Here is a 72,089-nt window from a genome sequence, read left to right as displayed (position 1 = left end):
TATTATAGTTGTATATAATAAGGAGGCACTTGCGTACGTGCGGCTATGGCCCTGGTGGGTCCCCACTGTCATCCTCTCCAAGTAAAGTCATCTCCTCATTCTTCATGCCGTTGACCATGTTGACAACGCGAGACGGCAGCGCCACGACGAGCGCAACAACTCGAAGGATGACAGAGAGGGCCTCGCGGGCCCTACAGATGGTCTAATACAGCGCCCGCTGCTCATTCGGGAAGCCAGGATCATAGGGCCACATGTCCATGACGACATTGTCGTCTGCTTGTTCACCGGTGCTCGTTGAGGAGACGAAGGTTGTAGCACAGGTCCTCCTACGCTGGTAGCTCTTCCGCCATTAGGGCGTCGAAGTGGGCCGCGCCTCCTCTATGGTGAACACGGCATGAACTGGCTTGGACAGTGGCGCCGGCTCCTGGTCGGAAGCTACGTCCATCGTATGATTGTTGTCGCTCAGCTCGGCGAGCTCGCTGGCGAGCCAACATGTCCCGGCTGCTGGACCGACCCGCTGCCAAGCACGAGTCTGACTGCCCTGGCCCACCCAGACCACCTCCCTCGCCAGCGCGCGCTTTCCGCCCGAAACGGTCAGGGCCGCCCGCACCACTTCCCGGTGAAGGCGATTGCTCCGCCTTCAAACGACACAAGTGCCGTCCGTTCGTCCGTCCGTCTGCCACCCACATTAATGATACGTGGTTGCCGAGGCGGCTACTCTAGCGCCACACATCCGTCCCTCCTCCGCCCACCATTGCTATATAAACTGCTGCGCCGGCCATAGCTGCAGTCATCCGCCTCCGTTCCCTTTCTCCTGTCCACACCACTACTCGCACCATGGCTTCCTCGCGCTCCAGCGCTCTTCGGGATGGGCGGACGACGGACCACAAGGAGCTAGCAGCAATTGCTGTCGACTGGCTGGCCGACAGGCAGCCGGAGGACAACGACGTCCCAATGGAGAACATGGTAGTCGACGATCCAGCGCCAACCCCCTCCTGCGCGCCATCCTCGCCGGTGCATTCCACCATGACCATCGGCGAGGCCCGTGCCCAATACATGGACACCGTGAGGCAGAAGCGTCAGGGGCAGTTCCAGGAGGCGCAGGCCGACACCGCCTACAACCACCATCTCCTCCAGGAGCACTTGCAGGCGGAGGAGTAGATCGCCGCGGAGCGGGCGGAGCAGGAGGCGCTGCTCGACTCATACCGCTCCGTCCGCGAGGGCCACCTCGAACGCTGGCGGTACCGCATGCAGGTGGCGGAGGCTGCGGCCGCCTACAAAGAGGGCGATGAAGCGGGCGAGGTGCTGTTTGGCGAGACCAAGGATGAGGCAGAGGACAATGCCAGCTCCGACGAGTCCCCGCTCCACTGGCGTCGACGAGGCCCTGCTCCGCCGAGGCCCCGCACGCCAACAACGAGGCAGAGGACACCGCCGGCTCCGCCGAGGCCCCGTGGCACCAACACTGAGGCAGAGGACACCGCCGGCTCCGCCGAGGCCCCGCCCCGCCAACAACGAGGCAGAGGACATCGCCGGCTTAGCCGAGGCCCCACCCTGCCGGCAACGAGGGGGAGGATTTTCCCCGCTCCGCTGAGGCGTTGCCCCGCCGGCAATGAGACAGAGGACATCGCCAGCTCCGTCGAGGCCCCACCCCGTTGCCAACGAAGCCGCGCCACATAGAAAACGAGGAAGAGTAGAACACGGTAGGTCGCCGCCGCTCGGTTCCAAGTAAGGCCACAACTGCTACCCTCCGGTTGAAGCCAAGCTAGGCGGGTTGACCATTGACGGCCGAACGAGGAAGAAGCTTCTGTTCGGCTCAACCGGACACAGGTGCTATGGTTAATTAATTATACCTCCAATGCACCCCTTTTTAGTTGAAGAATGTATGAAATGTAATGAAATCTGACATGTTTATATGACATCCGGCAGTGTATGAATGAATTTAGTTCGATTTGTTTGAATTCTTGTATCACTGGCATTAGATAAACATGCAAAACAATACGTACTAGCATTATTCCCAGGGTGATCACCTCGTTTGCAGCAGTTTCACATGTACTCCCTCCGGTCCTTGTTAGTCTGCATATAAGTTTTGTCTCAAGTCAAAGTATCTCTACTTTGACCAATCTTACAGAAAAAATTATCAACATTCACAATGTAAAATCAACTAACTTGAAAGAAATCTAATATGCTAAGTAAAAAGGAATAGAGGGAGTACAAAATTTAGCGTTCCTGTACATTGCAATCAACACACAGGCCTGGCAATTCATAGAGAACATTCAAAACAATCGATGATTATGCATCTCAGCGACTCACATGTCAGAGCCAATATTTACTTCACAACTAAAGAATAAAGAAAAATCCATAGATGCTGCTAACAGCAAAGGGCGTCCCATTCGAAAATATCAAACACATGTCTTCTTGCTAACATCAATGAGAAAAATTTGACAAGGTTGTCCCATTCCAAAATGTCAAATGCATGTTGTTTTGCATACATCAATGAGCAAACTTTGACAAGGTTTTCCCATTCCAAAATATCAAATGCCTACGATTGTGGAATGGGCAGGGTTTGCCATCAGTTCGGACATTGACCTGACACCTCGTGCTAAATAAACCAGCTGTTCTTTTTGTGCAGTTCCACCAAAATCAACCAAATTCGTGCGTAGCTTGTATGATTCCTCCTTTATATGTTGCAACGCCTTGAACATATGGGCACCTCCTTTCTTGTGGTGGAAATGAATGATTCGAGAATATTCGATGTATTCGTGAACATTTTGTGCAGTTCCCATTGAAATCAAGCTGAGCACCCCTGTTTGAATAAATACAAAAAAGTGATTAGTATAAAGCAAACTGTACTATGAATTGAAAGTTTAAACAGTCAACCTACATGATCCATGCAGAGCACACATTTAAAAAAATGGAACTCATCGGAAGGAATCGTAAAACAACATTGTACTGGCCATCACAGCAACAAAGATGCAGATCTGTGAGTCCTTCCGAGCTGAAGTTAGTTTGTTCTTGTGGGCAATAATGTAACCAACCTTCAACTGCTCCCTTCTTAAGAAGAGAGGCTTGGCTTGTTTATCCTGGCATAATCGGAACTAGGCACTTCACGTACTCCATATTCTTCTTCAGAGGAGGATGATCTTGTTGTGCAATGACAAGAGGACAACTAAATGCTAGCATCCCTGTTTGCTCAAAAAAAGGAAAGGAAATATTTAAAACAACACAAATGAAGCATTTCTCAAGGACAATACCACTTTCTCATGACAGTATCTAAACAGTAGCACAACACCAATAGAGATGAGAAAGCTCAATCGTATGGATGAAATCCGTGGGCGAGTACCAACCTTTGTTAGGAGGCCTATTGTGTAGAGCATACAGATCAAGCACTTCCCCGGAACCATCTGTTGTTATCTACTGTGGTTGCCATGCTTACTATATACTCCTCAATTAATTTAATGTTTCCAACATCTTCTTGTGCAGTTCCACTAAAATATATGGTATCTTCAAAGAAGATCCCTGTTTGCACAAGTAGAGATAATTACATATTACATTAAGAGTGGCATCAAATGAGTGGCAAAACAATTGCTCGTTCCAACCATAGCAATAAATTAAGATGCAAAACTATATCATTACTTGTGTCATCACAGTTCCAGTGCTCCATTACAACACCGGGAGTTGATTTTTGTTTTTCTTCTGCTTATTCTTCCCCTTCATCACTTGGTTCAATAACCGACAAGCTTCACCTTCAATGTAAGATTTTGCATGTCAATTAGGGAGCACAAGTATAGCACTAAACAACGACGTTAATTTTTAGATGAAAGTGGCAAAATACAGGCCAACAATTGTGAAATATCCTTATCTTACCTCAATGGGATATTATGGTGCACATACAGATTGGAAGTCTTGTCTCCATTTGTGCAGTTCCCTAAAATCAAGAAACATTAGCGTACAAGTAGCACAACATATGAAAGCACACTGCACAATCATGTGAAAGAAGGCTAGTACCGACCTCTCATGACGTGGAATTCAAACAACTCACAAGAAGAAGATCCGAACCAAATTTGCCAACATAGATAGGAAGTAAAATCTCCTCTTGTGCAGTTCCACTAAGATCAAGCAATCAAGCAACGTTGCCGGCGTGACATTTTGGTTGAACTGCACAAAACAATCTTAAAACGAAATTGTTTTGTGCAGTGCAACAAAAGGTCACAATAGCAACGAGGTGAAGTAGATAACCCTGTTTACACAGAGGTGCAAAGGAAACAACTAGTGGTCAATAACGGTGGATGACACAAAAGCCAACAAAAAGAAGCATCTAACTTATCTAAATGGGAAAGAAAGCAAGACAATGGCATTTCTCAAATGGTGGCATTGATTAATATTAACAGAGAGATTATATTAACAATAAAATTCGTTAAACATGTAATTTGCTTTTAACTGTGGCATTGCATCAATTTTCCAGCGGCATTATTAGAGGGTGTTTGTTTACAGGGACATTTTGGCGTAGGGACTAAAAAAGTCCGTGTCAGTCCCATCTAAACCAAATAGGAGGGACTTTTACAGACTAAAGAAAGAAGACCCCGAGGGAGAGTCTTTTTGGGACTTTTTCCAACAATTGGCCCTGCCCCGCATCGCAGCTTGTCTCTATTAGTTCATTACTAGGGGTAACATGGTATTTTAGCATGTCATTTAATAACCTCTAGTCCATGTTTAGTCCCTGGAACCAAGCAGGTAGGGACTAGGGAGTTTTTAACCAAACAGGGCCTTAGATTAACAACAGCTAAAGAGTTGCATGGGACAGTGGACGCACCAGCACCATGCGCATCTACCGATGTATGAAGGGGTGATGCATAGTTTGTTGCAACAAAGAACCAAAACAACCAAGGAACATATTTGTGTTGGTCCCAGTTTTGTTATCTTTAGACACCTTTCCCTATGTGAGCGCTGCAAATCTAGTCCCGCTCAAACTCTACAGCCTTGTCCCCCAAAATAAAAGATCAGTTCGTTACAGATGTGCGTACTGCGTTTGTTATTGTTTCCCCTTTTCGACCAATGTAGGTGCTGGATAGCCAGTCTGTACTAGTACTTTCCCCACTTCATTTCCTCTTTGAACCACGTCCTAGATTCATGCTATACAACTTTCCCCACTACTTTCCTGTTTGATCCAACACCTAGAATCGAGTGCAGAAGCGGAAAAAGCCCACATGCAGCTAGAGCAATGCATGTGGAATAAGTAAATTATACCTTAAGGTTCTTGGGGTGGGGTTCGGTGGGCGACTGGAGGCCGTTCGGCCCACACTATGTACGACGGCGAGGAAGAAGGGGTCGGAGGCCCTCCCGTGCCGCTGCTGGGTGAAAGAAAACAACTGCACCGGTAGAGGATTCCCTTGCTCGCCGACAGCGGCAGTGTTAAGCCTCCTTCCCTTCCCTGCAGACGGATCATGCCGGCTCTTTGACCAGCAGTGAGGGGAGAGAGAGAGGCCAACGAAGTCTTGTTTAGATCTGGAGAGTGTGAGAGAGTGTGAAGAGAGCAACTACAAGTGCTGAGGCTCTAGCATGTATATATATAATGGAGAGAGAGTGTGAAGAGTGCAAACCCTAGAAAACAAGCGCCGAGGCTGCAGCGTATACGTGATGAGGTGATTATACGGTCACTACGAGATCAGTATACGTGATGAGCTCTGTATCCATCCATTTTGACCAGTCAAAGAATCCTCCTGGCACCGCCCTAGATCACTTTCTCTCTCTGTCATGCGGGGCCTACCTGTCATTGGGTGGAAGAAATAAGTCGATCAAAAACAAAATTATGCCCAAGTGTAGTTATCGAACCCGAGACCTCAAGTATGATGAGCGAACAGGCTAACCAGCTACACCATCCCCACGTTATGTTTAACGAGAGGAAAATAACCTTTAATACATTCCTTCATTCGTGTGACAAGCATGCCGTGTTTTTTGCGTGGGAGTCATTGGGATTTAAAGCGGTGTATCTTACCTCACACATCTCGCTACTGCTCGTGAACACTGTCCAATTGACCCCTCTGTTCACTCATGTACTATTTTAAGTGAATCCGTATTATAACATGCACAGAAATTTGGGCACTTGTATTCAACCTAAGTCAGTGGGCCACCGTATCTCGTACTACTCCCTCCGTCTAGGTGTAATAAGTCACGTTAGAAGGTGTAGCGGGACCAAGGTGCAAGCAGATTATTTTTCGAAACAAGGTGCAAGAAGATTGGAGGAGAAGGAGAAACTTGACCGGTCCTTCCTCCAATCAAAGCCCTGATTTCTGTCTCTAAACGCAACAATTAATCACAACAACTAAGAGATGCCGTTTTAGCTACCATGCAGGGCCACGTATTAACTCGCATGCATCAACGCGTAGTTGCGCTCCATGCATTGGGTTTCCGGGGGAGATAACAATGCAGAGTAAGGAGCGTTGGTTTACATTGCTAGGCTAGTCATAGTGGTGAGTAACTTGGACTAGTAACATGCATATGTTACTAGTCTATGTTACCACTTTCATAGTAGGTAGTAACATATGGATGGTTACATGCAAGTCTTCATTAATTAAGATATAGACTCATTTTACCTTGACGTGTGTGTGTGTGTTTAACAGCATGTGTGTGTTAGAGAGAGCGACACATCGACCTACTCCTACAGAGAGATGTTGTGTAGTGTACGATTTAGCCGCGAGAGTCGGTGCATCCTCTCATTTTCGGGCGTCTGGTCGGGACAGGCGGGACAGCTGCCACGCCCGCTCCTGACCAGCTTGGCCCACCCAAAGCCCCTCCATCGCCCGCGCGCGCTTCCCACCCGAAACGGTCAGCGCCGCTCCAAAGAATCGGTGCCGCATTCATGCCCGGGCAGAGCGGACGCAACCTCTCACTGGCGCTTGCGTTGAAGGGAGAAGCGGATTCAAGAGTGATGGTTGCTTCGTCCGTCCAACTTACTGCTGGGTCTATGTGATTTGACGGCTCATTGGTCATTATTACTGAGGTGGTAGGACTGCTGGATGTCCCACACTTTCGGCGAAAGGAGGTACTACTAGATTACAATTTTCTCCATTCTTAATGGACGAGTGCAAGAGCAGTGAAAACACGCAGGCTCAGTGATTACATGGCCCACCTCACACTATCACCATATTTTCTGGACACCGTGCGACACCTAACTCTTTACATAGTACTACTATAGTACGTACTATAATTTATCAGCGAGATAAATTTGTACAATGCTATGAAGCTTCCAGCTTCTGTTTCATGTATCTTGCGTCCAAGGTTGCCTGTTGCAACATTTCATCAAATACAAAGGAGACTAACATGCATGCTATTGCATCTCAATGATTGACAGATCATAGCCAATATGTACTCCCTCCGTTCCAAAATAAGTGTCCCAACTTTATGCAAACTTTAGTGCAAAGTTGTACTACTACTAAAGTTGACACTTATTTTGGAACAGAGACAGCTAAAGAAAAAAAAATGATCCATGCAGTCCCTACCTTGAACCGTAAACCCTAACCAGGCTTTAATGCTGGCAATGTTGGAGCTTCCTAAGAAATGAAGTTTGCAACCCTTTGACTATCGGATCATTTTGTGCAGTTTCAGCAAAATCGAGATAAGCATCCCTGTGGCAAAGAAATTGAAGAAGCGTGATTAGAATAAGATTACTGGGACTAGTTGATGAGACATAAACTCATCACAAATAATGTACGTAGAAGCCAGTAGAGGTATGTGCGGGGCAAAGAAGTAGAGAAATATCCACATGGAGTGATGTGGGCGGCTAGAGCAGTGGTGCAAGCCGGCTGTAAAGGGAGTTGTACCTGAGGGATGTCGGGACATAGCTCAACCTAGAGGAGGGCGGTGGGAGGAGGCAACTGCCCACGTCGCGGCAGTGAGCAATGGATGAAGGCAACCTCACCGGCTTTGTGAGAGAGAACGGCGGGGACCCCTGATCGTGACGTGCCGATAGTGGGTTTTCGCCGTCGGCGACGGCGACCGCATCTACTCTAAGCATCCACCCCTTCCCCCGGCGTACATGATCCACCGGGATGTTAGAGATGTGGCCACAGTCATTTTGTGCGAGAGAGTGTGAAAACTGAAGAGAGCAACCCCAGCAAGCAACCGTGTAGGCTCGTCCTGCCTATGTATGTAGTGGAGCGGTTTCCTTTTCTCTCCATATAAACCTATTTATATTGCGTACGTGCCATTGAAGAAAAAAACTTTATTTATAAATGACGCGGCACCTACTACTCGTTCTCCTATAAACCTTGCGCTTGGCATCTCCAAAATATTAACCTTGCGATTGGCTCTTCGCCTCTTCGGGAAGTCGAGCAATAATGGTACTGCAGTATATATCGTTCTGGCTATATGAGACCGAATGAATTGCTGCACGTCCACCACGTGGGCGAGGGTCGAGGGGCGAGGGAGAGTGCGTACTATTACGCCCGTTTCAGTATGGACTACATACGAAGCAAAATGAGTGAATCTACACTCTAAAATACGTCTATATACATCAGTGTTTGGAGTATGTACTAGTAGTTCATATTGAAATCTACTAAAGGACATATATTCCAAACAATATGATAATCTCTCTAACCAAGGTAGGGACGAGGAGTAAATGGAGGGAGTAGTAAAATTTTCTCCTCGTCCTGCGAGCCACCGCGCGCGTGGGCGAGGGAGCGGGCGTAAGGCGTACTAGTAAGCAAGCTTCACCTCATCCTGCGAGCCACCGCGCCCGTGGGCGGGGGAGACGGCGTACTAAGCAAGCTTCTCCTCGTTCTGCGAGTTGATGGGACACATCAAAAGTACTCCAGTGTATAGAGCCTTGCCTCAAGGTAGGCCCCACATCGTTTGCCTCTTTTTTAACATAACACGTCAAGTTGCAATTTGTTTGTTCACCCGTGGTAGACGATCCTCCATCAAGTGGACAACTAGTACATGTGTCAAATTACCACGTGGGCTGCCTTTTCGTACAAAAATGAGCTCCACCGTGTACCCACGCGGGTGTGGTTGGGAAAGAGACGGGAGTACGTGCGCCGTGCGTGCACCTCTTCTCTTCGTGCACGTCCCCCACCTACGTGGGTGTGTGTAAGAGAGATACAAACCTAGACAGATGGCGTGTGCGTTCGTGAGTGTTTTTTGTTTTGGGGGGTGGTGATTTCGTGAATGTATTTGTGGGAATATGTGTCGATGACATCTCAAACAAAATTTTTCATGCAATGTGTGTGAAATAGAGGCATATCCATATCATATAGAGAGGGCCAGAGGGGGCGATCCATGAGAAGAGAGGGATGGGTCATAGATATCGATAGAGTCGAAGAGAGGATCAAGTGGGTTGGTGCGAGATGGATGAAGAGAGCCATCGAAATTGTGTGTGTGCAAGTCAAAGATATAGGGCGACTTACCTACCAGAACGTCAGAGGGCACAGGGCAAGTTTGTGTGTGGCAGGCAGACATGACTAGAGCGGTCGATGTATCGGTGTGTGTGTGTGGGGGGGGGGGGTGGGGGGAGGGGGGAGGCAGAGGCCTAACTAAAGAGGTAGAAAGACTCGTATATGTGTTGAGAATGAAAGACCCAGCTATGTCTTGAGGGAGATGGGTCGACATCCATACATAACTGAAGGACGGGAAATAGGTTGGGAGAGAGAGAGAGGAGAGAGAGATAGGGAGGGAGAGGGGTAGAGTGCTGGATGGGTGACGTAGTTGCTTCTCGAAGATGGTGGGAGAGGCCTACTAGACAAACTGAGGGTAGAACTGCAATATAATCAATAAGAGTGGGGATGTGTTTCTGTGTGTGCCTGTGCGTGATAGATCTATTGGGACGCATGCATGGATGATGAAGGGGAACCATGTGTTTGCTAAGCAAACCTAACTAGATCGGTAGATCAATTGTTGTTTGTCGGAGGAAGGGAGAGACATAACTAATGAGGTAGATCGATCGACGCATGGGAAAAATGAGTTATAATTAAGGACCTAGCTAGCTATATGTATAGCGGGAGATCGGTCGGTGTACATCCATTTGTCAGAGGCAAATAAGGCCCAGCGAGACGGATAGACAGAGAGAATGGAGCTAGGAGGTGGTGCGAGAGGCCGAGCTACTAGCTAGATAGGGGGAGGAGTGTGCGGTTGTGAGATCGATGAAAAGAGGGGTGAGAGTTTACACGTGTGTGGGACCGTATGAGAGGCACGAGGCATGGACACAGAAAGGACGAGATGGAAGGTGCGTGTGTACGTATGTTGTAGGCAGACGCTGGAGAGGTTTATCGATTGGTGTGTGTCGGAAAGGAGTTGTGGAGACTGTGGGAGAACGACCTAAAGAAAAAAATGAATGTGCGCGATGGATAAAATGCTGAGGGAGGGGGAGGGCGAGGAGGGCGTGTGCATGCACGAGAGAAAGTTAGTGCTAGCTACAAAGGTTAGAGGATTGTGTGGGTGTAAGAGACTAACAAAGATCATAATTTGATATGAAAGTGGATTCATATATTTGAATAGGAGATCATAGTGTTATAAACATATGCATACATGAATATAGCGGTGATACGCGTGCTGTGGTTTTGCACATGTATACCATAATGTGATAATGCATGGCATTTGCAACTCACAGCTAAATGTCGAACAATCTAAACCATACTATATATCGAACAATCTCACATTTTATTTGAATTTGTGATAATGTGTGGCGTTTGCAGCTTACAACTAAATATGGAACAATGTAAACAATACTATATATTGAACAATCTCTTATTTTATTTGAATTTGTGGTAATGTGTGGTGTTTGCAACTCACATCTAAATACTTGTAGGCGTAGGGGGCGGGGCACCATACATTATGTGATAAACACATTATAGATATGAGACATGGTTTAGATTATGAAAATCTAGCTAGAGCTTGAAATGTACTATGATTTGCAATCAACATAAAGTGGATTCAAAAAATCGAGTTCGAGTTCATATAGTACACATGTTCATATCTAACTCGACAGTAATCATGTGGTGTGCTGTGAAGATAATACACAAACGATGGTTTAACTTGACAACAATGATGATTGTAGATCTTATTAAAATAAAGAAACGAATTCAAATGGTTTGAATTCACAACAATCATCATTGTAGATCTTATTCAAATAGAGAAACAAATTCAAATTTAGTTCATATTGAAGCTGTAGTATATACGTTTGGAATGCACTAAAACGTTCATTTGAGTAGCAGGTTGCATGCATTGTACACGTAGCGAAATATTTTAATTGAACATAACATGAATTCAAAGTTTTGAATGACATTTGTAGTGCGAATTGATTTGGTACAGTACACGGGACTATACTCTCTTGTGTGCTGCCAATTGATTTCTTTTTGTTTTTTCATCGACGGAAGTGCGAATTGATTTGGTATAGTACACGTTAGGCTTGGCCGGAAATTTCAACCCGCGCCTTGTTACCCCGAAATATTTAAGATATATCTTTGTCTCGTTGTGCTCCGACAACTCCCTCCATCTCAACCCGCGCCTTCCTATTCCAAAATTACAACGTGCGTGAAAACTCCCATCTCCTGTGAAATCCCGACACGCAAAATGCCCGTGATACCCCTGAACCGAAAGAACTGCCTAGCTCAAATCGGTGGGGGTAATTTTGTAACTTACCCCACATTTTGGACAAGCGCGTCCCTAAGCCATGGTTCCCCACTCCCATCCCATCCGCCGACCCATTCGTACACCGAGGCCGCGAAAACCCGCGAAGCCCCACACCCTCCTCCGTCCGCCACCCAGCCGGAGCCTCTTCCCCGACGATGTCGTCCACAACAACACCTCGACGTCCCTCATCCACCGTACCGGATGAGGATCCGTCGTCGATCTCGTCGTCCCGCCGGTTCAGCCACCCCGTCCTCCACCTCCAAGGAGCTGCCCCGATGTTCCCGTCGTCTTTCGCGCCACCTCCATTCCCACACCGCTGTCTTCACCTGCACCACCGGAAGAGCATCATCATCACCATTTCCTCGGATGAAGCTGAGGCCTAATCGGTGCCACCAAAGAGGTTGTACACTAATCGCCACATTTTCTTCTTGATTCGATCTCACGGTGCTGCCGGCGCTCGGTCCCGAGCAGACACGGCATGACTCCATCCACCGCGGCGTCGCTGGCCACTTCCTCCATGGCGTCGCTCCCTCGGCGGTGATGTCCACATTAGTAGGAGCTGCTGCTGCTTTAGCTCTCGCTCGCGCTGCTGCTTTGCTCTTGCTCTCGGTCCCCTGCTTGGTTTGCTCTTGCTATTGCTATTGCTCTTGCTCTTGCTCTTGCTGCTGCTCTCGCTCTTGCTCTTGCTTGCGATGCTGCTCCGATTTAGCTACACTTCAGGGTCAGTCGATTTTCAGGGGGTGTGGAGGGGGGGGGGGCTCGCCAGAGTTAAGGAAGAACCAGCCGCAACGGGGAGGGGGGCTCGCCGGAGAGGTTCCCCACTATCTATCTTAGGTTTCAGGGTGGGGGCGGTGGTCGCCGGCGGTGGTGGGGCTGTGGCGTGGGGAACGCCTGAGAAAAAGCTCGGCACGGGGGGGCCTAGAGGGATGGTCGGGGCGGCGGCGGACCGGTAGTGGGGAGTGGTTTCGGGGCGGGCGGGGCGGCGCACCGCCGGCCGCGGGTGGCGGAGGGAGGCGGTTTGGTCAGTGGTGGCTGGCGGCTCAGGGGGGTGGAGGTTGAAGTTGAACTGCAGGCCCTTGATTTCATATCCAACGGCTGGAAAATCGACTGACCAGAGATGAAAAATTCAGTCGACCGGCTCTCGCACGAGCTGCTGCTGCTACTACTGCTTTTCTGCTACTAGCTAGTGCGTTCAGTTTCAACAGTAAAATTCAGTTTTGGCAGTAAAATTCAGTTTCGACAGCAAAATTCAGTTTCAATAATTAAGTTCAGTTTCGACAGTTAAATTCAGTTTCGACAGTTAAGTTCAGAGATGAGCGGCTGATGTATTTTACATCTAGCACTTTGTGGTTATGTATTTTACGTCATCTATTGGAGATGCTATTAGAATTCCACTCAAGTTAACATTGTCTCTCCTGTCCTGCCTCAGCCTCGGCGTCGTACAACTCACCGGAGCTGCTCCAACGACGAAACCCTCCATCACAGCGGAGCAGTACCCCAGGGTCCGTCTCAAGATGCCTAAGATCTTCTTCCCCTCCTCCGACAGCCAAGTCAGCCGGACATCCTCACCGACCAACCCAATCACGCTGAGATCGACATGGCTTCGCCAAAGAAGTTGTACACTTATTGCATCTCTTTTTTACTCTACATGTTATATATATTGTCCACTTAGGACACACAGTAACGTGAAATACGATGACAAGCAGTGAGGTACCAGTCAACTTAGCTATCCGTGATGGACTCTCTTGAACGCCATCATTATTTATCTCTGCGTGTTTGAGCTGTGCATTTGTCGATGGGCCTGGGAGTTGAGCTAGTACGGTAGTGGCCTGGGTCCAAAGTAGTAGAAGTAGGCAAGTAGCACAAAAACATTTTTTGAGTGTAGCTTTTCCTTGCTCAAGCCTGCCTACTAGAATTGCCAGTGCTTGAAAGGAAAAGTGAAGGAAAAACATAGGAATTGGAAAGTTTCCTATGGTACTACTATTCATGCATTTGGTTCAAAGGAATGGAGCAAAGGAAAACTGTAGGATTTGTTCCTTTAGTGTCTCCTTGAAAGAAAAATCATACGGATTTTAATTTCCACTTGTCCTCCTTTTCAAATTCCTATTCATGAAGGACAAGACTAAGAGATAGTAGCATAATAGCATTATAACCGTACATTTTCTTGTGGTTTGACTTAATCTCACCATGCTTCTTTGCATCCCGTGATCTTCCAATTCTTGTGAACCAAACACCCAGAGGTAGAAATCCTGTGTTTTTAAATTCTCTGTTTTGCACGTGCATTCCTATCCTATTACTGTGTATTTCCTGTCCCTGCGTTGTTAGAATCCTCCAATTCAAATGAGCCCTTACAGAATTACTTCTCTTACAGATAGTTGTCAAAGAAAACCTTGTGTGGTTTATTCCGCTCCTGCTGCGCTGTCGTCCACCCAAGCTCAGCTGCTCCAATGACAAAAGGGTCCAACACAGCAGGGATCCGGCCTCCAGACAGTCTTTCGCCGCCTCAAATCTTCTTCCCCGCCGCCGGCAGCCATGACAACTGCATTACCATCATCAACCGAGAAGCTCACCTGGAGGACTACACGGGTCCGCAAGAGAGGTCACACTCTTTCGTGTCTGCTTACGTTATGCATCGCTTAATATTACATGCTACTTTATCGTCCTGTTCACCGATTAGACTCAGCTCCAAACTAATGGTCAAACTTGAGTTTTTAAATGGTTGTGGGGTACATATCGGGGCCGTAATCAATAGTATATATCTACTACCTGGTTAATCTCTGGTGTCTACTATGAGTTTCATGTTGGGTGGGAAACAAACAGTAAAGAAGCCATTATATGTATGTTTTAACTGAAGCCATTATCTGTCTGCTATCATTGGTTTTGGGTCTATCCACAGGTTGCTACCATGACTCTGGATTTCTGCATGCACTCCATACATAATCTCACTATGTTTTATTCCTATGCATGTCAGTTATTGTACACAATGGAACTGAACATGTAGAGCAAAAGAGACGAGCCTTGCGTGGCAATAAAATTTCATGCAGACGTCGCTCCATGGTAGGCGCAAAGGCAGCCCCCCTCCACCCATTTCGGATTGTAATCGAGAGGAAGATATCTGTTCTGAGGGGGATTCAGAAGGAGAAGACCACTCCTATTTACCCCCTGAGGTCTTCGCTCTAAGTTGGCATGCTGATGTTGGTTATACCTTGCATATGGTGCCTTGCATTGCTTACTTTATACATCAAATATGTCAATTGCTTAGTTTAGACATGCTTTGTGTGAATGCCATCTATTTAGTTTATTCATCGTTTATGTGAATTATGCAACGCCATCCTGTTTAGCCAGGCATCATATATGTGAATTTTGCAATGCCATCCTGCTTAGCCAGTCATCTTATATGTGAATTATATCAGGCCATCCTTTTTTTTCTGTTATGTATTACATTTGCCAACAATGTTAGTACATTCAACTACTCTTCGTGTGCATCAGCCATTTGATACGGTGATGGAAAATTCTGGAGTGAAAACAAGGTCTTTAGAGCAGACTATGCTATCTGACGAAGCGCATATCTTGCTGGTTACGGATAGCTCCTCAGAGGAGGATTCAGAGACAGATGACCAGTCCTACCCCCCCCCCCGAGGTGTATGCTCTAACTTGGCAGGGTTATGTTGCTCATATCATGCGTATGGTGTCTTGCATTGCTATGTCATTTGATTAGTTTAGACATGCTTTGTGTGAATGCCACCTATTTAGTGTCTAATTACCATATATGTGAACTATGAATTGCCATCTTGTTGCAAGACATTATATATGTGAATTATGCAATGCTATCTTGTTGCAAAGGCATTATATATGTGAATTATGCAATGCCATGCTGTTGAGCCAATCATCATGTATGTGAATTATATCATGCTATCATTTTTTTGTATTACGTGTTCCATTTGTCGACAACATTTGTATATTCAACTACTCTTCCTGTGCATCAGCCATTTGAAGCGGTGATGGAAATATCTGGAGTGAAAACAAGGTATTCAGAGCAGACAATGCTACCTGCTGAAGCAGACATCTTGCTGGATACAGAGAGCTCCTCAGAGGAGGATTCAGAGACTGATGACCGGTCCTATTTCCCCCCTGAGGTCTATGCTCAAACTTGGCAGAGTTATATTACCCATGTCATGCATGTTGTCTTGCATTGCTTAGTTTTTACATCATATATGGATTGCCATCTGCTTACTTGCTTATTATATAAATCATATATTTGAATTATATCATGCCATCATGTTTACATACACAGCATCTATCTGAATTATGGCATGGAAACCCATTTAATAAAGACATCATATAGTTATATCATCTCATCCTGTTTAGTGTTTACAGTCATCATATTTTGAATTATGTCATTCTATCCGGAAATTATATCATGCTATCATGTTTCCATGGGCGGCATGTATGTAAATTATGGCATGCCAACCTATTTAATAAATACATTATATAGTTATATCATGTCATCCTATTTACATAGTCATCATATTTTGAACTATGTCTTTCCATCATTTTTAGTTAGCCATCATAATGTGAAATTGTGTCATGCTATCCTGTTTAGTTAGCCATCATATATGTGAAATTGTGTCATGCTATCCTGTTTGGTCAGACAACATAAATGTGAATTATTTCATGCCCTGTTTTATTCCCCACTATCCATTGCACCTGTCTATCATACAATGTCTGTACATTCAATTAATTTTGTTGTTTATCAGCCATTTGAATTGGAGAGGGTGATGGCAGTATCTAAGAGAGTAACAACACGGTCTTCAGAAAAGATAGTGCTACCAGTTGATGCAGTTAGAACCACGGTTGTACTTGCCCAAGAACCAGCCCCACCACACATAACCCAGACTCTCGCAGACTGTACCCCTACCCAGTTGGACAGAGAACCAGCTACACCCCTTCTAACCACAACCCCAGCAGATAGTAACCCAGTTCCAGTTGACATAGCACCGTCTCCACTACAGAGCACCCAAACATGAGCAGTTAGTAAGGAAACTGCAGTGCCCAAAGCATGAGGAACACCACTCCGAATCCCAACTCAACGCTTAAAGGAGAAGAAGAATTGTTCTTAGGTCAGGTTTTGTAGCTGTGGTTCATACTCCTTTGCTCTTGCATCACTGTATTTACTCAGACCAACTATTTTCAAATTTGAAGGATGGAATTGAAACTCCAATGGCGCAACAGGTATGTTTTAAACCTGTTTCTTTAACTGGTTTGCTGTTGTAACTTGCTCTATGTTGATTTCAGTTTCAATTGAATAAACAGTTATGTTCTCATGTCATGCACATTACAAGTGTTGTTATTGCTCTATAGTTTCCCACTCTTATATTCTGTCTATTCTGCTTTGTCTTGAACAAATATTATTTGAACTGTGTCTCTATCTTGATTTGGCAACAAAAACTAGAATGATATAGACCATAAAGTGACCATGGTACATAGATATATGTTTGTTTCATGCTTTTATCCTGTGCACTTTACTACTGAACTGGTTTACCAAAATGAGTTTCATATACGACATGGTAAACCTATGATGTGTCTGCTTGTTTCTCTTTTAGAATGCAGACAAAATATTGGAGAACAGTACCCCGTTATGCAATGGTAAAGGAAGTAATGCAGATAAGGTTCAAGATAGTGAGACATCCCTGTTGGTCTCCAAGAAAGCTGATAAAAACTACCTTGACGACAGTGAGAGAACCCAAAAGTCCTGTCTTGATGTAGTGTTCGAGTTACTGGCCACTACTGCTGGCACAAGCTCTTCGAACTCGCTGCCTGAATCAATTCATCTTCTTGAGTCTCAACTTCAAGTTGAAAGACATCGATCAGATGTGCTGCGACAGGAAGCTGAAGGACTGAGGAAATCCCTGCAAAATTCAGATGCATACTCTCTCGTGCAACAGCAAGCGCTGGACGCCAAACAAGAGAAAGTTAATAAGCTTGCTAAGCATCTTGCCAGCATTATGGGTACCCAGGATATTGTTTCTTGAGATCTTCTGAAGTGGTTTCAGTTCTGGACTTGTTTTGCTGCGGCATTTATTTGCACTGGTCGCCAACTTTGACAACCAGTGTATATGATATGCTGCTTTGTTCCCTATATTTGCACTGGTGGCGAACTTTGATGCCTAGTGGATGTAATATTGCTATCTCTTGAGCACTGCGTTGGTTTTCCCTTGAAGAGGAAAGGGTAATGCAGTAAAGTAGCGTAAGTATTTCCCTCAGTTTTTGAGAACCAAGGTATCAATCCAGTAGGAGGCCACATTCAAGTCCCTCGCACCTACACAAACAAATAAAAACCTCGCAACCAACGCAATAAAGGGGTTGTTAATCCCTTCACGGTCACTTACGAAAGTGAGATCTGATAGATATGATAAGATAATATTTTTGGTATTTTTATAATAAAGATGCAAAGTAAAATAGAAGGCAATAAAAATAGCTAAGTGTTGGAACATTAATATGATGGAAAATAGACCCGGGGGCCATAGGTTTCACTAGTGGCTTCTCTCGAGAGCATAAGTATTACGGTGGGTGAACAAATTACTGTTGAGCAATTGATAGAATTGAGCATAGTGATGAGAATATCCAGGTATGATCATGTATATAGGCATCACGTCTGCGACAAGTAGACCGACTCCTGCCTGCATCTACTACTATTACTCCACACATCGACCACTATCCAGCATGCATCTAGAGTATTAAGTTCAAAAGAACAGAGTAACGCTTTAAGTAAGATGACATGATGTAGAGGGATAAACTCATGCAATATGATATAAACCCCATCTTGTTATCCTCGATGGCAACAATACAATACGTGCCTTGTTGCCCCTACTGTCACTGGGAAAGGACACCGCAAGATTGAACCCAAAGCTAAGCACTTCTCCCATTGCAAGAAAGATCAATCTAGTAGGCCAAACCAAACTGATAATTCGAAGAGACTTGCAAAGATAACCAATCATACATAAAAGAATTCAGAGAAGATTCAAATATTGTTCATAGATAAACTTGATCATAGACCCACAATTCATCGGTCTCAACAAACACACCGCAAAAGAAGTTTACATCGAATAGATCTCCATGAGAAACGGGGAGAACTTTGTATTGAGATCCAAAGAGAGAGAAGAAGCATCTAGCTAATAACTATGGACCCGAAGGTCTGAGGTAAACTACTCACACATCATCGGAGAGGCTATGGTGTTGATGTAGAAGCCCTCCATGATCAATGCCCCCTCCGGCAAGGCGCCGGAAAAGGCCCCAAGATGGGATCTCACGGGTATAGAAGGTTGCGGCGGTGGAATTAGGTTTTCGTGGATGCTTCTGTTGGTTTGGGGGTACGTAGGTATATATAGGAGGAAGAAGTACGTCGGTGGAGCAATGTGGGCCCCACGAGGGTGGAGGGCGCGCCCCCTACCTCGTGCCCTCCTGGTTGCTTTCTTGGCGTAGGGTCCAAGTCCTCTGGATCACGGTCGTTCCGAAAATCACGTTCCCGAAGGTTTCATTCCGTTTGGACTTCGTTTGATATTCTTTTTCTACGAAACACCGAAATAGGCAAAAAAACAACAATTTGGGCTAGGCCTCTGGTTAATAGGTTAGTCCCAAAAATAATATAAAAATGTATAATAAAGCCCGTTAAACATCCAAAACAAAATATAATATAGCATGAAGCAATCAAAAATTATAGATACGTTGGAGACGTATCAAGCGTCCCCAAGCTTAATTCCTGCTCGTCCTCAAGTAGGTAAATGATAAAAACAGAATTTTTGATGCGGAATGCTACTTGGCATAATTTTCAATGTAATTCTCTTAATTGTGGTATGAATATTCAGATCCGAAAGATTCAAGACAAAAGTTTAATATTGACATAAAAATAATAATACTTCAAGCATACTAACTAAACAATTATGTCATCTCAAAATAACATGGCCAAAGAAAGTTATCCCTACAAAATCATATAGTCTGGCTATGCTCTATCTTCACCACACAAAGTATTTAAATCATGCACAACCCCGATGACAAGCCAAGCAATTGTTTCATACTTTTGGAGTTCTCAAACTTTTTAAATCTTCACGCAATACATGAGCGTGAGCCATGGACATAGCACTATATGTGGAATAGAATGGTGGTTGTGGAGAAGACAAAAAGGGGAGAAGATAGTCTCACATCAACTAGGCGTATCAACGGGCTATGGAGATGCCCATTAATAGATATCAATGTGAGTGAGTAGGGATTGCCATGCAACGGATTCACTAGAGCTATAAGTGTATGAAAGCTCAACAAAAGAAACTAAGTGGGTGTGCATCCAACTCGCTTGCTCACGAAGACCTAGGGCATTTTGAGGAAGCCCATCATTGGAATATACAAGCCAAGTTCTATAATGAAAAATTCCCACTAGTATATGAAAGTGATATCATAGGAGACTCTCTATCATGAAGATCATGGTGCTACTTTGAAGCACAAGTGTGGTAAAAGGATAGTAACATTGTCCCTTCTCTCTTTTTCTCTCATTTTTTATTTGATCATTTGGGCCTTCTCTTTTTTTATGGCCTCTTTTTTTAGTTAGTCCGGAGTCTCATCCCGACTTGTGGGGGAATCATAGTCTCCATCATCCTTTCCTCACTTGGGACAATGCTCTAAAAGTGATGATCATCACACTTTTATTTACTTACAACTCAACAATTACAACTCAATACTTAGAACAAAATATGACTCTATGTGAATGCCTCCGGCGGTGTACCGGGATATGCAATGAATCAGGAGTGACATGTATGAAAGAATTATGAACGGTGGCTTTGCCACAAATACGATGTCAACTACATGATCATGCGAGGCAATATGACAATGATGGAGCGTGTCATAGTAAACGGAACGGTGGTAAGTTGCATGGCAATATATCTCGGAATGGCTATGGAAATGCCATGATAGGTAGGTATGGTGGCTGTTTTGAGGGAGGTATATGGTGGGTGTATGATACTGGCGAAAAGTGCACGGTATTAGAGAGGCTAGCAATGGTGGAAGGAAGAGAGTGCGTATCACCCATGGACACATCATTAGTCATAAAGAACTCATATACTTGTTGCAAAAATCAACAAGTTATCAAAGCAAAGTATTACGCGCATGCTCCTAGGGGGATAGATTGGTAGGAAAAGACCATCGCTCGTCCCCGACCGCCACTCATAAGCAAGACAATCAATAAATAAATCATGCTCCGACTTCATCACATAACGGTTCACCATACGTGCATGCTACGGGAATCACAAACTTTAACACAAGTATTTCTCAAATCCACAACTACTCAACTAGCATACCTCTAATATCACCATCTTCGTATCTCAAAACAATTATCAAGCATCAAACTTCTCATAGTATTCAACACACTCATAAGATTTTTTTTACTAATCTTGAATGCCTATCATAATTAAAGCAAATTACCACGCTGTTTTGTAGGACTCTCAAAATAATATAAGTGAGCATGAGAGAACAATAGTTTCTATAAAACAAATCCACCACCATGCTCTAAAAGATATAAGTGAAGCACTAGAGCAAAAACTATATAGCTCCAAAGATATAAGTGAAGCACATAGAGTATTCTAACAAATTCTGAATCAAGTGTGTCTCTCTCAAAAGGTGTGTACAGCAAGGATGATTGTGGTAAACTAAAAAATAAATACTCAAATCATACAAGACGCTCCAAGCAAAACACATATCATGTGGTGAATAAAAATATAGTTCCAAGTAAAGTTATCGATGAAAGTAGACGAAAGAGGGGATGCCTTCCGGGGCATCCCCAAGCTTTGGCTTTTTGGTGTCCTTAGATTATCTTGGGGTGCCATGGGCATCCCCAAGCTTAGGCTCTTGCCACTCCTTGTTCCATAATCCATCAAATCTTTTACCCAAAACTTGAAAACTTCACAACACAAAACTTAACAGAAAATCTCGTGAGCTCCGTTAGCGAAAGAAAACAAAACACCACTGTAATGAACTCATTCTTTATTTATATTGGTGTTAAAACTACTGTATTCCAACTTATCTATGGTTTATAAACTATTTTACTAGCCATAGATTCATAAAAATAAGCAAACAACACACGAAAAGCGGAATCTGTCAAACACAGAATAGTCTGTAGTAATCTGTAACTGACGCAAACTTCTGGAACTCCAAAAAATCTACCAAAATAGGAAGACCTATAAAATTTGGTTAGTGATCAGCAGCAATTAGAATCAATATTTTATCACGTTCTGGTGATTTGTAACAATTTTTTTCGTGAACAGAAAGTTTCTGGAATTTACAGCAAGATCAAATAACTATCATCCAAGAAGATCCTATAGGTTTAACTTGGCAGAAACACTAATTAAAACATAAAAACACATCTAACCAGAGGCTAGATCAAATATTTATTCCTAAACAGAAGCAAAAAGCAAAAAACTAAAAATAAAATTGGGTTGCCTCCCAACAAGCGCTATCGTTTAACGCCCCTAGCTAGGCATAAAAGCAAGGATAGATCTAGGTGTTGCCATCTTTGGTATGCAATCCATAAGTGGCTCTCATAATAGATTCATACGGTAGTTTAATTTTCTTTCTAGGAGAGTGTTCCATGCCTTTCTTTAACGGAAATTGGAATCTAATATTCCCTTCCTTCATATCAATAATTGCACCAATCGTTCTAAGGAAAGGTCTACCAAGAATAATAGGACATGAAGGATTGCAATCTATGTCAAGAACAATAAAATCTACAGGCACACAGTTCCTGTTTGCAACAATAAGAACATCATTAATTCTTCCCATAGGTTTCTTGATAGTGGAACCCGCAAGGTGCAAGTTTAAAGAATAATCATCAAAATCACGGAAACCTAGCAAATCACACAAAGTTTTTGGGATCGTGGAAATACTAGCACCCAAATCACACAAAGCATAGCATTCATGATCTTTAATTTTAATTTTAATAGTAGGTTCCCACTCATCATAAAGTTTTCTAGAGATAGAAACTTCCAACTCAAGTTTTTCTTCATAAGATTGCATCAAAGCATCAACGATATGTTTAGTAAAAGCTTTATTTTGACTATAAGCATGTGGAGAATTTAGCACGGATTGCAACAAGGAAATACAATCTATCAAAGAGCAATTATCATAATTAAATTCCTTGAAATCCAAAATAGTGGGTTCAGTAATATCTAGAGTTTTGATCTCTTCAATCCCACTTCCACCAATTTTTGCATCAAGGCCTAAAAACTCCGAATTTTTGGAACGCCTTCTAGGTAAAGGTGGATCATATTCAGTCCCATCATTATCAAGATTCATATTGGAAAACAAAGATTTAATAGGCGACACATCAATAACTTTTAGATCTTCATCTTTATTTTCATAGAAACTAGAAGAACACGCTTTCACAAAGTAATCTTTCTTAGCACGCATCCTAGCGGTTCTTTCTTTGCACTCGTCAATGGAAATTCTCATGGCTTTGAGAGACTCATTGATATCATGCTTAGGTGGAATAGATCTAAGTTTCAAAGAATCAACATCAAGAGAAATTCTATCAACGTTCCTAACCAATTCATCAACTTTAAGCAATTTTTCTTCAAGCAAAGCATTGAAATTCTTTTGCGAATTCATAAATTCTTTAACACTAGTCTCAAATTCAGAAGGCATCTTATTAAAAGTTCCATAAGAATTGTTGTAGGAATTACCATAATTATTAGAGGAATTACTAGGGTACGGCCTAGGATTAAAGTTTCCTCTATACGCGTTGTTACCAAAATTATTCCTACCAAAAAAACTCACATCCATAGATTCATTATTATTCTCAATAAAAGTAGACAAACGCATATCATTAGGATCAGCAGAAACACTTTTAGTAGCAAATAATTTCATAAGTTCGTCCATCTTTCCACTCAAAACATTAATTTCTTCTATCGCATGCACTTTTTTATTAGTGGATCTTTCGGTGTGCCATTGAGAATAATTAACCATAATATCATCTAGGAGTTTAGTAGCTTCTCCTAAAGTGATTTCCATAAAGGTGCCTCCCGCGGCCGAATCTAAAAGATTTCTAGAAGCAAAATTCAATCCGGCATAATTTTTTTGTATAATCATCCCCAAATTCAAACCATGTGTAGGGCAATTACGTATCATTAATTTCATCCTCTCCCAAGCTTGTGCAACATGTTCATGATCAAGTTGCTTAAAATTCATAATATCGTTTCTAAGAGAAATGATCTTAGCGGGAGGAAAATACTTAGAGATAAAAGCATCTTTGCACTTATTCCAAGAATCAATACTATTTTTAGGCAAAGACGAAAACCAAGCTTTAGCACAATCTCTAAGCGAAAAAGGAAATAGCTTCAATTTAACAAGATCATTGTCCACATCTTTCTACTTTTGCATATCACACAAATCAATGAAGCTATTTTGATGGGTAGCGACATCTTCACTAGGAAGGCTGACAAATTGATCTTTCATGACTAGATTCAACAAAGCAGTATTAATTTCACAAGATTCAGTATCGGTAAGAGGAGCAATCGGAGTGCTAAGAAAATCATTGTTGTTGGTATTGGTAAAGTCACACAATTTAGTATTATCTTGAGCCATCGTGACAAACAAGCAATCCAACACACGAGCAAACAAGAAGCGAGAGAAAAAGAGGCGAACGGAAAAGAGAGGGTGAATAAAACAGCAAGGGTGAAGTGGGGGAGAGGAAAATGAGAGGCAAATGGCAAATAATGTAATGCGGGAGATAAGAGTTTGTGATGGGTACTCGGTATGTTGACTTTAGCATAAACTCCCCGGCAACGGCGCCAGAAATGGCTCGGTTTCGGGAGTCAAATCTTGACTTGACTTGGTGTAGGCCTCCCTGGCAATGGCGCCAGAAATCCTTCTTGCTACCTCTTGAGCACTACGTTGGTTTTCCCTTGAAGAGGAAAGGGTGATGCAGTAAAGTAGCGTAAGTATTTCCCTCAGTTTTTGAGAACCAAGGTATCAATCTAGTAGGAGGCCACGTTCAAGTCCCTCGCACCTACACAAACAAATAAAAACCTCACAACCAACGCAATAAAGGGGTTGTCAATCCCTTCACAGTCACTTATGGAAGTGAGATCTCATAGATATGATAAGATAATATTTTTGGTATTTTTATAATAAATATGCAAAGTAAAATAGAAGGGAATAAAAATAGCTAAGTGTTGGAAGATTAGTATTATGAAAAATAGACCCGGGGCCATAGGTTTCACTAGTGGCTTCTCTCGAGAGCATAAGTATTACGGTGGGTGAACAAATTACTGTTGAGCAATTGATAGAATGAGCATACTTATGAAAATATCTAGGTATGATCATGTATATAGGCATCACGTCCGCGACAAGTAGACCGACTCCTGCCTGCATCTACTACTATTACTCCACACATCGACCACTATCCAGCATGCATCTATAGTATTAAGTTCAAAAGAACAGAGTAACGCTTTAAGTAAGATGACATGATGTAGAGGGATAAACTCATGCAATATGATATAAACCCCATCTTGTCATCCTCGATGGCAACAATACAATATGTGCCTTGCTACCCCTACTGTCACTGGGAAAGGACACCGCAAGATTGAACCCAAAGCTAAGCACTTCTCCCATTGCAAGAAAGATCAATCTAGTAGGCCAAACCAAACTGATAATTCGAAGAGACTTGCAAAGATAACCAATCATACATAAAAGAATTCAGAGAAGATTCAAATGTTGTTCATAGATAAACTTGGTCATAAACCCACAATTCATCAGTCTCAACAAACACACCGCAAAAGAAGATTACATCAAATAGATTTCCATAAGAATTGGGGAGAACTTTGTATTGAGATCCGAAGAGAGAGAAGAAGCCATCTAGCTAATAACTAGGGACCCGAAGGTCCGAGGTAAACTACTCACACATCATCGGAGAGGCTATGGTGTTGATGTAGAAGCCCTCCGTGATCAATGCCCCCTCCGGCAGGGCGCCGGAAAAGGGCCCAAGATGGGATCTCACGGGTACAGAAGGTTGCGGCAGTGGAATTAGGTTTTCGTGGATGCTTCTGTTGGTTCGGGGGTACGCAGGTATATATAGGAGGAAGAAGTACGTCGGTGGAGCAACGTGGGCCCCACGAGGGTGGAGAGCGCGCCCAGGGGGGTAGGCGCGCCCCCTACATCGTGCCCTCCTGGTTGCTTTCTTGGCGTAGGGTCCAAGTCCTCTAGATCACGTTCGTTCCGAAAATCACGTTTCCGAAGGTTTCATTCCGTTTGGACTCCGTTTGATATTCTTTTTCCGCGAAACACTGAAATAGGCAAAAAACAGCAATTTGGGCTGGGCCTCCGGTTAATAGGTTAGTCCCAAAAATAATATAAAAGTGTATAATAAAGCCCGTTAAACATCCGAAACAGAATATAATATAGCATGAAGCAATCAAAAATTATAGATACGTTGGAGACGTATCAAATATGTGTAATAGCCGTGATAGGCAAGCGTAAGTTGCTTGCTTATTTATTTCCTTGTTGTCTTGTTTATTTGTTTGCTTGTAGTCAGTGCTGTTCTTTTTCCGTGGTTTGCTAGTGGCTGCAATAACCTATTTTTTAAAACTAGGCCACAATAACCATGGGCAACATGTTTACTGTAGTTACCATGGGTCTCCTACGGGCCGTAGAAACAATGGGCCGTCTTAGGGCCATAGAAAGAATGGGCCTTCTACAGGCCGTAGCATCAATGGGCCTTCTACGGACCGTAGCATCAATGGGCCTTCTACGGGCCGTAGCATCAATGGGCCTTCTACATGCCGTATGATCGATAGGCCAAACATGGGCCAATAACAGACCACATTATGGGCCGTAAACATGCTAGATTTGGAATCCCCATGTGCCGACTATAACAGGCCGTCGTTAATCGGCCGTATTTGATGATGTTATGAAAACGGCCCAACGGAGTAACGGGCTGCAAACGGGCCGATTGTAACCGCGGGCTGAATTTGGCCCACAGGCAGAAAAGGTCAATGACGGGCCGTAAGTAACGGAATGCTGGAAATGAGCCCAAGAATAAATGGGCCCCGAGAAGGCCGAAAGGTAACACAGGTTGGAGACGGCCCAATGGAATAATGAGCCGTTAATGGGTATAAAGGAGTACACTGTTCATTGCGGGCCAGATTCACCACTGGCCGTTAATGGGCCAAGAGTTACAAATGGTCTCGTATGGGCCGAAAGACATCATGGGCCATACATGGGCCGGAAGTTACAATGGGCCGGAATCATATTGGAAGGCCCATATGAAGCTACTGGTCTTAATTCGGATAGGCCGTAACGGGCCATGAGTTAGCGGGCCGTAAATGGGCTATATACGAACATGCCGTTAACAGGCTTTCCGCGGGCCGGCCCGTTACCTTTTGACCAAGTCAAACGGGCTGACCTTTTCACTGGAATGGGCCTCTGTTGGGCCATGCCACGTGTCGACGTATAATAGGCGCCTCTTGTCCAATGAATGGATGACATCTGTCCCAATGGTGAGCCAACACGTGTTTCCTCCGGCCAATGAGAATTTTACACGTGGAAAATCCTCATTGGTCCGGGCTGTTAGCGGGTTATCAGATCAAAAACTGGACCCGATAGCTTAACGGCGTTCCGTTACGGTGGATGCCACGTGTCGATCACCCTTGACAAAAGCACTTCCATGACACGCGATTTATCGTCATGGAAGTGGACACTTCCACGATGATAATTTTGGTAATGTCATGGAACACTTCTACGACAACACAGGTTTGACTATCTTGATTCTGTCATAAATTTGTCATGGATGTACATGCATGACAGAAAATGTGACCTACTGTGACAAACACGTATCATCACGGAAGTGTCTTTTTTTGTAGTGATAGTTGAGCTTGAGCAAGAAATTAGCAAGTTGAAGGAAGAAAACTGTGTTCTCAAGCGGAAACTGGAGGACAAGCTGATGTCGCTTGAACTACGTCGGTATTTCCCCAAAGAGGAAGGGATGATGTAGCCCAACTACAGTAGGTACTTCCCTCAGTTATGAAGCCAAGGTATCAATCCAGGTGGGGAACCAAGCAACACTATGTAAACGGTACCTGCACACAAAAAAAATTACTTGCAACCCTACGCTTATAAGGGGTTGTCAATCCCTTTTCAGGTAACGGGGCGAGAGATTGTGAAGTTGACGCGATAAAATTGTGATAGATTGGATAAACAGATCTCGATAGAATGTGAAATAAAATAAATAATAAAAAGTGCAGCGGGGTATCTTTGGGTTTTTGGAATAATAGATCTGAAAATAATAGTGGCAAATAATAGATCGGAAAGCAAATATGATAAGGAATAGACCCGGGGGCCGTAGATTTCACTAGTGGCTTCTCTCAAGAAATAGCACACGGTGGGTAAACAAATTACTGTTGGGCAATTGATAAAACCTCAAATAATTATGACGATATCCGGGCAATGATCAATATATAGGCATCACGTCCAAGATTAGTAGACCGACTCCTGCCTGCGTCTACTACTATTACTCCACACATCGACCGCTATCTAGCATGCATCTAGTGTATTAAGTTCATGGAGAAATGGGGTAATGCAATAAGAACGATGACATGATGTAGACGAGATCTATTCATGTAAGAATAGCCCCCATCTTGTTATCCTTAATAGCAACGATACATACGTGTTTTGCTGCCCCTTCTGTCACCGGGAAAGAACATTGCACGCTCCAACCCATGACAAAGCATGACTTCCCATGGCAAGAAAAATCGATCTAGTTGGCCTAACTAAACAAAAGATTCGAAGAAGAAATACGAGACTATAAATAATCATGCATATAAGAGATCAAAAACTCGAACTTGCATGGATATATAGATCTGATCATAAACTCAAAGTTCATCGGATCCCAACAAACACACCGCAAAAAGAGTTACATCAAATAGATCTCCAAGAGACCATTGTATTGAGAATCAAAATAGAGAGAGGAAGCCATCTAGCTGCTGCCTACGGATCCGTAGGCCTATGATGAACTACTCACGCATCATTAGAGAGGCACCAATGAGGATGATGAACCCCTTCGTGATGGTGTTTAGATTGGATCTCGTGGTTCTGGAACTTGCGGCGACTAGAATTGTGTTTCATCGACTCCCCTAGGGTTTTGGAATATTTGGGTATTTATAGGGCGAAGAGGCGGTGCAGCAGGCCACCGAGGTGGGCACAACCCACCTGGGCACACCTGGCCCCCCAGGTGCGCCCTGGTGGGTTGTGCTCCCCTCGGATCCCCCCTCTGGCACTTCTTTGGCCCATCTTGTGTCTTCTAGTCAAGAAAAATTCTCCAAAAAGTTTCGTTGCGTTTGGACTCCATTTGGTATTGATTTTCTGCGAAGTAAAAAAAAGCAGAAAACAACAACTGGCACTGGGCACTATGTCAATAGGTTAGTCCCAAAAAATGATATAAAGTTGCTACAAAATGATTGTAAAACATCCAAGAAAGATAATATAACAACATGGAACAATAAAAAAATTATAGATACGTTGGAGACGTACCAGCATCCCCAAGCTTAATTACACTCATCCTCGAGTAGGTAAATGATAAAAACAGATTTTTTGATGTGGAATGCTGCCTAACATGTTCATCACATATTATTTTCTTTTATAGCATGGACATTTGGACTTTTATATGATTCAAAGCAATAGTCTAGTTTTAACATGAAGGTTTAAATACTCAAGCATATCAACAACCAACCATGTCTTTCAAAATATCAACACTAAAGCAAGTGATCCCTAGCCTATCATGCTCAATCATTGATCCATTCATGAAACATACTTGCATATTAGCTACACCCAATGCTCAAGTATTATCATAGTGCCCCATAGTTGGTGCTTTATAAGAGAAGATGGAGACTCAAATAAAAATAAAATTTGCATAAAGTAAATAGAAAGGCCCTTCGCAGAGGGAAGTAGGGATTTGTAGAGGTGCCCGAGCTCAAAGCTTCAATTGCGAGATATTTTTTTGAGAGGCATACTTTTCCCATCAATGAAAACGACTGAGTAATTCCCAACACTTTCCATCCTAGATATATCATAGGCGGTTCCTATCGGCGTTCTAGGAACGGGGGTACCCAGACCTGCCTACCTACAGCCCACGACGTCCCTCCCTTGATGGCCTGGTATGGCCCAGCTACAAGGCCCCCAAGAAAAGACCCTCGCGAGGGCCCCGACCTCGCGAGGAGAACAATGCCAATACCTCAAGAGGGGCGGCCTCCCCAGGTTGCCTTCCGAGGAGCGGAGATTTCTATGTAGGTACCCAGCCTCACGAGGCTGCAATGACGTGAGCCATGACAACCATGGCCAGGCGTGCGCCAGCGGGCATAGAGGAGACAGTTTCCCTTTTGGTGCTAAGGGGGCAAGGACGGACGCAGGTTCCCGAGGAGTCCCCCAAAGGTTTCCATCCGGTGCAATGAGACCAAGACCACGAGCTTGGCAGGACGGATGTTATCACCAAGCCCACCACTGCGTCATGACCAGAAGCTTTGCAGGCGAAGACCACCTTTCGTCAGGATAAGATGTACTACTTGTCCCCTTTCAAATTGGCCATTGTTGGATCCCTTCTCGCCTAAGTTTTGAGGGAAGAGGACCAAGGCCACTATAAATATATGTTAGCCACCACTGTAGTAGGGGGAGACCAGATCCTTTCCACCCTCACCACCGGATCCCTCATGAGGTTGCTCATCCACTATACTTGTTCATCCTCAGCCTCCTTGTGAGGCCAATCCACCACAAAGCAAGAGTAGGGTTCTACACCGCAAGGTGGCCCGAACCTAGGTAAACTGCTGTGTTCATCTTCTTCCCCTCTCGAGGGCGTAATCGACGAGGCTAGGCCGTATGGTGATGAGCTTGAGACTTGAGTGGTTGAGATCTTCACACACGCCCCAGAGGTCGAACCTTCTTGGGTCTGTGGAGCCCTGAATCCGACATTTATTGCGCCAGGTAGGGGCGTGTCGAAGTCCTTCTTCTAGCTCCGCTTTGTCCCCGCTTCGTCGCTCCATTGGCCTACATGCACCAGTCCCGCGCCGAGCGCAGGGCCGCTCGTGTTTCCCAGACGACACCCGTGGGCAACGGCGCTCCCCGCTGCTCTGCCTCTCCCGTGGCTAATGCTGCCACCGACCCTGCTGCTCACGAGCAGCAGGACTCGTCGCTGCCCCTTCCGTGCAGCGTGATGGCCGCACCGCCACTCCATCGCTCACTCCCGCCATGACATCATCCTCCCATGAACGCCGCGGGCCCTGCAAACACGCAGGCTGTGCTGCTCATGGCGCGCGAGCTGCTGCGATACCACCCCACCAACGACTGGCTTTGCCGCATCACCAAGCTCGTCAACGCTGCCAGCGAGGTCCCAGCGCCGTCCCGCTCGCTTCGTCCCCCGCCATCCGAGGTGCGTGATGTAGCCCACGGGGCACCACCCCCTCCTCCTTTGCGCGACGCTGACCGCGAGCCTGGGCATGATGCGCAACCGCGCGACCCGCCACGTGGGGTGCCGACGCAAGATGAGGCAAGCTACTAGGTGGTGCCGCAACCTCACGGAGACGCGCGTGCACTCCCAGCACTGCCGCGCCAGCATCACAACCACGCGCCACTGGAGGTTGCGGTGCGTGGGCGCCAAGACCGAGCTCCACACGCGCGTGCGGCGCCCGTTAGTGCGGCGGGCTGCTGTGCCTTCACCCCGGAGCTGTCCCGCATCGTCTGGCCAGGCAAGTTCAAACCAGACCTACCTCCACGCTACGATGCACCCCAGACCCTGTGGAGTTCCTCCAGCTCTACTCGCTGAGCATCGAGGCGGCAAACGGTGATGAGAAGGTCATGGCAAACTGGTTCCCCATGGCTGTCAAGGATGGCGCGCGCTCCTGGCTCCTTCACCTCCTGGAAGGATCAATTTTCTCCTGGGACGAGTTTCACGAGTGTTTCATCGCCAACTTCCGTGGCACCCGCGACCACGCCCCTGCGGTGGGCGACCTGCGGCGCGTGAAGCAGCAGCCGGGCAAGACCTTGCACAAGTACATACAACACTTCACAAATATCCGCCTCAAGATCCCGAAGGCGTCAGATGAGGCCATCATCTCGGCGTTCATTGATGGCATCCGAGACATCAAGATGAAAGAGGAGCTCACTATCCACGAGGACTTGTGCTCAGCCCTGGAGTTGTTCAACTTGGCGAACAAGTGCGCAAGGGCCGAGGAGGGCTGCCTCTCCCTCCTCGAGCTTCTTGAGGACGACCCTGAAGATAAGAAGGCCAAGGCTAAGGAGGCGAAGCGCAAGGGCCCCGCCGTGCTAACGGCTGAGCCTGAGATGAAGCGTGGCCGTGACCACGATGAGCTTCCCAGGGGCAATCGCCCATTCTGCATCTTCCACAACTTACACAGCCACAACACCAATGACTGCTAGGAGCTCAGGGCTCTCCGCGACGGATGCCTTGGCCGCCGCCCCGAGCGCGGCTACGGCCGTGGAGGAGGCTGCAGCGGAGGCCGCTGGGACAACCATGACCCTCGCCAGGACTGGCGTGACCAGCCTCGCGAGGACCGCTGGCGGGATCAGCCTCGCGATGGCCCATGGCGCGACTAGCCTCGTGAGGACTGTCCTCAGGGCAACGCCAGTCTCCCTCTGCCGCCACCGCTGTGAAGGAGGAACGACGAAACCGACAAGATGATGGAGCTGGGGGCTTCCAGGAGCCCTGCGCAATCGCTTGCAGCCTGGGTGGTGCTCAGGCCCCTGCCTCCCACCGCATCTTCAAGTAGTTCTCCCGCGAGGTGAAAGCGTCCCTCCCGAGGCTTGAGGCCACGCATCCCCTCAAGTGGTCGCAGTACGCCATTACCTTCGACTCCAAGGACCACCTCAAGTGCTCAGCCACCGCATGCACGCTTCCCATGCTCTGCACACCCACCATCAACAACGTGCTCGTCACCAAGACCCTCATTGATGGTGGCGCGGGGCTCAATGTTCTCTCTGTCGAGACGTTCGAGACGCTCCAAGTGCCTTATGACCAGCTCCTACCCACCAAGCCTTTCTCAGGAGTGCCGACGGCTCCACCATACCCCTGGGCGGGTGCGCCTTCCCATCACCTTCGGCACGCATGACAACTACCACACTGAGCTCATCGACTTCGACGTCACCCACATCAGCCTCCCGTACAACGCCATCCTCGGGTACCCTGCCCACGCCAAGTTCATGGCAGCAACCCACCATGGCTACAACATCCTCAAGATGCCAGGGTGCAGCGGCGTCATCACGGTCGCCTGTGATGAGAAGGACGCAGTCTGCTCTCTCGAGCGCGCCTACCATGCTGTGGCAGCCGAAAACTCTGACGATGAGGGCATCGTCTTGCCTCTCGAGGCCACCCCCAAGAAGAAGAAGCAACTTCTCCACAAGAGTCATCAGGAAGCTGGAGTGCCTGCCGACGATGCCTCAGGCTCTGCACCCGCTGCTGGGGCGCCCTTTCCTCCCGCATAGGAAGCCGTGCCCGACACTTCCGTCAGGGCGGGCTTGGGGGCTTCCATGTGGAGAGCCTTTGACCTGACTAGTGCGATGAGGGAGGTGCTCGGGCACCACTTGGAGGCGTGCTTTGATGTGCGTACCCATAAGCAAGGAGCGAGGCACGAGGCGTCAGGCGCACAAGAATTCATCACCAAGGCGATCGAGGAGCTTTAGAAGGCATGAGCCATGCGTGGTGAGCTTCGCCCTGCACGGCCTCCCGCTGCAGCTGCGGCTCCCCACGTGGGCAGCGAGCTGCGCGTCTGTGTCAACATCCCGGGCCTCAACAGGGCCGCTTTACAGGACCTCTTCTGGCCGTCCCGTGTCAGCCGGAGCAGGGGCTACCCCTGCAACTACGTCCACATGCCGTTTGGCCTGCTAAACATGGTCACCTCGTACCAGCGCTTCGCGCAGCGTACTATGGCATCTCACGAGGCCAGGCGCTAGGCGGTCATGTCTGAGGAGGACCCGGACCCTTGCGAGCCTCCTAGGCCTCGCGATCTCCCTAGGCCTCCCGAGTCACGCAACTCATGAGGAGCAGCTTCCGCAACACGTTTCTTCAGCTATCTTGATGCTTCTACGAAGCTGGTGCCAGGTGACTTTTTGGTTTGCTCAGATTGAGGGCACCCCTCGGGCTGCATTATCCTCAGGCTGTCAAGGCCCGCCCCCACAGTTATGTCGTTTCGATTCATGTACTTCGGACCAGTTATGCTTTCATGAGCCACTATGGTTGTTAACCTTGCGCCTGATGATGTATTGCGTTTGGAGCCGCCTCCGTGGGTTTCGGGTGTCGCCAGCTCTCCCCTTGAATGTCCCACGAGAGGGGCTACTCACACGGCGCCTCTGCTTGGGTCCGTCCCTGCAGCGCCGATAAATCTAAGAGATTGAACTCTGGTTCATGGTCCGGCCCCGCGCAGGTCACCTCACCAGGTCCTTAGTGCCTTCGTCTTCTCGCAGGACGATCATGGGCAGATCAGCAAGGGCACGCCGCCCCTTGCATTTCATAACTAACTAGTATGCAGGGGCGTCAGGAAATAAGACCTCGAGCGGCCTTGCCGGCGCAGATCTACCGTGGTCAAGCAACATCCCAGCTTGCAAAAGGCTAAGTAAAACTGCTTCATACACTGCGCGTCGTTGGGGGAAACCTCTGCAGAGAGCTTCCGCGAGGCGAACCATTCTCTTTCGCGCAAACCGCTTGCATGTTAAAAGGGGGGCCCTTGAGCTTCATGCCTCAGGGGCTCTTACTCGATTTCGAGCCCTCACCCGTGGCCTTGACTACGGCAAGCGGCAGCTGAGTTCTTCTGGAGGGCCGGGTCCCGTGGACGTAGAGCATCATGCTGGGCAAAGAAAGAGGGGTGCGAGCCTCGCGGAGGAGTGCAGGAAGAGGGGGAACAAGCGCAAGATCGGAAGCCCCAGAAAAGCTCGCCCTCACGACGCAAGAACCACCATGGACCGTGGGCTCGCCAAGCTAAGTTATCTCACACACGTCAGCATGAGCCTTACCATTAAACGGTTTATTTTCTCGCGTCATCGCTCGGGCAAGGAATCCCCCTGTTAGTCTTATGAGAGCCGCTCATGCGCAAAAGGGGACCTCTTGAGCATCTCGTCTCAAGGGCTCTTACCGGACCTTGGGTCGGTCACCTCCTGGCCTTGACCACGGTATCGTGACTTGGCATACCAGCGATGGCTAAAGCTTGCCTGTGGACCGGGTCCTGTCGATGTAGAGCACTGAGCCATCGTAAGAACAAAAGGGGACCCGTGCCCAATAGAGAAACGGGAACGCAACATGAATTGGAAACATTAATATGAAGGCACAAGCGCCACGACTTTTACACACCCTCCATGGGGCCCCTCATGACTTTGATGCAGGGAATAGAACAAAAGAAAAGGCATGCCGTGGGCCGCTACTCAAGAGGCGCCAGCTCTGACGTTGCGACACCTAGTCAGTGTCCTCCTCCTCCTCCTTGACACGGGCACGGCGGCTTGTCCGTAGTCGTCGTCCCTTGAGCTTCCCCCAGAGGAGGTGGCGCTACTGCTGGGGGCATTGCGGGCATGGCCAAGGGTAAGTTCATTGTTGAGGGCCTCGCCGCCGCTGCCGCTGCCCCCAGGGTAGCACTTAAGGCGCCCGCCATCTTCCCTGAAGACCTTGAAGAAGAGCGTCGTTGCCCCGTCGTACTTGAAGTGGAGGGCGTGCCTCCCCTTGGAATCGCAGGCATGGGCGATCGCCCCCCATCCCCGGGTCATGAAGACATTGCTGGAGAGGGCAGCCTCGACCTCCGCCTGCGAGGACCAGCTGTAGCAACTGTCGTGCTGTAGCCACAACTCGACGGGCCCCCTCGCTGGAAGTTCCTCCGCCAAGGACTGCGGGAGTTGGATCCAGGTGCACGGCCGCATCGCCACCCATACCACGAACTCGCTAGCCGAGCCGTCAGCATGGGCCTGCGGGTGAGGTGGTCGAACGGCCACCGCCCGCCTTCCTCCTCGGCCTCATCCTCCGCGGCTTCTGCGACCACTAGAGGCAATGCGGACGCCCGTGGGTGTGTGCCCGCATCCCTGGGAGACCACCGCTGGCGTCACGATGGACTTACGGGGATAGTCGTGTCCCCTCTTGGGAGGTGGCAAGCTTGGCCCCTCCTGGCGGGCTTTCCCCTTCTCGGCAGTGGAGAACCTCCTCACCGGTGCCATCGGTGCTGCTGCAAGAATGAGGAATGAGGAGCAATAAGATGAAGATCGCCTAGGGGCTCCGTCTCCCTCGCCCTCTTATAGGCGGTGGGAGGCCAACCGGCGTCCCTCCGCATTCGAGCAATGATGGACATGCAGGCATGCGCCAGCCTTTTGTCAGCTTGGGCGGTTGCCGAGGTGACGTGAGGAAGTGGAGGCGTTCGCGTCCCGTCAAGCGCCACACGTCGAACCTGGCCCGCGGGCGATTGGGGCCCATTGCGCTTCTGCCATTCCTCTTTGGCTTTGCCTCAAAGCCCGCCCGAGCGTGCCTTGGGCCTGGAGGCTACTGTCGGCATTCTGGGAAAGGAGTTACCCAGATCTTCCTGCCTATGGCCCACGGCATGGCTCGCTCGATGGCCTGGTACGGCCCAGCAGCAAGGCCCCCAAGACAAGACCTCTAGAGGGGCGGCCTTCCCAGGTTGCCTCCCGAGGAGCGGAGATTTCTATGCAGGTACCCAGACTCATGAGGCTGCGATGACATGAGCCATGATGACTATCGCCAGGCAGGCACCAGCGGGCGCAGAGGAGACAGTTTCCCTTTCGGTGCTAAGGGCGCAAGGACGAACGCAGGTTCCCGAGGAGTCCCCCAAAGGTTTCCATTCCGGTGCAAAGAGAACAAGACCACGAGCTTTGCAGGTGAAGACGATATTTTGTCAGGATAAGATGTACTACTTGTCCCCTTTCAAATTGGCCGTTGTGGGATCCCTTCCCACCTAAGTTTTGAGGCAAGAGGACCGAGGCCACTATAAATATAGATTAGCCACCACCGTAGTAGGGGGATACTAGATCCTTTCCACCCTCACCACCAGAGCCCTCACAAGGTTGTTCATCCACTGTACTTGTTCATCCTCAGCCTCCTCGTGAGGCCAATCCACCACAAAGATGGAGTAGGGTTTTACACCGCAAGGTGGCCTGAACCTGGGTAAACTGGTGTGTTCATCTTCTTCCCCGCTCGAGCGCGTACTTGACGAGGCTAACCCGTAGGGTGACGAGCTTGAGACTTGAGAGGTTGAGATCTTCACACACGCCCCAGAGTTCGAACCTTCTTGGGTCTGCGAAGCCCTGAATTCGACAGTTCCCAAACAGACAATAGAGTTTATTCCTTTTTCCACCACTCTTTCACATTCCACGGCTAGCCGTATCCACAGGTACCGTCCATACCAACACTTTCCAAGGAATTTATTATTTGACAAAATAAAGTAATTTTCCTTTTCATTTTGGGACTGGGCATCCCTATTACCGCCGTACTCTCGTGTAATGACTAGTGAATAAACACTCATATTGAGAATAACACATCTAGCTTGGAAAATATTGGCCACCCCCTCCCGCTTGATGAGCGGTACGAGCACAGTAAAAGGAAAGTTATTTTAGAAATTGGAGATGGCACATACAAATTTGCTTAGAACGACACGAGAATACCACATGTAGGTAGGTATGGTGGACTCATATGGCAACACTGGGTTTAAGTATTTTGGATGCACAAGTAGTATTTCTACTTAGTACAAGTGGATGCTAGCAAATAGATTGAGAAGCATCCAACCAAGAGACGAAAAATCACATAAGCGAGCATTAAGCATTACTAACAGCGAATAATGCACCACAAGTAGGATGTAATTTCATTGCATAACTATTGACTTTCGTGCTTGCATAGGGAATCACAAACCTTAACACCAATATTCTTACTAAAGCGTAATTACTCACCAACATGACTCACATATCATTATCGTCATATCGCAAAACTATTACAAGGAATCAAGTTTATTTTGTCCAATGATCTTCATGAAAGGTTTTATTATATCCCTCTTGAATATCTATCACTTTTGGACTAGCTAGTTTCATATGTTGCTTTTGATAGCTGAAACAAATTTAAGTGAAGAACATGAGCATAAAATTTTTCGTCTCTCAAAATAATATAAGTGAAGCATGAGATAATTTCTTAAATTTTTTCTAACTCTCAAATAAATCTAAGTGAAGCATGAGAGCATTTCTGCAAAAATATTAAAGCACACCGTGCTCAAAAAGATATAAGTGAAGCACTAGAGCAATTCCATAGCTAAAAAAATTTAAGTGAAGCATATGGAGCAATCTAACAAATCATAGCATAATTTTGGCTCTCTCAAATAGGTGTGTCCAACAAGGATAGATGGCACAAACTAAAAAGCAAAACAAGCAAAGACTCATATAATACAAGACGCTCCAAGCAAAATTCAAGATATGTGACGAATAAAAATATAGCTCCAAGTAAAGTACCGATGGTCGTTAGAAGAAAGAGGGGATGCCTTCCGGGCCATCTTCAAGATTAGTTGCTTGTTTCTCTTTGGATAATAACTTGGGGTGCCATGGGGCATCCCCAAGGTTAGGCTCTTCTTACTCCTTATTCCTTCATCCATCGTGATCTCACCAAAACATGAAAACTTCAATCACACTAAACTCAACAAAACCTTCGTGAGATCCGTTAGTATAAGAAAGCAAATTCCTACTCTAAGTATTGTTGCAAACCCATTCATATTTTATTTTTGCATTATATATACTGTATTCCAACTTTACCATGGCTTATACCCCCCGATACAAACCACAGATTCATCAAAATAAGCACACAATGCAAAGTAAATAGAAACTGTCAAAAACAGAACAGTGTGCAGCAATCTGAAAACTTCGCATACTTGTGTAACTCCAAAAATTCTAAAAAAAATAGGACAACGTAGGCCAATTGTATATCATTCGTGTGTAAAAAATTCAGAATTTTTCGTTGCTTCTGTAAATCTAAACAATTATGTTACTGGACACAAAAGTCTCTATTTTTCAACAAGATCAAATCAACTATCACCCAACATGATCCCAAAGGCTTTACTTGGCACAAACACTAATTAAAACATACAAAAAAATCATAAAAGAGGCACAATTGTGCAAACACTTAAGAATATAAAGAAAAAGGCAAAAATAAAATTTATTCATTGGGTTGCCTCCAAACAAGCACTATCATTTTATGCCCCTAGCTAGGCATAATCCATATATTCAACATGTTATCTTTGGTTTCCAATTCCTCAATCACACAACCATAAATTTTCAAAGTTTCAACATGCATAATTTTGATAATAATGCTCCTAGGAAGAGGATTGAAGAATTCGTTCTTGTAAGTAGGGTTTACAACTTCAACAAAATCAAGGTGAATACTAATCATCTTAAGATCTTCTTTGCTATTACTAGAAGTTGCACCCTTGTTCTTAGTAACCTGAGTAATCTTGCCAATTTGTACAAGAGTTTTTTCAATAGTTTTAACAGAAGCAAAATCCGAGCTTAGGTTAATAAAAATTTCCTCCAACTTATCGATCCGAGAGGGACTTTCTTCTATTCTGTCGTTAACACAGTTTCCTTCTCCCTTAGCAATTTAAAGACTTCGCCCACTTTTGATCCAAATTTATTAGCAAGATTCTGCATCTTTTTATCCAAGTTTTCAATTTTTTCTAAGGTGACCATCCTCTTTTCAATAGCATCTAATCTTTGCATAACATGCTCGAGAGTTAAGATTGTTGCATGAATAACGATAGGTGGTGCACCCACTAAATCTCACATGCAATTAAAAGCATCCAAAGATGGACACATCAAGAAATTTCCACCGGTAATCATATCAAGGACGAATTTATACCAAGTGGTTATGCCCACATAAAAACAGCAAAGAAGAACAACTGTAGATTGCTTACGAACAGATCTATTATGCGCACTGCAAATCCTATACCAAGCATATTTTAAATTCTCCCCCCTTTGTTTAAAATTAAGAACCTCGTTCTCGGGGGTACACGTAACAGAGGAAGAACTAGCTATAGAGACAAGGTAGGCAAACAAGATCACACACAAAAGAGATAGACCTGACGAGAAAATGACGAACAAAAAAAGGCAAAGAAAACGACAAATTTTTGTGAAGTGGGGGGGATGAAAACGAGAGGCAAATGGAAAATATGTAAACTGCAAGGAGATGAGATTTGTGATTAGGAACCTGATAGATGTTGATGATTTCTCCCTGGCAACAGCGGCAGAAATTACTTTTGATGTCACTTGAACTACGTCGGTATTTCCCCAAAGAGGAAGGGATGATGCGGCATAGCTACAGTAGGTATTTCCCTCAGTTATGAAACCAAGGTATCAATCCAATAGGCGAACCAAGCAACACTATGTAAACAATACCTACACACAAAGAACAAATACTTGCAACCCGACGCTTATAAGGGGTTGTCAATCCCTTTTTTGGGTAATGGCACGAGAGATTGTCAAGTTGACGCGATAAAGTTGTGATAGATTGGATAAATAGATCTCGATAAAATACGAAATAAAATAAATAATAAAAAAATGCAGCAAGGTATTTTGGGGTTTTGGAATAATTGATCTGAAAATAAAAGTGGCAAATATTTACCCAGGGGCCGTAGATTTCACTAGTGGCTTCTCTCAAGAAATAACACACGGTGGGTAAAAAAATTACTGTTGGGCAATTGATAAAACCTCAAATAATTATGAACATATCTAGGCAATGATCAATATATAGGCATCACGTCCAAGATTAGTAGACCGACTCTTGCCTGCATCTACTACTATTACTCCACACATCGACCGTTGTCTAGCATGCATCTAGTGTATTAAGTTCATGGAGAAACGGGTAATGCAATAAGAATGATGACATGATGTAGATGAGATATATTCATGTAGGACTAGCCCCCATCTTGTTATCCTTAATAGCAACGATACATACGCGTCTTGCTACCCCTTCTGTCACTGGGAAAGAACACCGCACGATTGAACCCATGACAAAGTACCTCTTCCCATGGCAAGAAAATCTAGTTGGCCTTACCAAACCAAAGATTCAAAGAAGAAATATGAGATTATAAATAATCATGTATATAAGAGATCAAAAACTCAAATAACTTGCATGGATATATAGATCTGATCATAAACTCAAAGTTCATTGGATCCCAACAAACACACCGCAAAAAGAGTTACATCAAATAGATCTCCAAGAGACCATTGCATTGAGAATCAAAATAGAGAGAGGACGCCATCTAGCTACTGCCTATGGACCCGTAGGTCTATGATGAACTACTCACGCATCATCGGAGAGGCAGCTGGAATTGTGTTTCATTGACTCCCCTAGGGTTTTTGGAATATTTGGTTATTTATAGGGCGAAGAGGCGGTGCGGGAGGCCACCGAGGTGGGCACAACCCACTTGGGCGCGCCTGGGGCCCTAGGCACGTCCTGGTGGGTTGTGCTCCCCTTGGAGCCCGCTCTGGTACTTCTTTGGACCATCTTGCGTCTTCTGGTCCAGAAAAATTCTCCAAAAAGTTTTGCTGCGTATGGACCCCGTTTGGTATTGATTTTCTGCGAAGTGAAAAAACAAGCAAAAGACAACAACTGGCACTGGGCACTATGGCAATAAGTTAGTCCTAAGAAAAGATATAAAGTTGCTATAAAATGATTGTAAAACATCCAAGAATGATAATATAACATCATGGAACAATAAAAAATTATAGATACGTTGGAGACGTACAACAAGCCCACTACTTTATCACCACCATCATCACCGAAGAAAGAAAACTTGAGTACACGGGTATGGGCACTCCCCTTGGCTTCTGCCAAGCTTGGGGGAGGTGCCCCGGTATCATATCACCATCACTTTTGTTATCTTTACCTATTTTCATTTGACCCTTAGTTATTTCTATATTTAGCCGAATAAAAGTTTAGTATGATCTATTTTCTAGTGCTAGTTTTGGGATCTATCTATCTATGTATCGGGCTCAGAGTTATATAATAAAGAGTAGTTGAGCTTTTGCTTCTTTACTTTTACGTTTCAACCCTAGCAATGGAAATAATGAAAAGATCATATGCTAATCTTATGGAAAGTAATGACATTACATAAGGAAAAGTGTAAGTGGTAAAATTTATTGAAAATTAACAAACATAGCATTGGTCAATGATGCAATTCATGATAGAACTAATAAGGGAAGAGAAGATTCATATATAAATATACTATCTTGGACATCTTTTATGATTGTGAGCCCGCATTAAATATTTTATGTCAAATTGTTGGCGCTGGACAAGGAAGACAATGTAATGAGTTATGTTTTCTTATATTCACATAGAGGTTATATTGTTATAGATCCTCCAACATGTGGTGCTTGCCCAATATCTTTGCTATCCAAAAATCCGCACGAAGTAAAGATACTACTTGTGTATCCGAAAACCCTTAAACCCAGTTTCATGTCATGAGAGTCCACTATACCAACCTATGGATTGAATAAGATATTTCTAGTAAGTTGTTATCGGTGCATAAAGTAATAAAATTGCTCCTAAATATGTATGATCTTTTGTTGTAATGGAAATTAAGCTTTGTGCGATCTTGTGATGGTAAAGAAATAAAAGCGACTGACTACATAGTACATGTTGCTATCACAAGGGGCGATACAATGTGACGTTCCTTTGCATTAAGAGCTTGCACATCCAAAAATAAAAAGCGCATGACAACCTCTGCTTCCCTCTGCGAAGGGCCTATCTTTTACTTTTATGTAATTACTTTTTCGTGCAAGAGTCAATAGTGTTCTCCTCTATTCCCTTTTTATTTTTCTCTTTCGCAAGCATCATGTGGTGGGAATAGATCTAGGCATATATCTCCAGTTGGATATGAGCGATCATGAGTTATTATTGTTGACATTACCCTTGAGGTAAATGAGTTGGGAGGAGAGATTATAAGCCCCTTTCTTTCTATGTGTCTGGCTGAAACTTTTGCTCCATATGTATGTCATGAGTGTTAGCAATCATATAAGACTAAATGATAGTTGAGTATATGGACTTGCTGAACAAAAGCTCCTACATGAGACTCTTCCTGAAAATATGATGATATGTAATTGCCTTGTTTACTGGAACATAGTTTGTTAGGTTTCCAGAAAGTTTATGCCTTATACTTCGTTGTTGTGATGAATTGTTACTTGCTCATGAGAAGCTTTATGATAATGTTTATTGCTGCTACAATAATGATCATGATGCTACTATGTCCGTATTTTGGTTTCTATCCACACCTCTCTCTCTCTAAACATGTGGACATGATTATCAATAACGTTTTTAGCTTGAGGACAAGCGAGGTCTAAGCTTGGGGGAGTTGATACGTCCATTATACATCATGTTTTCCTACTGTTATTTATAATGTTTTTAATCAATATAACACGTTGTGGAGCAATTATAATGCCTTTTATCTCTTAATTTGCAAGATCTACATGAAGAGGGAGATTGCCGACAGCTGGAATTCTAGACCTGAAAAAGCTATGTCAGAGATACCTATTCTACACATCTCCAAATGAGCTGAAATTTCATGGACATATATTTGGAATAAATAAAAAATATTGGAGAAAAGAAATATTAGAGGGGGCCACCCACAGGTGCTCACGAGGCACTAGGGCGCGCCTACCCCCTGGGCGCGCCCTGGTGACTTGTGGGGGCCCTGGTCAGCCTCCCATGCCCATCTTCTAGTATATAAGCCCATTTTCCCTAGAAAAAAATAAATATAAGACTTTCGGGACGGAGCACTGCCGTTTCATGGCGGAACTTGGGCAGGAGCACTTTTGCTCTCTGCCGGAGCAATTCCACTGGGGATACTTACCTTCGGGAGGGGGATATCGAAGCCACCGTGATCACCAACAACCCTCTCACCGTGGGACGACCAATCTTCATGAACATCTGCACCAGCACCATCTCATCTCAAACCCTAGTTCATCTCTTGTATTCACTCTTCAATAACCCTCTGATCTTGGACATGAATATGATGTGTGAGTAGTTACTTTTTTTCTTGAGGACATGGGAGAAGTCTTGTCATAAGTAATCATGTGAATTTGGTATTCGTTTGATATTTTTATGATATGTATGTTGTTGTTTCCCTTAGTGGTGTTATGTGAACGTCGACCACATGACACTTCACCATATTTGGGCCTAAGGGAATGCATTGTGAAGTAGTTATTAATTAGATGATGGGTTGCTAGAGTGATAGAAGCTTAAACCCTAGTTTATGCGCTATTCCGTAAGGGGTTGATCTAGATCCATATGTTTAATGCTATGGTTAGATTTATCTTAATTCTTCTCTCGTAGTTGCAGATGCTTGCGAGAGTGGTTAATCATAAGTGGGAGGCTTGTTCAAGTAAGAACAATACCCAAGCATCGGTCCACCCACATATCAAATTATCAAAGTAGCGGACACGAATCAAGCAAACATGATGAAAGTGACTAGATGAAATTCCCGTGTGTCCTCAAGAATGCTTTACTTATTATAAGAGACCATTCCGGCTTGTGCTTTGCTACAAAAAGGATTGGGCTACCTTGATGCACATTAGTTACTATTGTTACTTGTTACAAACTATCTTGCTATCAAACTACTCGTTAATGGTAATTTTAGTGCTTGTAGAAAATACCTTGCTGAAAACCGCTTGTCATTTCCTTCTGCTCCTTGTTGGGTGTGACACTCTTACTCATTAAAAGGACTAAGATTTATCTATTATACTTGTGGGTCATCGAGGCTACTTCGCTTCATGCTTATCTCTGGCATAAGTATCCACAAGCCGGATGGAGCACCTGACCAGCGTCTCAAGGGTTATTGGCCGACGCAATGGTTTTTGTACCCATAAGTCCTCGAAAACTTTGAACATGTATATTTAGTTGAGATCGGACGGCATGCGCTCACCTAAAGGATCACACACTCACACATCCAGAGGACTACTAGGATCACTAAGGGATTTACTGTTAAATTAATTAGGAAAACAATTTCACCTGCAGACTTTTTGACAGTACGTCCACCGCGTCTCTGAGACCCGCTCGATCGGCACCAAGGTAGGCGTCCACCGAATTGAGGGCATTAAATTATTGGCTAGTGAAGATAGGTTCTTTAAAGAAGTCTTCCTCCGCCGATGATTTATGGCACTGTCAATTACAGAGTTGGTGCCGGAATAAGCTCCCGAAGTCTCGAGTTGAGGCACTTTGGAAATACACCGGGAGTAGGCACTCGTACGGCGTCGGTTCTCGACGCAAAGGCACTCCTGTCTCTGGCATCCTTGGGTGGCGACAAGTCACCTACATGATTAAAACTCGGTCATCAAAACCACATAGCACAATAATTGTTCAAATTGCAATCGAAAGGTTTAGCTATTTGAGGGAGAAGGCGCGTATGCTGCTTCTTCGGCAGCCTGCCGCATATCTACACCTCGGGCACTCGCCGTCCGGCTCCCTTGATGGGTCGAGTCGGCTCTTTGGTGTCTAGAACGTCAACCCTTGGGAAGTGAAGTCAGGGCACTTGGGGCCATGCAGGTAGTTGATACGTCTTTCGAGGAAAGGCTGTAGGAGCGCTTACTGCAGAAGACGACAATACCCCTGGTAGGTGATCTGTCTCCAACTTATCTATAGTTTTCGATTGTTCCATGCTATTATAGTATCAATCTTTAATGTTTTATATGCATTTATACGCTATTTTATATCATTTTTGGGACCAACCTATTAACATAGTGCCCAGTACCAGTTGCTGTTTTTTGCTTTTCAAAAATCAATATCAAACGGAGTCCAAATGCGATAAAACTTTACGGTGAATCTTATGGACCAGATGGGACCCATGAAGGTTCGGGAGAAGACCATAAGAGTCTCGAGGGAGCGACAGGCTTACCAGGTGCGCCCCGGGAGGGGGGGGGGCTGAGCTTGTGGGCCATTAAGGGACAAGACACGTATTCGTATTGTTGCCATTAAAGATAAAACAACGGGGTTTGTTCATACTGATTAGGTTTAGTTTGTCTACATCATGTCATCTTGCTTAAGGCGTTACTCAGTTTTAAACTTAATACCCAACATGCATGCTGGGTAGCGGACGATGGGTGGAGTAATAGTAGTAGATGCAGGCAGGAGTCGGTCTACTTGTCTCGGACGTGACGCCTATATAGATGATCATTGCCTTGAATATCGTCATAAATATGCGCTTTTCTATCAATTGCCCAATAGCAATTTGTCTACCCACCGTATGATAGGCGTTCGAGAGAGAAACCTCTCGTAAAAACTATGGCCCCTGGATCTACTTTCATAACCTAAGAGAAAGATTACATGATAGACATGTTAGGTAGCATTCCACATATAAAAAATCTATTTTTATCATTTACCTACTCGAGGAGGAGCAGGAATTAAGCCTGGGGATGCTTGATGCGTCTTCAATGTATCTATATTTTTTATTGTTCCATGCTATGTAGTATCAATCTTAGATGTTTTATATGCATTTATATGCTATTTTACATCATTTTTGGGACTAACCTATTAACCTAGTGCCCAGTGCTAGTTGCTATGCTTGTTTTTGGCTTTTCAGAAAATCAGTATCAAACGGAGACCAAACACGATGAAACTTTATGGTGATTTTTTATGTATCAGAAGGGACCCATGAAGGCTCGAGAGAAGACCAGAAGAGTCACGAGGGAGCGACAAGCTCACCAGGTGCGCCCCCTGAGCTTGCGGGCCCCTTGTGGCACCTCTTGACCTAAATTTTTTGACTATACTCATGACCTAATTTCGCCTCTATAAATTCCCAAATATTCCCAATATACCAGAGAGCTGCCCGAAACACTTTTTCAGCCGCCGCAAGCTGCTGTTCTTCTGTGATCCCATCTAGAGACCTTTTCCAGTACTCCGCTGGAGGTTGAATTGATCACGGAGGGTTTCTACATCATCCTTGCTGCCTTCGGATGATGCATGAGTAGTTCATCATATACCTACGGGTACGTAGCTAGTATCTAGATGGCTTCTTCACTCTCTTCGATCTTCAATACAATGTTCTTGGAGTTCTATTAGATGAATTGTGGGTTTATGATATGAATATATATGAATATTAATGGAGTCTTTTCTGAAATTTATTATGCATGATTGTTATAGCTTTGTATTTCTCTCCGATCTATCCATTTGGTTTGGCCAACTAGATTGATTTATCTTCAGTGGAGAGGTGCTTTGTGATGGGTTCAATCTTGTGGTGTTCTATCCCAGATACAGAAAGGGACAAGACACATATTTGTATTGTTGCCACTAAAGGTAAAATGACGGGTTTTATTCATATTTATTGGGTTTACTTTTTCTACATCATGTCATCTTCCTTATGGCGTTACTCTGTTTTATACTTAATACCCTAGATGCATGCTGCATAGCGGTCAATGGGTGGAGTAATAGTAGTAGATGCAGGCAGGAGTCGGTCTACTTGTCTTAGACGTGATGCCTATGTACATGATCATTGCCTTGAATATCGTCATAACTATGCGCTTTGCTATCAGTTGCTAACAGTAATTTGTCTACCCACCATATGCTATGCGTTCGAGAGAGAAGCCTATAGTGAAAACTATGGCCTCGGGTATACTTTTATCATATATAAAACAGAAAAAATACCTTGCAGCAATTTCTACTTTCTTTCATTTTATCTTTGGAATTTATCTATCTACCACTACAGATTTAGTCCTAGTAACCGCCAAGGGGATTGACAACCCCCTTGTTTGCGTTTGGTGCAAGTATTTGCTTTTGTGTGTGCAAGTGCTTTTCATGAAGCTTTGTGTGATTCTCCTAATGGATTGATAACCTTGGTTCTTAACACAGTGAAATACTTATCACTACTCTACTGCATCATCCTCTCCTCTTCGGGGAAATCCCAACGCATCACAACTAGCAGGACGAACTTTTTGTGCTATTGCCGGGGAGACATCATCAAAACCTATCAAGTACGTTCGCACAAAATGTCATCTACTTTCTCTTATTTTAGTTGCCTTTTTATTTGCCATTGCCTCTTGTTTTCATGTCCCCCACTTCTATTTTTTTTATGAAAACACAAAATAATTTTTGTTTGCTCGTTTGCTTGCTTTGCCGCTATGTCTCAAGAAAACACTAAGTTGTGTGATTTTTTGAATACTAATAACAATGATTTTGTTAGTACTCCAATTGATCCTCCCTCCACCACTACAAAAAAAACCACTTCCGTGATGATATGTGTTTGTCACACTAGGTCATGTTTTTCGTCATGCATGTACATCCATGACGATTTTATAGAATCAAGATAGTCATACATGTCCTGTCATAGAAGTGTTCCATGACAATACTGCCGGCGTTCTGGGAACGGGGGCACCCAACTTGCCTGCCCGCGGCCCACGGCATGGCTCCATCGACGGCCTGGTACGGCCCAGTTTCAACATCAACAACTCAAGACCCTCGCGAGGGGCCAAGCCTCGCGAGGCGGACAACACCAAGACCTTCAGCAGGAGCGGCCTCCTCAGGCAGGTTCCCGAGGAGCGGAGATTTCTATGCAAGCCTCACCTCGTGAGGTCTGGATGACTTGAGCCATGACGACCAAGGCCAGGCGGGCGCCAGCGGGCGCAGTGTACCAGTTTCCTCTTTGGTGCACGGAGTCCCGAGGAATCAGCCAAAAGTTTCCATTCCCGTGCAACAAGACCAAGACCGCGAGGACGGCAGGACGGAGGTCATCACCGAGCCCACCACGACATCACGACCAGAGGCTTTTGCAGGCGAAGACTACTTTTGTCAGGATAGCATGTACTAGTTGTCTCCGTTTGAATTTGGCCGTTGTGGGATCCCTTCCTTCCTTTCATTTGGGAAGAGGACCAAGGCCACTATAAATAGGACTTAGCCACTACCATAGGGGGATGGACCATTCGGATCACCCTCACTCCCACCAGCTCACTCGAGCACAAGAACACCTCTCCTCCTGAGGCTGTTCGCCACTATACTAGTTTGTCCTCAGCCCCTCGAGGCTAATCGACCACAAAGCAGGAGTAGGGTTTTACACCGCAAGGTGGCCCGAACCTGGGTAAACTGATGTGTCCCCTTTCCTTACAATTCATCGAGCTAGGCTGTGAGATTAGCGAGTAGGTAGGATGGGGAGGTCGAGTTCTTGGCACGCACTCCAGAGTTCGAACCTCTCAAGGGTTTGCGGAACCTGAAATCCGACAAATACCAAAATTATCATCATGAAAGTGTCCACTTCCATGACGATAAATGGCGCATCATGGAAGTGTTTTCGGCAAGGGTAACCGACACGTGGCATCTACCGTAACGGGTTGCCGTTAAGCTATCGGGTTCCGGTTTGGATCCGATAACCCGTTAACAGCCCCGACCAATGGGGATATTCCACATGTTAAATTCTCATTCATCAGAGGATCCACATGTCGGCTCAGCGTTGGGACAAATGTCATCCACTCATTGTACAGGAGGAGCCAATGATACGTTGGCACGTGGCAAGGCTCAACATTGGCCAATTTAAGTGAAAGAGGCCGACCTAGTCAAAATTAGTAGGCCGGCCCATATAGGGCCTACTTGTGTCTAGTCCATTTAAGCCCATGGACCATACGTGATGTGCCAATTCGGCCCGTCAACGGCCCGTTAACTATTTGACACCATTGCAGCCCATCGTTAGCTCGAGCCCATTAAGAACCTGCTATATATTTGGGCTCAATATCAGCCCCATGTGGTTTCGGCCTGTTAACGACCCATTCAAGGGATGGGCCAATTTTCACGATGTACGTCTTTCGGCCTTTTAGCGACCCATTTAAGTGTTGGGCCCATTTCCTGCCCAGTGTGACTTTCAGCCCATTGACGACCCATAAATAAGTTGGGCCATTTGCAGTCGAACCTGAGTTTTGGCCTCTTACTGGCCCATTCTCTTCATGACCAACACTAGCCTGCTTCTCCGACTGGATTGACGGGCGCGCACAGAGGCGCCGTGGGTTTCCGGGCCCTCACCCCCGCCTTGCGGCAAGTGGAGTGGCCACCCAAGTTCAGGCCGAAGATGCCGCCTCGCTACGATGGAGCATCAGACCTGGTGGGGTTTCTCCAAGCGTATGAGGAGGCGGTACTGGTGGCCGACGGTGCCGACAAGGTCATGGTGAATTGGCTCCCCATGGCCCTCACGGGCGCCGCGCGCCTGGCTCCTGGGCCTGCCGGAATCTTTGGTGGCCTCCTGGGAGGAGCTGCGCGGCCTATTCGTCACGCACATCGCGGCGCCGGCACCTCACGCCGTCGCAGCCATCCTCAGCGGCTCGCAGGCGCCGCCCTCGGATCGCCACATCAAGCAGTTCTTTCGCCAGGTGGATGCCGCCCACATGTAGCGGGCGGCACCGCCGGGTTGGGCGGCGCCCAAGGCCGACCTCACCTTCAACTCCGAGGACCACCCCGCGGTCACGGCAGGCGCCGGCACCCCCGATGCTCAGCACCCCCACCATTTGCAACGTGGCGGTCACCAAGACCCTCATCGACGGTGGATCTGGCCTCAATGTGCTCTCGGTGGAAGCATTCGGCTTTGCTTCATGTGCCCCATGTCCGGCTCCGCCCCACGAATCCCTTCTCAGGAGTCGTCGACGGCTCCACCAGCCCCCCGCGGGTAGATCCGCCTCCTCGTCACCTCCGGCATCCGCGAAATCTACCACACCAAGCTTATCGACTTCGACATCGCCCGAATCAGCCTCCCGTACAACGCCATCCTTGGGTACCCGGTCCTAGCCAAGTTCATGCCAGCGACTCACCCTGCCTACAACCTCATGAAGATGCTGGGAAGCAGCGGCATCCTCACCATGGCAGGAGGCACCAAGGACACGCTATTGGCCCTTAAGCTCGCCTTTAGGGCCGCGGCGGCCGCTCGGCCAACTGACGAAGGGGCCGCAGAGGCTTCGGGGGCTGCGCCAGCAAAGAAGAAGCAGTTGTTCTCTCAAGATCGGGCCAAGACGAAGCAGGTGCCAATCAACGAAGATGGGGCATCGAGTGCCACCATCACCATAGGTGCCAGCCTCTCTCCAGATCAAGAAAAGGTGTTGGTCCACTTCTTACGCATGGACAAGGAGGTGTTCGCATGGGAGCCCAAGGATCTGGTTGGGATCCCGAGGGGAATAATTGAGCATCACCTGAGGGTGTGCCCTAACGCGCGACCAGTGAAGCAGAAGGTGCAGCGGCAGTCCACAGAGAAGCAGTCGTTCATCGTCCAAGAGACCGCAAGCTGCAAGAGGCTGGTGTCATTCAGGAGGTGCGGTACCCAGAATGGTTGGCGAACCCAGTCATCGTCCCCAAGAAGGGTGGAAAGGACCACATGTGCGTCGACTTCACCAACCTCAACAAGGCTTGCCCTCAAGACCACTTTCCGCTTCCACGTATCGATCAGATCGTCGACTCCACCGCCGAATGCGACTTGTTGTGCTTCCTGGATGCCTTCTCAGGCTATCATCAAATCAAGATGGCGGTGCAAGATGTTGAGAAGACGGCTTTCCTGACCCCATGCGGGGTGTATTGCTACATCTGCATGCTGTTTGGGCTGCGTAATGCCGGAGCAACCTTCCAGTGGCTGATGCACATCGCTCTGGGTCAACAGCTCGGGAGGAACGCTGAGGCGTACGTCGACGGCATAGTGGTGAAGTCTCGGGAGGCAAGAACCCTTATTGAAGACCTGGAAAAACATTTGCCAGCCTGCCCAAGGTGGATCTGCGACTCAACCCAGAGAAATGTGTGCTCGGCGTCCCATCTGGCAAGTTGCTGGGTTTCTTGGTATCGCACGGAGGGATCGAGGCTAACCCAGAGAAAGTCAAGGCCATAGAACGGATGAGCCCGCCGCCGACTCTCAAGGAGATGCAGAAGCTGGTGGGTTGCGTGACCTCGCTGGGGCGTTTCATCTCCAAGTTGGGAGAAAATGCCCTCCCGTTCTTCAAGCTGATGAAAAAGAAAGGAGAATTTGAGTGGACTCCGGAGGCTGAAGCGGCCTTCCAAGACCTCAAGAAGTACCTCACCAGCCCACCGGTGATGGTGGCGGCACGTCCCCTTGAGCCCCTAGTGCTCTACTTGGCTGCCACGCATCACTCAGCCAGCGCAGCACTGGTGGCGGTGAGGGAGGAGTGCCTGGTCAAGGGCTCACAGTGGGGCACCCCGCCACCAGATGGGGCGCCGCAGCCTCACGATGGCGCTCCTAAGGCTCCGACTGCACCACCGGCCAACAACGCTCCTGAGACCTCGGCCAACCCCCCAGGCAGTGGGTCTCCTGAGGATGGTACACCCGAGGGCACGGGTGCCATGGCGGATGATAAGGCTCCTGAGGGTCCGCGGACTCAGGAGTCGCAAGACCTCACCAATGCCTCCTCCCTCGTAGAGCACCCGATATACTTTGTCAGCACGATGCTGCGAGATGTGCGGGCACGCTACCCCATGGCACAGAAGCTACTTCTCGCGCTCCTCGTCGCCTCCCAAAAGCTGCGCCACTACTTGCAAGGCCACCCCATCAAAGTTGTCTCAGCTTACCCTTTGGAGAGGGTGCTCCGGAGCCCCAACGCTGCGGGAAGGGTCGCCGAATAGAACACTGAGCTGCATATGTTCTAGTTGCAGTTCAGCACCACCAAGATCATCAAGGGTGCGGCCCTCGCCGACTTCGTGGCGGAATGGACTGACGTCCCTGACCACAAAGTGTGCGAGGACCACTCCCTCATACCCGGCGACGAGGCATCAGATGACTGGATCATGTACTTCAATGGCGCATTCTCACAGTAGGGCACGGGGGCTGGAACTGTGCTTATTTCGCCCACCAAAGACAAGCTATACTACGCCGTGCAACTCTGCTTCCAACACGACGAGAAGGTCTCCAACAACATTGCGGAGTACGAGGGCCTGATCACAGGACTCAAGGCCGCCACAGCACTGGGGGTCAGGCACCTCACCATCAGGGGTGACTCGCAACTCCTTGTCAACTTCTCCAACAAGGAGTACACACCGAAGGACAAGCACATGGAAGCATACCTTGAGGAGGTACGCAAAATTGAGAAACAATTCTTGGGCCTGGAATTGCAGCACGTGCCGCGAGGCACAAACAAGGAGGCGGATGACATCGCCAAGAGGGCGTCTCGGTGTCTGCCTCAGGAGCCTGGCGTCTTCGAGGAGCGGCTCTTGAAGCCATCGGCAGCTCCACCCATTGCAGAACCAGCACCGCCTCACGAGGATCTCCCCCAGGCTCCTCCATCAGGCGCCCCGGCTTGTGGCCCGACCTCAGGAGCTCGCCTCCTCCTTGCGCTGGAACCTCAGGAGGGGTGTTGGACCAAGGAGTTCAAGGCGTACCTACTTCGGGGCACTCTCCCGGAGAAGGAGGAGGACACGGAGCATGTGGCCCGCTAGGCCACAACATACTGCATCCAAGATGGTGAGCTCTATCGGAGGCGTCTGAACGACGTTCCTTTGCGGTGCATCTCCAGGGAGCAGGGATAAAAACTCCTGGCCGATATACCTGGTGGGAACTGTGGGCATCACTCTTCATCACGCACCCTCGTGGGCAAGGCATTCCGCAGCGGGTTCTACTGGCCCACGGCGCTCAACGATGCCACCGAGCTGGTGATGTCCTGTGAAGCCTGCCAGTTCCATGCCAAGCAGATCCACAAGCCTGCTCAGGGCCTCCAGACCATCCCGCTCACATGGTCATTGGCGGTCTGGGTGACGGTGTCCTGGACTAGGGGGTACTCACCACGTCGTCTCCCGATCAGTTGGATTGGGCCGAGGACCCCCATGGCCATTTACTCATGGGCCAGTTCGGACAGCCCATGCCGCATACAAGGAGGATTCCACAAGACTTGGTGCCCAAGACAAGGACTCCTCTAAACCCTAGGCCTACGGTGCATATATAAACCGAGGCCAGGCTAGTCAATAACCAATCTCATATTCATTACTACAATCTCTTGGTAGATCCATGTTCTCTGTACTACACCCATATGAATCCAATCAAAAGCAGCATGTAGGGTATTATCTGATCAAGAGAGCCCGAAGCTGGGTAAAACCCCGTGTCCATGTTACCATCGCTCCCAGACGCCTAGCTTAGGACCCCTACTACAAGATACGCCAGATATTGAACCGACATTGGGGTTTCGTTGAGAGCCTGCTGGCGGTCGCCACGGGGCGGTGGGAATTCGGATCGTCTCCGGCGCGATCTACGCATCGGAGCCGAGCTTTACGGTTGATGTGGGCATCTTTTGTCGCCGGCTCGACTGGTCACCTTGGCTTAACCAAGGACTGTGCCCTACCTCTAATCATCATGTTCGGACGAGGGCCTTCATCAAGATCAACTCCGATCTCTACCATGATCATGGAATAATCATCCATGGAGCTCGGGGGCTCAACGTCAACATTGCCCTCGGGCGACCGTGCTGTTCTTTTCCGAACATCAAACTTGTATCCGCTGCCACCACCTCCTCGAGCATCGCTTTGATGATTTCTTGAGTGGAATTGTGCAGAATTAAGTGTACAACAACCATGCCAAATTTCATCGAGTCCCGATGGAGGAATCTCTGGCAATCTACGATATACCGGAGCCCTGTCAAATCTGGACGGGAATCTGGACGTGTTTAGGGCGTGGTCTCCAGAGCCCAGCTCGGAGGTCCTTTGGAAGATCCAACCGTTCATCTGCCGCAGAATTTCCATATCTTCCACCCCTCCAAATTTTAGCTTGATCCGACGGTGCAAACTCCGGGAACCTTCCGATGAGTGGACCAATTTTCGGATCTGCTTTCTGCGCGAATACAAATCCGGCCCGAGTTCATGTTTCTTCATGAACGGAATATTGGACAACCCTTTTGAAGGAATTTTTTTTCTAGGGTATTATGCATTGTTTTTAAACATGTACCCATAAAATTTTAAGCCTCCTCTGAGGTAATCTTCACCATCACGCTGGTGTCAAACCGGTCCGACAATATTGCTCCACGGCTGCCGACCTGCGCTAGACACGTCGCCGCTTTGTTGAGCCGAGCTCAACTTCTTCGATCATCATCTCGACAAGCCGATCAAGAGTTCGGCATCGCGAATGATAAATCATCACCAACATCGCTGCCCCACGAATTACACAGAGCGGGCACACCGGCATCGCCGCATGGTCACTTCATCAAGCCGGCATTGACCGCGTCACAAGTCATGACCTGCGTCAGCATGGCCGCACTGTTGCTTCTTCAAGCCGATGTCCATCACGCCGACCTGCTTCAACACCTCGGCTGACATGGCAGCTGCAATGTCTCCTCACCGACCTGCTCCGTCACCTCGGCTGGACCGGGGAATTGGCTATTTCTTCATCAACATACTCCGGTGACTTCGGCAGCCGACCAGCTTCGTCACGTTAGCTGGACGGAGGGCTTTGTCTCGGCAAGCCAACCTTTGCCAGCATCGCCATGCCGTCCCTTTATCGCCCATCAGGCAATGGGTGTGCAGATCGAGTCCCAATTTTGGGAGTCACCTTTCTTCGGATTGCTACAACAAATAAACCAGGTGCTATTTATCCTAGTAATTTTTGCTTGTTGGGGTTTATTTTTCCCAAGGAATTATTACTCTGGTTTGTTCCATCACCTGTACGCAGGTCTATCAAATGGTGGCCGCATTAACGACGGTCACATGGTGGTTCGGTAATGGACTTTGACTACGTCACGTGGTCTCTTCGGCAAGCCGACGTCGTCGCGCCAATCGGTGTAAATCGGCTCGCGTGATCACCTTGTTGGTCGTGTTGCCATACCGACGTGTTCGGTTGCCTCGGGGACTTCAGCATCGTTGAGAGAGCTCTACCTCATTGAGTGTTCGGCACACAGGCCATATGTCTTTTATTACTCACTTTGCATAAATTATTAATTTGCAACATTTTTTTAAATTTATTATTATTCCTATTATCTCTGGCTTGCACTATTTTCTGTGCACAGATAAAGGATCTGGATCGGGCAGCGCTGTCACCTCTGCGTACTGACGTACCACGTCACCTCGGCTGGATCGAGGGCTTCGTCATCACTTCATTAACCCACGACGGGGACTTTGGCGTCACACTGCGGGCCTGCATTGGCCGTGCTATGTCGCCGCTTCGGAGTGCCGAGCTCTTCGCTCCGTCACCTCGGGACCGGCTTGGGGGCTGGGACCTTGTCCCGCCGTAAGCTCGGGCCGTGCATCGACACCGAGCACATCAACTAGCTAAGTCACTTTTATGCTCAAAATTTTCAATTTTAAATTTTGTTCGGTTCGACCAAAGCATTATATTTTTTTGGCAAAAAGTTGTATGTGAAAAACTTCCTTGTCAAAACTTTATTTGTGACACACAAATTCAAATACCCCGTCTACTTGGGGGCTTCCTTTATGAAGCTTTTCCTTTCGCATATGATTATACTTGTACGGCTTTGTTCCTTGTTCGTGTATTACGCCACAATATGCACCATATTGACTTAAGTGTTCCGCAAGCTGGGTTGCCTTGCTCTTGTGTTTACCCCTACGTTCCCGATTGTTCGGCTAGGGAGTAAATGGAGAACCTCTGCGATTGTCACGATCAGGTCATCCGAGCTCGGACCTCAGACTGGGTGAAGCCGAAAGCTGCCGCTCTTATTGTTTTCAATCATGGTCGGCACACAACGGAACTAATGAATAAAAAAAAACCTATTGCACAAGTCTCATAGTAACGACGAGCAACCGAAGAAAGGTATTGGTGGAGGTACTATTTTCTTCGAAGATGCTTCTTACACTTTGTCAGTAATATAGCATAAGTTCCCTGAACGCGCTTTGTCTGTTACAGCCTTATGGCCTGATTGCCTGGTTACCGGAAACACCATCGATATTCTCGACAGGCAGAGAACATAACACTTTTCGGCCCTTGACCGACGAGGGAGAAGCCGACGGTCGGTTAAGATGCTTTTAATGTTCGGGTGAACACAGATATGATATAAGTACTTCGGTACATACAATCATTGTACATAAAATTCTTTTACCCAAGTCACTTGGGGGCTCTTAAATTTGCATGAGCCGTTTTACAATAATTTTTTCTTCTCAGTCGCTCCAAAGTCTTTTTCTATCACTCCTTTTTCGACGCGAATGTGTGGTCAATAGCCGGGTAGCCTGATTTCTCTCTCAAGCCGCTCGAGTTTTAGTTCGCTAAACTGGCCTAACGAGGAACACTCCACCTTCGGGATAGGGAGGTTGAAGCCAAAGGCTGACCCGCTTGAAGTCTTGAGATAGGATGTGTCATGTTAAAGCACGACATAAGAATTTTTTTATGACCAATTTTCGATTTGGCACCGAACACTTGATCTAGTTCGGACGTTCAGTTTGTACTGAAGTTTTTTTTGGTTTTCGAAGCCTATGGCACTTTTAAACAATTTGTGTGTTTCCAGCATAAGTCTCGCAGTGCAACGCCGGACACCTTTAGAGATTCGGCAAAAACATTCTTTGATATTTCTATATATGCATCGGTTTCGAGTTGTGCTTCGGTCGATAGTTGGGTTGCCCGGCTCCTGTGCTTGCCTCCTACGTTCCGCTTTGTTCGGCTGGTGCACAAAGGGAGAACCATTGCGATTGTGCTTCCAGCTCGAATGGTTAAGCACCTCAGTGGAGAAAGCCGAAAACTGAGTGGCACAATAAGCGTAAACTGGTCAGCGATCTGATGACTATAAGATCGATAGAGGTCACCCTGTGTTAAATAATGGGTCGTTCATAACATTGGCCGAAGTGTTTACTGCTTGACCTTGACTGTCGCCGAACACTAACCGTGGGCTAGTACCTAGCCTCCCAACTTTAAGCTCCTATGACTAAGTGAAAGTTATAAAGCCCGCATATCTGATTGCCTCGTTTCCGCTAACACAACCGCCTTCGGGTACGAGACAAGGCTAAGAGTTGTTTGGTTATTGCAGAAACACCCTGCATAGCATCTACAAGGGGGTGGAAGCCGACGATGGGCCACTTTCAACTGATAAATGGTCACAACGGAGTCAAAATAAACATATCATCGACGTTTGTATTTAATATACGAGGGCTGCCTTCCGTAATCATCGTTATAAAGCCATAAATATGCATCAATTTGACTTAAGATTTTGGCCAAGCTGGGTTGCCTGGCTCCTGTGCTTACCCCTACGTTCCCGATTGTTCGTCTAGGTGGTAAAGGGAGCACCTCTGTGATTGTTACTACTGGGTCATCCGAGTAAGTACCTCAGATTGGGTGAAGCAGAAAGCTAGCAATCTTAAAGTATCACATTGGTCGGCAATGACGGAAGTGAAAATTTTGGTTCAATAATACCATAGAGTTCGAGAACTTTCCCCGAACTAAATCCTCAATATTTTCCTCCTACATTGATCGGAGGTGAGGTTTTCATAATCATGATAAGCATGACGACCCAAAGAAAGGAGCCAATAGCGGGACTATTTTCTTTGGAAGATGTTTCTTACTTTAAAAAGTAATATAGCATATCTCTCCGCGTACCTTTGTTTATAAAACCGTATGACCGGATTGCCTTGTTTGCCGTAAATCTTTGCCATTACAAGGGCTTTATAAAGTAGGACAAACACTCCTCAGCTACTGGCCGAGGAGGTGGAAGCCGATGGTCGGTCAACAAAGTTCTGTTCAATGCGGGTCTGAGCATTAATGATGTCAAGTACTCCGGATATCGATCCTTAATTTGGCCACCTGTGCCCACATTAAGGCTCGGGGGCTACTGGGCTTCGTGCTCATTATTTATAAATATTAAAGGGGCACATCGATCCCCTGATCTGGTGTTGCCACCCAACCAGTGGCTCGGGGGCTACTGCATTGCCAATTCAATGCAGAAAATTCAAAGCACGCAGTGTTCAGCATGACCGAACTATGGACAAGCGCGTCTTCGGACAATAATAAGTACCATCTGGGACTTATCCGGCGTCAAGCTGATATATCACGGCGTGACCCACTCTCAGGGGCCCGTCCGCCGATCACTATTACCTCTAATATAATACACTGCATTTCTATTCCTATGTATGTTGCCGAGCTAGGAGTTCATCCTCAGGCCGATTTCGCAACCTAAGTCTCAGGAGCTACTAGGATCAGTGATTTCATATTTTCCTTCAGGAGCATCTCAGATTTCAGGCCGACATACACCTTGAGGGCTACTGGCTATACATCTCAGTAGAGAATACATTGCACAAATCGAAAGTAAATCCATAGAGGGCATCTTCGGCATTAAGCTCGGTTGAACCCCTTTAACCTTTTTGGGCCGAGGTGATCTATGAAACCTCGGATACAGTCTGGCGTTGGAGCTCAGATACATTCCGGCGTTGGAGCTCGGAAGCAGTCCGGCGTTGGTGCTCGGCTGCAAAAGATACCTCGGATGTAGTCCGGCGTTGGAGTTCGGATGCAGGAGGACACTGCCGCACGGGAACCACTTCAAACCCGAGGTGTGGCATAAAAAATAACAAGGCATTGATAAAGGCCGAAGACTTAAAGGGCTCCTCGGATACCCGACGTGTAAACTCTTCGGATTCACCTCGGCAATCCTCAAGATCGAAGATTTGTTGAACCAGTTTTCAAGACCGATGACCGAAGATGAAGAACGGTTCGGAAGAATCGAGGAGCATCCCCAACTTGATGACCGGTTCAAGGGGCTACTGATGGTTTCCTGGACTAGGGGGTACTCACCACGTCATCTCCCGATCAGTTGGATTTAGCCGAGGACCCCCATGGCCGTTTACTCATGGGCCAGTTCGGACAGCCCATGCCGCATACAAGGAGGATTCCACAAGACTTGGCGCCGAAGACAAGGACTCCTCTAAACCCTAGGCCTACGGTGCATGTATAAACCGAGGCCAGGCTAGTCAATAACCAATCTCATATTCATTACTACAATCTCGTGGTAGATCCATGTACTCTGTACTACACCCATATGAATACAATCAAAAGCAGCATGTAGGGTATTATCTGATCAAGAGAGCCCGAAGCTGGGTAAAACCCCGTGTCCATGTTACCATCGCTCCTAGACGCCTAGCTTAGGACCCCTACTACGAGATACGCCGGATATTGAACCGACACTGGGGGCTAGACATCTTGGGACCATTCCCACGGGCGCCAGGGGCTACTGCTACCTCTACATCGCCATCAACAAGTTCACCATGTGGGCGGAGGTGGAAGCCGTCTGCACCATCCCGGCTGGCTTGGCTGTGAAGTTCATCAAAGGCCTCGTGAGCCGGTTCGGGGTTCCTAACCGCATCATCACCAATAATGGCTCACAGTTCACCAACAATCTTTTCAAAACATACTGTGCTAACCTTGGAACGCAGATATGCTACGCTTCGGTGGCACACCCCAGGAGCAATGTCCAGGCCGAGCGCGCCAACGCAGAGGTCCTGAGAGGCCTCAAGGAAAGGACCTTCAAGAAGTAGCTTGAGGCCTGCGGCAGGGGCTGGCTCGATGAGCTCCAGTCCGTGCGGTGGTCCATCTGCACCATCGCAACCAAGCTGACGGGCGAGACTCCATTCTTCCTCTTCTACGTAGCATAAGCGGTTCTCCCTCACGAGGTCAAGCATCGCTCCACGCGGGTCTTGGCGTTTGACGAGGCATGCTAGGACGCCCCGCAGGGGCTGGACCTCGTGCCGGGGGAGGAACGCCGCCATCAAGCCTCGCTCCGAGTGGCAAGGTACCATCGGGTGCTGCAGCGGTACCACTGCCACAGCGTCCGCTCCAGGACGCTCGAGGTGGGTTATCTCGTCCTGAGGCGGGTGCTTTCTAGGGAGGGGCTTCATAAGCTCTCACCCACGTGGGAGGGCCCATTCAGGATTGCCCATGTCTCCAGGCCTGGCGCCGTGTGCCTGGAGACACAGGACGGGGTCCCCATCCAGAACGTCTGGAACATCCAGCACCTCTGGAAGTTCTACCCATGAAGCAAGGCCCCGTGCCTGTGAAGGTCTCTGCTCGCGACACTCTCACGTAATAATGAGTCGAGCTGTACACGCCCCGGAGTCTCCTGAGTGTCACCCGCGAGCCTCACGGGAGCTCCCTCCCATGTCCTAGTGGCATCATTTAGCTCCGCGCTAGTGAGAAGACAAGACTAGGTGCCGTATGCGGCAGTTCTTTTGCTTGCTTTCTATAGTTGGTTTGCAACTTCTTAATGTAATTTGCAGTTTTCACGTTTCTCGTTGGGCAGAGCTGGAATTTTTTTCTCTTGTTCGTTCGCCTCTCCAGCCTTGTACCAGGAAGAGCGGCAGTTGCCCGTCGCTCCTCCTCGCCCACCCTTGCACGGGGGCTAGGTAGGTGTGTGCACTTGGCGCTCGCCTACGACCACACCTCACCGAAGCCCTTTTGCCCCAGAGCTTTGGTACTTAAATCCTCGCGAGACGCTCTCAAACGAGCTTGTGGACACACACACCCTCTCAAGTCCATGCCTCCGGGCATCGCGACGCGGTGCACCAGCCACAACCAACCCACGCTCGGGGGCTCGCGCAAGGAAGGGCATGACACCCTGTGAAGTTTTCTAATAATTCTGCAGCTGTATAATGCCTCCTGAGGCCCGACAGCTCCTGAGTCGTTAAGAAGCAAACTTCGCCAGATGTTGCTGGAGAGGCGCACTCTCGTGAGGTGGGAAACTACAACAAGCATATCAAGCTAAGTTATCCTAACCGCACCTGATCGGATATCAGTATATCGGCACGATATCAAAACAACAAACATAGCATAATGGCACGAGTGCCTTGGTTCATTTCACGCCCAAGCGGGGGCCTCTACTTTTTTAAAATGCAGGAGAAAGGAAAGGTTAAACAAAAGTGCCCCGCATGGTCGCAGCAGCTCCCGAGGCCAGGCTCCGGTGGCTCCCGGGCTCAGTCCGAGTCTTCCTCCCGCTTCACCGGAGTGCGGCGACGAGACGACACATCGCCTTCCTCGGTGCGAGCCCGACGACGTGGTGGTTGGTCGTAGCCGTCGCTGCTGGTGCTCTCGCCAGAGGAGGAGCCGCCGCTGCTGAAGGAAGCGCGACCGTCGCCAAGGGCAAGCTCACCCTCGTCGCCGTCGCGGTCGTCGTCCAGGCCAAGCCATCGTCACCAGTGCCGTCTTCCGGGCAGCACCCCGCACGGCGGCCGTCCTCCCCAAACACCCTCACGTAGAGGGTCGCGAGACTGTCGTACCTGAAATGAAGGGTGCGCCTCCCGCTGAGGCCTCGCGTGAGGGCAAACGCTTGCCAACCGCAGGTCAAGGACACGCTGCCCGTCGCGGTGACTTCAACCTCAACCCATGAAGCCTTGCTGTAGCAGCCGTCAGCCTGCAGCCAGAGGCTGTCAAGCCCCGCGACCGGCAACTCACTCACGAAGAAGTGCAGGAGCGGGAGCCAGGTGCTAGCGGGCCTCTCCGACCACACGAAGAACTCCGGGGGCAATCCGCTGAGTGGAAGCGTGGCCGAGGAGGCCGGGCAACCACGACACGCCTCCCCTCATCGCAGGGGCTGCCTCGCCCTTGGCGGTCCCCGCCTCGAGAAGAAGCACCACCGCAGCTGCCCAAAGCAACGCCGGCCCCCGAAGAAGTGTATCTGCGCCCCCGAGGAGCTACCTCCGGGGTCGCAGCATGCTTGCGGGGGCGGCCATGCCCTCTCTTCGATGGTGGGAAACCCAGCTCCTCCTTTGGGGCCTTCCCCTTCTCGGCAGTGGAGAACCTCCTCGTCGGCGCCATGGATGCTACGGCAAGACGGGGAGGTGAAGAAGAGGAAGGAGAAGGAGCAGGTGGCGAGAAGATGGAGATGAGCGAGGGGGGCTCTGCCCCTCCCCTCATTTATAGCCAGAGGGAGGCCAACCGCCGGCCTCTATGATGCCACGCAATGATGGTTTTTCTCTACATGCAGCAGAGTCTTGTCAAGTCGAATGGTTGTTGAGGCCGCGTGGGGAAGTGGAGACGCCCACGTCTCATCAATCACCACGCGTCGACCAAGGCCGCATGCGGTTAGGGCCCGCGGCCCTCCGTACTTTCCTTTGGCTTCGCCCCGAAGACAAGTCCGAGCGTGCCTTGGGCCTGGGGGCTACTGCCAGTGTTCTAGGAATGGGGGTACCCAGACTTGCCTGCCTGTGGCCCATGGCGTGGCTCCATCGACGGCCTGGTACGACCCATCTTCAACATCAACAACTCAAGACCCTCGCGAGGGGCCAAGCCTCGCAAAGCGGACGACACCAAGACCTTCAGCAGGAGTTGCCTCCTTAGGCTGGTTCCCGAGGAGCGGAGACTTCTATGAAAGCCTCACCTCATGAGGTCCGGATGACTTGAGCCATGAAGACCAAGGCCAGGCGGGCGCCAGCGGGCGCAGTGTACCAGTTTCCTCTTTGGTGCTAAGGATGTTGGGAATCGTAGCAGAAATTTAAAATTTTCTATGCATCACCAAGATCCATCAATGGAGTTTACTAGCAACGAGAGGGAAGGAGTGCATCTACATACCCTTGTAGATCGCGAGCGGAAGCGTTCAAGTGAACGAGGTTGATGGAGTCGTACTCGTCGTGATCCAAATCACCGATGACCGAGCGCCGAACGGACGGCACCTCCGCGTTCAACACACGTACGGAGCAGCGACGTCTCCTCCTTCTTGATCCAGCAAGGGAGAAGGAGAGGTTGATGGAGATCCAGCAGCACGACGGCGTGGTGGTGGAAGTAGCGGGGATCCCGGCAGGGCTTCGCCAAGCGCCAGCGGGAGGGAGAGGTGTCATGGGAGGGAGAGGGAGGCGCCAGGGGCTAGGGTACTGCTGCCCTCCCTCCCCCCACTATATATAGGCCCCCTGGGCGGGGGGCGCCGGCCCTGGGATCCCATCTACATGGGGGGGGGGGGGCGGCGGCCAAGGGGGGAACTTGCCCCCCAAGTCAGGTGGGGCGCCCCCCACCCCCAGGGTTTCCAACCCTAGGCGCAGGGGGGGCCCATGGGGGGCGCACCAGCCCACCAAGGGCTGGTTCCCCTCCCACTTCAGCCCATGGGGCCCTCCGGGATAGGTGGCCCCACCCGGTGGTCCCGGTACAATACCGATAACCCCCGAAACTTTCCCGGTGGCCGAAACTGGACTTCCTATATATAATTCTTCACCTCCGGACCATTCCGGAACTCCTTGTGACGTCCGGGATCTCATCCGGGACTCCAAACAACTTTCGGGTTTCCGCATACTAATATCTCTACAACCCTAGCGTCACCGAACCTTAAGTGTGTAGACCCTACGGGTTCGCGAGACATGCAGACATGACCGAGACGACTCTCCGGTCAATAACCAACAGCGGGATCTGGATACCCATGTTGGCTCCCACATGTTCCATGATGATCTCATCGGATGAACCACGATGTCGAGGATTCAATCAATCCCGTATACAATTCCCTTTGTCTACCGGTATAGTACTTGCCCGAGATTCGTTCGTTGGTATCCCGATACCTTGTTCAATCTCGTTACCGGCAAGTCTCTTTACTCGTTCCGTAACACATCATCCCGTGATCAACTCCTTGGTCACATTGTGCACATTATGATGATGTCCTACCGAGTGGGCCCAGAGATTCCTCTCCGTTTACACGGAGTGACAAATCCCAGTCTCGATTCGTGCCAACCCAACAGACACTTTCAGAGATACCTATAGTGCACCTTTATAGCCACCCAGTTACGTTGTGACGTTTGGTACACCCAAAGCATTCCTATGGTATCCGGGAGTTGCACAATCTCATGGTCTAAGGAAATGATACTTGACATTAGAAAAGCTCTTAGCAAACGAACTACACGATCTTGTGCTAGGCTTAGGATTGGGTCTTGTCCATCACACCATTCTCGTAATGATGTGATCCCGTTATCAACGACATCCAATGTCCATGGTCAGAAAACCGTAACCATCTATTGATCAACGAGCTAGTCAACTAGAGGCTTACTAGGGACATGGTGTTGTCTATGTATCCACACATGTATCTGAGTTTCCTATCAATACAATTTTAGCATGGATAATAAACGATTATCAAGAACAAGGAAATATAATAATAACCAATTTATTATTGCCTCTAGGGCATATTTCTAACAGTCTCCCACTTGCACTAGAGTCAATAATCTAGTTCACATCGCCATGTGATTAATACCCAAGGGTTTACTAGAGTCAATAATCTAGTTCACATCACCATGTGATTGTAATGAATCCAACACCCATGGGGTGTGTTCATATCTCGCTTGTGAGAGAGGTTATTAGTCAACGGGTCTGAACCTTTCAGATCCGTGTGTGCTTTACGAATATCTATGTCATCTTGTTGATGCAGCTACCACGCGCTACTTGGAGCTATTCCAAATTACTGCTCTACTATACGAATCTGTTTTACTACTCAGAGTCATCCGGATTAGTGTCAAAGTTTGCATCAACGTAACCCTTTACGACGAACTCCTTTTCCACCTCCATAATCGAGAAAATTTCCTTAGTCCACTAGATACTAAGGATAAGTTCGACCGCTGTCATGTGATCCATTCCCGGATCACTATTGTACCCCTTGACTAACTCATGGCAAGGCACACTTCATGTGCGGTACACAGCATAGCATACTGTAGAGCCTACGTCTAAAGCATAGGGGACGACCTTCGTCCTTTCTCTCTCTTCTGCTGTGGTCAGGTCTTGAGTCTTACTCAATACTCACACCTTGTAACACAGCCAAGAACTCCTTCTTTGCTGGTCTATTTTGAACTCCTTCAAAATCTTGTCACGGTATGTATTCATTTGAAAGTACTATTAAGCGGTTTTTGATCTATCCTTATAGATCTTGACGCTCAATGTTCAAGTAGCTTAATCCAGGTTTTCCATTAAAAAACACTTTTCAAATAACCCTGTATCACTACAGGAATCAGCTATTTTGCCGTCTGCCATGGCGGACGGCAAAGGCATGAACGGCGGACGGCAAAGGCCTTTGCCGTCAGCCGCAGACGGCAAAAGGCTCTGGCAAAGTAGGCTACGGTAAACAGCTACTTTGCCGTCTGCATCCTGGCGGCTGACGGCAAAGGCTCTTTGCCGTCTGCCGCGGACGGCAAAGAGGGCGGACGGCAATTATTTTGCTCTCAGTCCGTTAAGTGGCTAACGGCAGGGCTTTGCCGTCCGCCGCTGACAGCAAACTTTCTAGTGCCTTTGCCGTCTGCCAGCGGACGGCAAAGTTTCTACTGTCTTTGCCGTCCGCCGTATGATGTCATCTACACGTCACTACATGGCAGGCCTTTGCCGTTCGCCGCTGACGGAAAACTCTTTGCCGTCTGCCACTGTAGGCAAACTGACCAAATGGGTCAGCTCCCAGGAAGCACAGCTGGATGCCACGTGTCCTCTTTGCCGTCCGCGGCAGACGGCAAAGAGGCTGTTGCCGTCGGTGGCAGACGGCAAAGAGCCTGCATATTGGGTCATTTTTCTGTTTTTTATTAAATCCAGCAATTTTCACAGAAAATATATATGACATATATGGATATATTTCACAAGGCAATTACAGAGCAAACATATAAGATATCCAACATGCATAGTTCCATCATACATAGTTCCATCACATAACTTCATCACATAGTTCCATCATACATAGCAAGTTCAACATAGAGGCATCCAACCATATATATTACAATAGTTTCATCCAACGATACATGCATAGTTCAATGATACAAAAGAAACAGAGAAAGGGATAAGGAGCACTCCATCTATGCAAGCTTTCATCAAGTGAATGATATCTGCAAAATGAAAAATAAGAAAGTTAGAAATAGGTGACTAGAATAAGAAGACTAGAACAAGAAGAGTAGAACAAGAAGAGTAGAACAAGAAGAAGACTAGAACAAGAAGAGTAGAACAAGAAGAAGACTAGAACAAGAAGAGTATGTCATTTATGAGCTAACTTACGTGAAATGGATCATATATGAGCTAACTAAGTTGAAATGGGTCGTTTATGAGCTAGCTAAGGTGAAATGGATCATTTATGAGCTAACTTAGTTGAAATGGGTCGATTATGAGCTAACTAAGGTCAAATGGATCGTTTTTGAGGTAACTAAGGTGAAATGGATCGTTTTTAGCTAACTTAGGTGAAATGGATCATTTATGAGCTAACTTAGTTGAAATGGATCGTTTTTGAGCTAACTTAGGTGAAATGGATCATTTATGAGCTAATTTAGTTGAAATGGATCTTTTTGAGCTAACTTACGTGAAATGGATCATTTAAGAGCTAATTTAGGTGAAATGGGTCGTTTTTTAGCTAACTTGGTGAAATGGATCGTTTATGAGCTAAATTAGTTGAAATGGATCGTTTATGAGATAACCTAGGTAAGATGGGTCATTTTGGAGTTAACCTAGTTGAAATGGGTCATTTTAAAGCTAACGTAGGTAAAATGGATCATTTAGGAGCTAATCTAGGTAAAATGGATCATTTTTTAGCTAACTTGGATGAACTGGATCATTTATAAGCTAACCTAGGTAAAATGGGTCATTTTAGAGCTAACTTAAGTAAAATGGATCGTCTATGAGCTAACTAAGCTAATTATGCAATTTTTGACATAAGTAAGCTAAGTACAGATCGTTTTAGAGCTAACTTAGGTAAAATGGATGGTTTTGGAGGTCAGTAAGCTTATTAAGTCATTTTGGAGGAGAAGAAGCTAAGTCTAGGTCATTATGGTAAGCATTGGAGGAAATAAAGCTAAGTCTAGGTCTTTATGCATGTGTTAAGCAAAACACTAGATAAACTTACCAAGATCCAGGAGGTGTAGGAGCGGGGTGGCTCGTGTCGGTAGCTGGAGAAGGATCGTGCGATGCTTGTCTGGAGTTACGCTGCACCAAAGATCATTTCCAATGTCTTGTTAGCATGATGACACTCAAATGTTAAGACTAGCAAGTAATGTCCATTCAAATAAAACTCACCATGGTCCCAGGAGTAATCACTGGCATCGGCGGAGCGGTCTGACCTGTCTTCTCGCACACAGACTGCACATTTGGTTTTGATGACTCAGTCATACTAGCCCGGTGGAAAGATCTTCTCTAACTTGCAGATCAACTCCGGCGCCAACTCCTCCATTTCTTCTAGCACGCCAGGCAATAGTTCTTTCGCACAAAGAACACGGAAGAAATAGCTGAGTTCTGCCAGTACTAGCCATTCATCCTCAGGGATGAAGCCACGCAACATCACCGGCATTACCCGCTCAATCCATATGTGCCAATCATGACTCTTGAGACCAAATATCTTCAATTTATCAAGACTGGCTCCCCTCTGTAGATTCGCTGCATACCCATCGGGGAAGATCAACTGCATTTTCACCCACAAGATAATTTCCCTCATAGCTGGCCTTCCAAGATTGAACCATGCCTTTGGCTTCGTCCAGTTCTGCTTTCCTTTCGGTTCTTTCATGTTTTGTAACGGCCTATCACATAGCGCCTCCAGATCGACTCTAGACTTAGTATTATCCTTTGACTTCCCATCTATGCCGCACAATGTACCAAAAAGTGCCTCGGCGATATTCTTCTCAGTGTGCATCACGTCGATGTTGTGTGGGCAAAGGAGGTCTTTGAAGTAAGGCAGATCCCATAAGCATGTTTTGTGAGTCCAGGCGTGCTTAGAATTATACCCCTTGAAGTACCCTGGACGCTCTGGATCTGGCTCGAGAGCGTTTAACTGATCCAGGGTCTGTTGGCCTGTCAATGCAGGTGGTGCAGAGTTTTTGACAACTCTACCTCTGATGAAGTTCTTCTTGTCTTTCCTGAACTTATGGCGAGGATTCAGGAACTGTCTATGCATGTCGAAGCAAGAAAACTTGCGACCGGCCTGAAGCCAACGAAACTCAAGAGCTCCCTTGCATGTGGGGCACGGGAACCTTCCATGCACACACCAGCCAACGAATAGCGCATACGCCGACAAGTCATGCGTCGAGTACATGTACCAGACACGCATTATGAAGTTCCGTTTGCTATAGGCGTCGTATGTCTTGAACCCATTATCCCAGGCTTCTTGCAATTCGTCCTTAAGCGGTTGCATGTACACATTCATATTTTTCCCCGGATAGTTGGGCCCTGGAATTATCAACGTCAGGAAAATGTTCTTTCTTTGCATAATCTGTCCGGGGGGGGGGGGGGAGATTGAGTGGAAAGACAAATACGGGCCAACAACTGTATTGGGCTGCCGTCATACCAAACACACTGAACCCATCCGTGCTGATGCCGACTCGAGGATGCCTCGGATCTGCCGCTTTGTCACCATGTAATTCATCAAACTTTTTCCACGCAACACCATCCGATGTGTGTACAATCATCAGATTCCCATCTGCATCTAGTTCGGTTCTTTTGCCCGTTTTGTGCCATGTCATCTGTCTGGCCATCTCTTCGACCATGAAAAGACGTTGAAGTCTTGGTACGATTGGCATATACCGAAGAACACTAATGGGGATTTTGGTCTGTGTCTTCTCACCCATACCGTTGTCTACCACAACATACCTGGAAGACTTGCAAATGGGACAATAGTTCAAGTCCGCATAGTCAAGCCTAAACAAGACACATCCTTTCTCACAGGCATGTATCTTATCATAGGGCATCTTCAGTGCACGGAGGATTTTGTCCGACTGGTACAGGTTTGCAGGCATTACATGGCCTTTGGGTAGAAAGCGTCCAAATACTGTCATCATTGCATCGTAGCATTCTCTGCCCAAGTTGAACTGAGCCTTCAGAGCCATTACTTGTGAGATGGCATCCAACTGACAAAGCTCAGTGTGCTCATGGAGCGGACGTTTTGAAGACTCCAACATTTCATTGAAGGCCTTTGCAGATTCCTCCATCTCCTCGTCCGAATCCCGAGCATCATCGATGTCTTGCACCATGTTTTCCATCCCGGTACCATGCTCGTCGGTGCGACGACGATCCACCTCAGCTCGGTCATGTTGGGCAGACTCACCATGAAATGTCCACACCGTAAAATTAGGCGTAAAACCACTCTTCTGCAGGTGTTTGCCCATTTCAGCCTCTGTCCTCTTTTCCCAATTGCCGCACCGTAAACAGGGGCACCAGGTTTTCCTCTGGCCATTTGCAAATGCGGCTCGCACAAACCCCTTGGTTTTTGTGAACCATTCAGTGCTCCATTTGTTCTGACCAGTGTGACCGGTGTACATCCACGCACGATCACTCATCTTGACTTTCAGAGCTACTAGACACACAACAAATATATATATATAATTCACCATGTATATATTCATCAGTTGATCTACTTTGTCAATTTTATTACGTCCATGCAACCTACACTCTAATAGGTAATGATAGGTCCTAATCCCACCCGAGTATGTTTAGATTGGGTTCATTTTCCCATGCTATGCTCCCGATCCTACGCAAAATTTCGGCAGCACCTCCCCACTGTTCTCCTGATACACGTCTCTGCAATAAACAGAGAGGATGTGTACCCGGAGAACAACAGGGGAGGCACTGACGAAATTTATGCGTCGGATCCGTAGCAGAGCATATGGGAAAACGAACCCAATCTAAACATACTCGGGCTGTCCATGGATAGCGTTGGACAATTTGAAAGAATCAAGGTTATAAATATGCAAATGCATGCATATTTATAACTATGACGCTTTCGAATGGGAGACACATATTGGTTACGCATACTGATGATTCAAGACACATATATAGCTAGCTATCATGTTTCATCGGAATATATCAAATAATTAATGGGGAGGAGGACATGTCATTTGTGCTCACCCACGAACGAAGGGGCAGAGCTTGTCAAACGCACGGCGAGGTCGTCGAACACCAAACCTCGCAGTGATGAAACAACTGCACATTTAAAACTACCCGATCAACACAATTATATATGATGTTTTTCATAACAAAATCGAAAAATATATGACCTAACTAATAATTCACAAATATATGACCCCGTCGGCTTCTGGAAGGCCAAAGAACACCTTTTCGGGAGGTGTCGGGGGTCGGGGTGTCGTGTCGGTGTCAGGGTGCCGTGTCGGGGTCGGGGTCGGGGTCTCGGGGTCGGGGTGTCGGGTCGGGGGGTGCCGGGTCGGGGTCGGGGTGCCGTGTCGGTGTCGGGGTCGGGGTGTCGGGTCAGGCTCGGGGTCGGGGTGTCGGGGTCGGGGTCGGGGTCGGGGTCTCGGGGTCGGGGTGTCGGGTCGGGGTGCTGGGTCGGGGTCGGGGTGTCGTGTCGGTGTCGGGGTCGGGGTGTCGGGTCAGGCTCGGGGTCGGGGTCTCGGGGTCGGGGTGTTGGGTCGGGGTCGGGGTCTCGGGGTCGGGGTGTCGGGTCAGGGTCGGGGTCGGGGTCTCGGGGTCGGGGTGTCGGGTCGGGGTGCCGGGTCGGGGTCCGGGTGTCGTGTCGGTGTCGGGGTAAGGGTGGGTGTGGTGTCAGGGTGTCGGTGTCGGGGTGTCGTGTCGGTGTCGGGGTCGGGGTCTCGGGGTCGGGGTGTCGGGTCGGGGTGCCGGGTCGGGGTCGGGGTGTCGGGTCAGGCTCGGGGTCGGGGTGTCGGGGTCGGGGTCGGGGTGTCGGGGTCGGGGTCTAGGGGTCGGGGTGTCGTGTCGGGGTGCCGGGTCGGGGTCGGGGTGCCGTGTCGGGTCGGGTTTTTTTTCCTCTTTTTTCCTTTTCTTCTTCTTCCTATTCTTCCTTTTCTTCCTTTTTTTCCTTCTTCTTCTTCTTCTTCTTCTTCTTCTTCTTCTTCTTCTTCTTCTTCTTCCTCCTCCTTTCCTTTTTCCTCTTCTTCTTCTACTCCTCTCCTCTTTTTTCTTCTTCTTCTTCTTCTTCTTCTTCTTCTTCTTCTTCTTCTTCTTCTTCTTCTTCTTCTTCTTCTTCTTCTTCTTCTTCTTCTTCTTCTTCTTCCTCTTCTTCTTTTTTCTTCTCCTCCTCCTCTGCTTCTTCTTCCTTTCCTTTTTCCTCTTCTTCTTCTCCTCCTCTCCTCTTTTTCTCTTCTTCTTCTTCTTTCCTCAAACTAAACTAAACCTAAAACTAAACCTAAATCTAAAACTAAAACTAAAACTAAAACTAAATCTAAACTAAACTAAAACTAAACTAAAACTAAACCTAAAACTAATTCTAAACTAAAACTAAAAAGGAAAAAAAACAGAAAAAACAGAAAAAAAAAGGAGGGGGGCTCACCTGGGGCAGGGCCGGTGGAGGCTGTCGCCGGTGGAGGAGGGGGGCGGGGCGGTGGAGGAGGTGGCCGGTGGAGGAGGTGGCCGGGGCGCGGGGGCGGCCTGGGGCGGCGGGGGGCCGAGGCGCCGGGGCGGCGGGGGGCCGGGGCGGGGGGGCGACGGGGCGGTGGGGCGGCGGGGCCCCGGGGCGGTGGGGCGACGGGGCGGCGGGGGCGACGGGGCGGCGGGGGCGACGGGGCGGCGGGGGCGACGGGTGGTGGGGCGACGGCGCCGGCGGCAGTGGCGACGGTGCGGGGGGCCGGTGGGGCAGCGGGGTGGTGGGGCGACCGGGCGGCGGCGAGTGGTGGGGGCGGCGGT

Source organism: Aegilops tauschii, chromosome 4 (genome assembly GCF_002575655.3).
Source record: "Aegilops tauschii subsp. strangulata cultivar AL8/78 chromosome 4, Aet v6.0, whole genome shotgun sequence".
NCBI lineage: Eukaryota > Viridiplantae > Streptophyta > Magnoliopsida > Poales > Poaceae > Aegilops > Aegilops tauschii.
This window is presented reverse-complemented; position numbering follows the sequence as displayed.